Here is a 71,183-nt window from a genome sequence, read left to right on the forward strand (position 1 = left end):
CTATAGGTAGCACTACTGATGACATCACTGTGGCTATAGGTAGCACTACTGATGACATCACTGTGGCTATAGGTAGCATTACTGATGACATCACTGTGGCTATAGGTAGCATTACTGATGACATCACTGTGGCTATAGGTAGCATTACTGATGACATCACTGTGGCTATAGGTAGCATTACTGATGACATCACTGTGGCTATAGGTAGCATTACTGATGACATCACTGTGGCTATAGGTAGCATTACTGATGACATCACTGTGGCTATAGGTAGCATTACTGATGACATCACTGGCTGTGTACCACACTCTCTTGTTCTCCTTTTAGTCACTTTTCCTCTCCTCTTCCCTCATCACCAGTCACCAGACATCAGTGCCCGGAGCGCGATCTGCGGCTGCGCCGAGCGCTCCGCCCCAGTACAGGACTGACTCCGCCCTCAGAGCTACACTCGCTGCCGCTGACTGGACATGCGCGCCGGAAGCGGAAATACGTCACGGGACAAACCAGTATGGCCGCGCCGGCAGGTCTCTGTTACGCGGAGGAGAATTGACGTTACCGGGGACTGAGAACCAAAAGAGAAGACGGAACAGAAGAACACCCGGTAATAACCATTGTAGCGTAGTCCTGGTGCAGCCTGTGCGGTAACATGAGACCGAGAGATACCGGGGCACTGTATGGTGTTACATGGGACTGCAGCTGACATCTACATTATCTGTACTCATATCACTGTTATTTGTGGTGTTACATAGGACTGCAGGTGACATTACTACATTATCTGTACTCATATCACTGTGTTATCTGTGGTGTTACATAGGACTGCAGGTGACATCTACATTACCTGTACTCAGAGAAATCACTTATCTGTGATGTTACATGGGACTGCAGGTGACATCTACTACATTATCTGTACTCAGAGAGATATCACTGTTATCTGTGGTGTTACATAGGACTTACATTATCTGTACGCAGAGAGATATCCCTGTGTTATCTGTGGTGTTACATAGGACTGCAGGTGACATCTACATTACCTGTACTCAGAGAAATCACTTATCTGTGATGTTACATGGGACTGCAGGTAACATCTACTACATTATCTGTACTCAGAGATATCACTGTCTATCTGTGGTGTTACATGGGACTGCAGGTAACATCTACTACATTATCTGTACTCAGAGATATCACTGTCTATCTGTGGTGTTACATAGGACTGCAGGTGACATCTACTACATTATCTGTACTCCGAGATATCACTGTGTTATCTGTGATGTTACATAGGACTGCAGGTGACATCTACTACATTATCTGTACTCAGAGAGGTATCCCTGTGTTATCTGTGGTGTTACATAGGACTGCAGGTGACATATACTACATTATCTGCACTCAGATATATCACTGTGTTATCTGTGGTGTTACATAGGACTTCAGGTAACATCTACTACATTATCTGTACTCCGAGATATCACTGTTATCTGTGGTGTTACATAGGACTTACATTATCTGTACGCAGAGAGATATCACTGTGTTATCTGTGGTGTTACATGGGACTGCAGGTGACATCTACTACATTATCTGCACTCAGAGAGGTATCCCTGTGTTATCTGTGGTGTTACATAGGACTGCAGGTGACATCTGCTACATTATCTGTACTCAGAGAGATATCACTGTGTTATCTGTGATGTTACATAGGACTGCAGGTGACATCTACTACATTACCTGTACTCAGATATATCACTGTGTTATCTGTGATGTTACATAGGACTGCATGTGACATCTACTACATTATCTGTACTCCGAGATATCACTGTGTTATCTGTGATGTTACATAGGACTGCAGGTGACATCTACTACATTATCTGTACTCCGAGATATCACTGTGTTATCTGTGGTGTTACATAGGACTGCAGGTGACATCTATTACATTATCTGTACTCAGAGATATCACTGTGTTATCTGTGGTGTTACATAGGACTGCAGGTGACATCTACTACATTATCTGCACTCAGAGAGGTATCCCTGTGTTATCTGTGGTGTTACATAGGACTGCAGGTGACATCTACTGCATTACCTGTACTCAGATTTATCACTGTGTTATCTGTGGTGTTACATAGGACTGCAGGTGACATCTACTACATTATCTGTACTCAGAGAGATATCACTGTGTTATCTGTGGTGTTACATAGGACTTACATTATCTGTACGCAGAGAGATATCACTGTGTTATCTGTGGTGTTACATAGGACTGCAGGTGACACCTACATTATCTGTACTCATATCACTGTTATTTGTGGTGTTACATAGGACTGCAGGTGACATCTACATTACCTGTACTCAGAGAAATCACTTATCTGTGATGTTACATGGGACTGCAGGTGACATCTACTACATTATCTGTACTCAGAGATATCACTGTCTATCTGTGGTGTTACATAGGACTGCAGGTGACATCTACTACATTATCTGTACTCCGAGATATCACTGTGTTATCTGTGGTGTTACATAGGACTGCAGGTGACATCTACTACATTATCTGTACTCAGAGAGATATCACTGTTATCTGTGGTGTTACATAGGACTTACATTATCTGTACGCAGAGAGATATCACTGTGTTATCTGTGGTGTTACATGGGACTGCAGGTGACATCTACTACATTATCTGCACTCAGAGAGGTATCCCTGTGTTATCTGTGGTGTTACATAGGACTGCAGGTGACATCTACTGCATTACCTGTACTCAGATATATCACTGTTATCTGTGGTGTTACATAGGACTGCAGGTGACATCTACTACATTATCTGTACTCAGAGATATCACTGTGTTATCTGTGGTGTTACATAGGACTGCAGGTGACATCTACTACATTATCTGTACTCCGAGATATCACTGTGTTATCTGTGATGTTACATAGGACTGCAGGTGACATCTACTACATTACCTGTACTCAGATATATCACTGTGTTATCTGTGATGTTACATAGGACTGCATGTGACATCTACTACATTATCTGTACTCCGAGATATCACTGTGTTATCTGTGATGTTACATAGGACTGCAGGTGACATCTACTACATTATCTGTACTCAGAGATATCACTGTGTTATCTGTGGTGTTACATAGGACTGCAGGTGACATCTACTACATTATCTGCACTCAGAGAGGTATCCCTGTGTTATCTGTGGTGTTACATAGGACTGCAGGTGACATCTACTGCATTACCTGTACTCAGATATATCACTGTGTTATCTGTGGTGTTACATAGGACTGCAGGTGACATCTACTGCATTATCTGTACTCCGAGATATCACTGTGTTATGTGTGGTGTTACATAGGACTGCAGGTGACATCTATTACATTATCTGTACTCAGAGATATCACTGTGTTATCTGTGGTGTTACATAGGACTGCAGGTGACATCTACTACATTATCTGCACTCAGAGAGGTATCCCTGTGTTATCTGTGGTGTTACATAGGACTGCAGGTGACATCTACTGCATTACCTGTACTCAGATATATCACTGTGTTATCTGTGGTGTTACATAGGACTGCAGGTGACATCTACTACATTATCTGTACTCAGAGATATCACTGTTATCTGTGGTGTTACATAGGACTGCAGGTGACATCTACTACATTATCTGTACTCGGAGAGATATCACTGTGTTATCTGTGGTGTTACATAGGACTGCAGGTGACATCTACATTATCTGTACTCAGGGAGATATCACTGTGTTATCTGTGGTGTTACATAGGACTGCAGGTGACATCTACTGCATTATCTGTACTCAGAGAGATATCACTGTGTTATCTGTGGTGTTACATAGGACTGCAGGTGACATCTACTACATTATCTGTACTCAGAGAGATATCACTGTGTTATCTGTGGTGTTACATAGGACTGCAGGTGACATCTACTACATTATCTGTACTCAGAGAGATATCACTGTGTTATCTGTGGTGTTACATAGGACTGCAGGTGACATCTACTACATTATCTGTACTCAGGGAGATATCCCTGTGTTATCTGTGGTGTTACATAGGACTGCAGGTGACATCTACTACATTATCTGTACTCAGAGAGATATCACTGTGTTATCTGTGGTGTTACATAGGACTGCAGGTGACACCTACTACATTATCTGTACTCAGAGAGATCACTGTGTTATCTGTGGTGTTACATAGGACTGCAGGTGACATCTACTACATTATCTGCACTCAGAGAGGTATCCCTGTGTTATCTGTGGTGTTACATAGGACTGCAGGTGACATCTACTGCATTACCTGTACTCAGATATATCACTGTGTTATCTGTGGTGTTACATAGGACTGCAGGTGACATCTACTGCATTATCTGTACTCCGAGATATCACTGTGTTATGTGTGGTGTTACATAGGACTGCAGGTGACATCTATTACATTATCTGTACTCAGAGATATCACTGTGTTATCTGTGGTGTTACATAGGACTGCAGGTGACATCTACTACATTATCTGCACTCAGAGAGGTATCCCTGTGTTATCTGTGGTGTTACATAGGACTGCAGGTGACATCTACTGCATTACCTGTACTCAGATATATCACTGTGTTATCTGTGGTGTTACATAGGACTGCAGGTGACATCTACTACATTATCTGTACTCAGAGATATCACTGTTATCTGTGGTGTTACATAGGACTGCAGGTGACATCTACTACATTATCTGTACTCGGAGAGATATCACTGTGTTATCTGTGGTGTTACATAGGACTGCAGGTGACATCTACATTATCTGTACTCAGGGAGATATCACTGTGTTATCTGTGGTGTTACATAGGACTGCAGGTGACATCTACTGCATTATCTGTACTCAGAGAGATATCACTGTGTTATCTGTGGTGTTACATAGGACTGCAGGTGACATCTACTACATTATCTGTACTCAGAGAGATATCACTGTGTTATCTGTGGTGTTACATAGGACTGCAGGTGACATCTACTACATTATCTGTACTCAGAGAGATATCACTGTGTTATCTGTGGTGTTACATAGGACTGCAGGTGACATCTACTACATTATCTGTACTCAGGGAGATATCCCTGTGTTATCTGTGGTGTTACATAGGACTGCAGGTGACATCTACTACATTATCTGTACTCAGAGAGATATCACTGTGTTATCTGTGGTGTTACATAGGACTGCAGGTGACACCTACTACATTATCTGTACTCAGAGAGATATCACTGTGTTATCTGTTGTTACATGGGACTGCAGGTGACATTTGCATTATCTGCATTCTTCCAGATCTGCGTGGTCTCCTCTCCATCATGGCGGTCAGCATGGCCTCCCAGTTCTTCTCCCAGGAAGATGAGGCCTCGGACATCCTCTCCACCTCAGAGAAGGTAACTGTGTAGCATTATGGGGTCAGGTGGTTGGATTACCTGTGGAGCCGGGTGGTGTGGGAGGGGGCCGCCGGGGTGGTGTGGGAGGGGGCCGCCGGGGTGGTGTGGGAGGGGGCCGCCGGGGTGGTGTGGGAGGGGTACACTTTGTTGGTGCAGCGCAGACGGCTGTAGATTTGCGCACTTCTCGCCTCCTGTACTGGTGACTTGGAGCCGCAGCTTCTTCAGATTACACCTGTGCGGAGGAGCCCTTCCTGATGCTGCCAGCAGGGGGCGCAGTCCTGTCATTCACGTGGAGCGTGGATCTGTGGCTGATGCCTCGTTTTTCACCTTCTGTATTGGGCCTGAGCTGTGCTGTTTTCTGGAGGTGAGCGCCGTGTTCCTGCGCAGCTTCCGGGCTTGATGTGTCTTCTTATCTCAATTTCAGGTGGTGGAGCTGCTGAACACGGCCGCCCTGGCCACCAATGACTCCAAGATCACAAACCTGAAGCAGGTGGGTGCGTTCTCCCCTGGAGGCTGATGCCAGGATGCCGCTGCCGCTTATCTCCAGAGCTTATTTCTTCCATTTATTTCCAGGTTCAGGAGCTGATCATAAACAAGGACCCGACGCTGCTGGATAACTTCCTGGATGTAAGTGTTGAGCTGGGGCAGTGGGCCGGGGTGTGCGGCGGGGCCGGGGTGTGCGGCGGGGCAGGGCAGGTTCTGACCCGGCTTCTATCCATTCTGCAGGAGATCATCACTTTCCAGGCCGACAGATCTGTGGACGTTCGCAAGTTTGTGGTGAATTTCATAGAAGAAGCCTGGTGAGTCCGGCAGGAGCGGTGGGTGCCCAGCTCTGTGTGATGGTGGTGGGATTCCCAGCTCTGTGCGGTGGGGGTGGTGGTGGGGTTCCCAGCTCTGTGCGGTGGTGGTGGTGGTGGGGTTCCCAGCTCTGTGCGGTGGGGTTGGTGGTGAGGTTACCAGCTCTGTGCGGTGGGGTTGGTGGTGAGGTTACCAGCTCTGTGCGGTGGGGTTGGTGGTGAGGTTACCAGCTCTGTGCGGTGGTGGTGGGGTTACCAGCTCTGTGCGGTGGGGTTGGTGGTGGGGTTACCAGCTCTGTGCGGTGGGGTTGGTGGTGGGGTTACCAGCTCTGTGCGGTGGGGTTGGTGGTGGGGTTACCAGCTCTGTGCGGTGGTGGTGGGGTTCCCAGCTCTGTGCGGTGGTGGTGGGGTTCCCAGCTCTGTGCGGTGGTGGTGGGGTTCCCAGCTCTGTGCGGTGGTGGTGGGGTTCCCAGCTCTGTGCGGTGGTGGTGGGGTTCCCAGCTCTGTGCGGTGGTGGTGGGGTTCCCAGCTCTGTGCGGTGGTGGGGTTCCCAGCTCTGTGCGGTGGTGGGGTTCCCAGCTCTGTGCGGTGGTGGTGGGGTTCCCAGCTCTGTGCGGTGGTGGTGGGGTTCCCAGCTCTGTGCGGTGGTGGGGTTCCCAGCTCTGTGCGGTGGTGGTGGGGTTCCCAGCTCTGTGCGGTGGTGGTGGGGTTCCCAGCTCTGTGCGGTGGTGGTGCTGTTCCCAGCTCTGTGCGGTGGTGGGGTTCCCAGCTCTGTGCGGTGGTGGTGGGGTTCCCAGCTCTGTGCGGTGGTGGTGGGGTTCCCAGCTCTGTGCGGTGGTGGTGGGATTCCCAGCTCTGTGCGGTGGTGGTGGTGGTGGGGGGGGGTTCCAAGCTCTGTGCGGTGGTGGGGTTCCCAGCTCTGTGCGGTGGTGGTGGTGGGGTTACCAGCTCTGTGCGGTGGTGGTGGTGGTGGGGTTACCAGCTCTGTGCAGTGGTGGTGGTGGTGGTGGGGTTACCAGCTCTGTGCGGTGGTGGTGGGGTTACCAGCTCTGTGCGGTGGTGGTGGGGTTACCAGCTCTGTGCGGTGGTGGTGGGGTTCCCAGCTCTGTGCGGTGGTGGTGGGGTTCCCAGCTCTGTGCGGTGGTGGTGGGGTTCCCAGCTCTGTGCGGTGGTGGTGGGGTTCCCAGCTCTGTGCGGTGGTGGTGGGGTTCCCAGCTCTGTGCGGTGGTGGTGGGGTTCCCAGCTCTGTGCGGTGGTGGTGGGGTTCCCAGCTCTGTGCGGTGGTGGTGGTGGTGGTGGGGGGGTTCCCAGCTCTGTGCGGTGGTGGTGGTGGTGGGGTTACCAGCTCTGTGCGGTGGTGGTGGTGGTGGGGTTACCAGCTCTGTGCGGTGGTGGTGGTGGTGGGGTTACCAGCTCTGTGCGGTGGTGGTGGTGGTGGTGGGGTTACCAGCTCTGTGCGGTGGTGGTGGTGGTGGTGGGGTTACCAGCTCTGTGCGGTGGTGGTGGTGGTGGTGGGGTTACCAGCTCTGTGCGGTGGTGGTGGTGGTGGTGGGGTTACCAGCTCTGTGCGGTGGTGGTGGGGTTACCAGCTCTGTGCGGTGGTGGTGGGGTTACCAGCTCTGTGCGGTGGTGGTGGGGTTACCAGCTCTGTGCGGTGGTGGTGGGGTTACCAGCTCTGTGCGGTGGTGGTGGGGTTACCAGCTCTGTGCGGTGGTGGTGGGGTTACCAGCTCTGTGCGGTGGTGGTGGGGTTACCAGCTCTGTGCGGTGGTGGTGGGGTTCCCAGCTCTGTGCGGTGGTGGTGGGGTTCCCAGCTCTGTGCGGTGGTGGTGGGGTTACCAGCTCTGTGCGGTGGTGGTGGTGGTGGGGTTACCAGCTCTGTGCGGTGGTGGTGGGGTTACCAACTCTGTGTGGTGGTGGTGGTGGTGGGGTTACCAGCACTGTGCAGTGGTGGTGGGGTTACCAGCTCTGTGCGGTGGTGGTGGGGTTACCAGCTCTGTGCGGTTGTGGTGGTGGGGTTACCAGCTCTGTGCGGTTGTGGTGGTGGGGTTACCAGCTCTGTGCGGTTGTGGTGGTGGGCTTACCAGCTCTGTGCGGTGGTGGTTGGGTTACCAGCTCTGTGCGGTGGTGGTGGTGGTGGGGTTACCAGCTCTGTGCGGTGGTGGTGGTGGTGGTGGTGGTGGTGGTGGTGGGGTTACCAGCTCTGTGAGGTGGTGGTGGGGTTACCAGCTCTGTGTGGTGGTGGTGCGGTTACCAGCTCTGTGTGGTGGTGGTGGGATTCCCAGCTCTGTGCGGTGGTGGTGGTGGGGTTACCAGCTCTGTGCGGTGGTGGTGGTGGTGGTGGTGATGGGGTTACCAGCTCTGTGCGGTGGTGGTGGTGGTGGTGGGGTTACCAGCTCTGTGCGGTGGTGGTGGTGGTGGTGGGGTTACCAGCTCTGTGCGGTGGTGGTGGTGGTGGTGGGGTTACCAGCTCTGTGCGGTGGTGGTGGTGGGGTTACCAGCTCTGTGCGGTGGTGGTGGTGGGGTTACCAGCTCTGTGCGGTGGTGGTGGGGTTACCAGCTCTGTGCGGTGGTGGTGGGGTTACCAGCTCTGTGTGGTGGTGGTGGGGTTACCAGCTCTGTGCGGTGGTGGTGGGGTTCCCAGCTCTGTGCGGTGGTGGTGGGGTTCCCAGCTCTGTGCGGTGGTGGTGGGGTTACCAGCTCTGTGCGGTGGTGGTGGGGTTACCAGCTCTGTGCGGTGGTGGTGGGGTTACCAGCTCTGTGCGGTGGTGGTGGTGGTGGGGTTACCAGCTCTGTGCGGTGGTGGTGGGGTTACCAGCTCTGTGCGGTGGTGGTGGGGTTACCAGCTCTGTGCGGTTGTGGTGGTGGGGTTACCAGCTCTGTGCGGTGGTGGTGGTGGGGTTACCAGCTCTGTGCGGTGGTGGTGGTGGGGTTACCAGCTCTGTGCGGTGGTGGTTGGGTTACCAGCTCTGTGCGGTGGTGGTGGGGTTACCAGCTCTGTGCGGTGGTGGTGGGGTTACCAGCTCTGTGCGGTGGTGGTGGGGTTACCAGCTCTGTGTGGTGGTGGTGGGGTTCCCAGCTCTGTGCGGTTGTGGTGGGGTTACCAGCTCTGTGCGGTGGTGGTGGGATTCCCAGCTCTGTGCGGTGGTGGTGGGGTTACCAGCTCTGTGCGGTGGTGGTGGGGTTACCAGCTCTGTGCGGTGGTGGTGGGGTTACCAGCTCTGTGCGGTGGTGGTGGGGTTACCAGCTCTGTGCGGTGGTGGTGGGGTTACGAGCTCTGTGCGGTGGTGGTGGGGTTACGAGCTCTGTGCGGTGGTGGTGGGGTTCCCAGCTCTGTGCGGTTGTGGTGGGGTTACCAGCTCTGTGCGGTGGTGGTGGTGGTGGGGTTACCAGCTCTGTGTGGTGGTGGTGGTGGTGGTGGGATTCCCAGCTCTGTGCGGTGGGGGTGGTGGTGGGATTCCCAGCTCTGTGCGGTGGGGGTGGTGGTGGGATTCCCAGCTCTGTGCGGTGGTGGTGGGATTCCCAGCTCTGTGCGGTTGTGGTGGGGTTACCAGCTCTGTGCGGTAGGGTTGGTGGTAGGGTTCCCAGCTCTGTGCGGTGGTGGGGTTCCCAGCTCTGTGCGGTGGTGGTGGTGGTGGTGGTGGTGGTGGTGGTGGGGTTCCCAGCTCTGTGCGGTGGGGGTGGTGGTGGGGTTCCCAGCTCTGTGCGGTAGGGTTGGTGGTAGGGTTCCCAGCTCTGTGCGGTGGTGGGGGTGGTGGGGTTCCCAGCTCTGTGCGGTGGTGGTGGTGGTGGTGGTGGTGGTGGTGGTGGTGGTGGGGTTCCCAGCTCTGTGCGGTGGGGGTGGTGGTGGGGTTCCCAGCTCTGTGCGGTGGCGGAGGGGGGGGGGGGGGGCAGGTCAGGCTTGTGATGGGGGATCCCCGCAGGAATCGTCAGTTCGGGTTACGTATGTGTTTCGCCTCACAGTAAACTGGATAACGAGCTCCTGGTGAAGCTGATCGCTAATCTGCACATGTTACTGAAGGACGAGAATGTGAACGTGGTGAAGAAGTCCATCCTGACGATGACCCATCTCTACAAGGTGGCTCTGCAGGTCAGTGCTCGTCTGCAGGGGATGGGGCTCCAGTGAGCATATCCCGGCGCCGGCTTCATGGCAGGGTGGTGCAGAGGACCCCGGCGGGGAAGTCACTGCCTGGAGACCTGCACTTCTCCATCTCTGCGACGTCTGTCCTCTGTTCAGTGCAGTCATTACCATCCCCTGAAACCAGTCCCATAACATCACATAATGAGGGGCGTCCATCTATGTCCAGGGCTGCGTTGTTAATTTGGTCCATGGCATCTTCTCCATTCTTTTTTGGGCTTAATTTGAGTTTTGGGGTGACACTCCCTTTAATGCAGAGCTGGTGCCGGTCCCTCATGTTTGTGGCTGAGCCGAGTCCCCGTCTGTGGTGGTTTTCCTCGTGTGTCTGACATGATGCCTCCATTCGTGACCTCAGAGCTGGAAGCGTTTCTGCTTCATGCTGTGGTTTTACATGGGACTGCGGCCAGCACGGCTTCTCTCTTCCAGCTGATCAGTGTCTGTGTCTGCTCTCGCTTTATACATCTTGTCTTCTTCCACACAGTGGGTCGCCCGTTCTCGCCCTACATCCGATCGCCAGGAGTCCTGCTGGGATCTGGTCACTGAAATGGCCCTCGACATCCTGCAACTCCTGGAGTCTGACAACGATGGGATTCGCACACACGCAGTGAAGTTTGTGGAGAGTTTGATTGTGACTTTGTCGCCTCGTACTCAGGATAGTGAAATCCCCAAGAGACAGGAGGGCGACATCAGCCTGGAGCAGATCCCTACCGATCACCCCTACCTGAAGTACAGTAAGTACTGATACTATCACAAGCATCGATCATTCAGGGGTCAGTCACCTGCTCCCGGCGGGATCTAAGAAGGTGACGTCTCTTCCGGCTGTTCTGGATGATATAGAGACCGTTGGTTCCTTGTGAACTGCTAATTCTTTGTTCTCTGTAGATATGTTACGAGATTTCGGGAAACAAGCCCTGAAAGAGCTCCTGAAATTCATGGCTCACCCTGCAATCTCCAGCATCAACCTCACCGCGGCTCTCGGGTCATTGGCTTCAATTGCTCGGCAGAGACCCATGTTCATGGCAGAAGTCATTCAAGCCTACGAGACCCTACATGGTGAGAGATTAAATTTACCTTGTACCCATAATACACAGGCGGAGGGCGGGCCCGGCGCAGGCAGATGAGGGGGGTGGGGTGCCCGGCGCAGGCAGATGAGGGGGGTGGGGTCCCCGGCGCAGGCAGAGGGCGGTACATGACAAGCAGGTGGAGGTGGCTCACCCTGCAGTTTGCCTTGTCTCAGCACAGTAAATGTGAAACCTTCTTGCCTTTTTTGTTATTTCTTTTAGTTCTGACTTTTTTTTCCCCGTGCAGCAAACTTACCTCCTACTCTCGCCAAATCTCAAGTGAGCAGCGTTAGGAAAAATCTGAAATTACAGTTGCTCAGCGTTCTGCGGCACCCGTCATCTTGTGAATACCAGGGATCGATCAGCACCCTTCTAATGGACCTGGGGACTGCTCAGGCAGAGATCACTCGCCACCTTCCTCCTCCTCGGGACCTTGGCCGGAAGAGGACCAGAGAGGGAGGAGAAGGAGGCCTGAAGAAGAGCCGAACTGGTAAGATGATAGGAGGTAATGGGGTGTGAGCTCAGTAACGGTACATTTATAATGGTGGAAACAGCTGGTGCCAGTATAAAGCTTAGAGCGTTTCTTTATTTCTAGAGGAACATAAAGAGCTGGGGATTGTGATTATCAGAGAGATGGGTAGCAGCATTGAATGATGGGCAGCAGCTGAGAAGGCAAATATGGGGAGCGGCAATCATCTGGGTCAGATATATTATTACTCCACTTTGAAAGGGACGAGAAGGACAACAGAATTTAACTACTATAATACTGCCCCCTATATACAAGAATATAACTACTATAATACTGCTCCTATGTACAAGAATATAACTACTATAATACTGCCCTTATGTACAAGAATATAACTACTATAATACTGCTCCCTATATACAAGAATATAACTACTATAATACTGCCCCTATGTACAAGAATATAACTACTATAATACTGCCCCTATGTACAAGAATATAACTACTATAATACTGCTCCCTATATACAAGAATATAACTACTATAATACTGCTCCTATGTACAAGAATATTACTACTATAATACTGCCCTCTATGTACAAGAATATAACTACTATAATACTGCTCCCTATATACAAGAATATAACTACTATAATACTGCCCTCTATGTACAAGAATATAACTACTATAATACTGCTCCCTATATACAAGAATATAACTACTATAATACTGCCCCTATGTACAAGAATATAATTACTATAATACTGCCCCTATGTACAAGAATATAATTACTATAATACTGCCTCCTATGTACAAGAATATAACTACTATAATACTGCTCCTATGTACAAGAATATAACTACTATAATACTGCCCCTATGTACAAGAATATAACTACTATAATACTGCCCCTATGTACAAGAATATAACTACTATAATACTGCCCCTATGTACAAGAATATAACTACTATAATACTGCTCCCTATATACAAGAATATAACTACTATAATACTGCTCCTATGTACAAGAATATTACTACTATAATACTGCCCTCTATGTACAAGAATATAACTACTATAATACTGCTCCCTATATACAAGAATATAACTACTATAATACTGCCCTCTATGTACAAGAATATAACTACTATAATACTGCTCCCTATATACAAGAATATAACTACTATAATACTGCCCCTATGTACAAGAATATAACTACTATAATACTGCTCCTATGTACAAGAATATAACTACTATAATACTGCCCCCTATGTACAAGAATATTACTACTATAATACTGCCCTCTATGTACAAGAATATAACTACTATAATACTGCCCCCTATGTACATAGTTGTTTTTTTCGCACTGGTATGTAATGAGTGAGATCATGTCCCCGCTCTCTTGCAGACACCCCTTTGGCTGATGATGATGATGAAAAGGACACCCTCCCGCACCCCGTGTTACCCCCGCCTGCCCCCAGCACAATGTCTGCCACTGACATCACGGCTGAGTTTCTGCGTCCGTTGCTCACTACTGAAAGTGTGGCCAATCTGGTAAGTGAGCCCTTCATTTTGTTGTTTTTTTAATATCCTCGCTGATGTTTTCTAGATCCCGGCCTCTCCGTAATCCCGGCCTCTCCGTAATCCCGGCCTCTCCGTTATCCCGGCCTCTCCGTTATCCCGGCCTCTCCGTAATCCCTGCTGCTCCTCGGTGTCTGTCCTGAGTTATGTCCGTCTTGTCTTCAGGTCCTCATCAGTATGGTGTACCTGCCAGACACGATGCCCGCCTCCTTCCAGTCCACCTACACGCCGGTGGAGTCTGCCGGAACGGACGCTCAGATACGGCACCTCGCTCGTCTCATGGCTACACAGATGACCGCGGCTGGAATTGGACCTGGTAAACAGATGGGAACCAAGGGGGGGGGGGGGATGGCTGATGTCGTGGAAAGTTCACAATGAGGTCACTGCGAGAGCGAAAGCTTCGTGCAAATGATATTATGCCGATGTGTAATAATGGCTGCAGAGTAAGAAGCTTCATACATAGAAGTGATGAGTATTCAGTGACCGCCCGTCTCCTCTGTGCTCAGTATTCAGTGACCGCCCTTCTCCTCCGTGCTCAGTATTCAGTGACCGCCCGTCTCCTCCGTGCTCAGTATTCAGTGACCGCCCGTCTCCTCCGTGCTCAGTATTCAGTGACCGCCCGTCTCCTCCGTCCTCAGTATTCGGTGACCGCTCGTCTCCTCCGTCCTCAGTATTCGGTGACCGCCCGTCTCCTCCGTCCTCAGTATTCGGTGACCGCCCGTCTCCTCCGTCCTCAGTATTCGGTGACCGCCCGTCTCCTCCGTCCTCAGTATTCGGTGACCGCCCGTCTCCTCCGTCCTCAGTATTCGGTGACCGCCCGTCTCCTCCGTCCTCAGTATTCGGTGACCGCCCGTCTCCTCCGTCCTCAGTATTCGGTGACCGCCCGTCTCCTCCGTCCTCAGTATTCGGTGACCGCCCGTCTCCTCCGTCGTCAGTATTCTTGATCGCCCGTCTCCTCCGTCCTCAGTATTTGGTGACCGCCCGTCACCTCCGTCCTCAGTACTCGGTGACCACCCGTCTTCTTCGTCCTCAGTACTCGGTGACCACCCGTCTTCTTCATCCTCAGTATTTGTTGACCCAGGTTATGCAGGATCTCGGCAAGAGGTTTTTCCAAACATCTTGGAGACCTGACCCCAGATCTTCTGTGTTCCGGGTCTTGTGCGGGTCCTTCCGTCTCTTGATCTCAGATGGGATGAGGTGAGATCGGGGCTTTCTGGGGTCATCACCTCCAGGACTCGTGGTTCTGGTTATGGGGCGTCTTACTCTGCGGCGTCTGCACACCGGCCTGAATGTTTCCTGAGTGCTGTATTTGGAGCCATTTCATTTTTTGGGACTTTTCTCAGCTGTTGGTGAACTTCCCGTCAGGGGATGTCTCCTTTGTGACATTGTCCGGCGGCGCTAACTTCGGCATCCAGAGGTGATTGAAGTGACGTCTGTAAACACCGGTCGGGACGTGGGTGCCATCAGCAGATTTTCTCCACCGGTCTTTACGGGTTGACACGTCCCGGCAGATGGGACGTCACCGTCTTCTCTTACCTCTTTGTGGGAAGTGAGCGCCGCTGGACGATTCATTACATGACCCGATCACTGGGCTCAGAGTCCCAAAACCCGCCACATGGGACACACAAAGGGCTGATGATCTGTGGGGGGTGAAAACGTTCTACCTCCCGGTCTCTCCTGCCAGTAACACACTAGAGCCCCTCCATCTGCAGACGCTCATACATAATATGTCCTTCTGTAGGTGTGGAAAAGCTAAAGGAAGCTCCAGTGGAAGTGGTGGAGGAGGAAAGTATGAAGCCTGAAGGGTTAATTATCAAAAGAAGGCTCTCCTCCCTGTTCACCAAGGGCCAGGCCATCTCCGTGGTGGGCTACCAGGCAAAGGATGAATACATCGGAGCCCCCCTTGCCAAAAAGAGACCTGAGCCCATCCTGCCGGGGGCGCAGCTCAGGTCAGACCACAGTTTGGAGTTTGTGCCCCCCTCCTCGGGTTGTCTTTCATATTAACAGCTTATTTCCTTGCAGGGCGGCCGGAGCTGGAGGCCGTAAGAAGATCTTCAAGCTTAAAGAAGTCTCGGAGCCATTGACGGAGATTCAGATGAAAAACCTGAAGCTTTGTGCTGTGCAGAGGATCTTGCAGGCGGAGCGCAGCGTGGGGGGCAGCGGGGCGGCACAGGTACACAACTTTACTTATTCTTCAGATTCCACTGTTCTTTTGTTTTTTGTTTTTTTTGCTAAATCTGATTATGGACGCGTTCACACTGACGCTGTTTTATTGTGTTTGCCTTGTGAATGCAAAACCAAGCAACTTCCATAATTTTGGTGCTGTAGAGTTGGTACAGTAGCTGCTGCTTCTAAAACTGATTTTGCATCACACTGTCCAGGCGATAACATCCAGCATGTATTACTGGGAGGGAAAGATCAATAGAAGATAGGATCCAGCATGTATTACTGGTAGGGACAGAACAATGAGTGATCGCGTCCAGCATGTATCACTGAGAGGGAAAGATAAATAGGAGATCACATCCAGCATGTATTACTGAGAGGGAAAGGCCCAAAGGAGATAGCTAGCATGTATTACTGGGAGGGACAGATGAATGGGAGATCGTATCCAGCATGTATTACTGGGAGGGTCAGATCAATGGGAGATCGTATCCAGCATTTATTACTGGAAGGAACACGTACACAAGAGATGACATCCAGCATGTATTACTGGGAGGGATAGATCAATAGGAGATCACATCCATCATGTATAACTGGGAGGGACAGAACAATGAGTGATCGCGTCCAACATGTATTACTGGGAGGGAAAGATCAATAGATCACATCAGCATGTATTACTGAAAGGTAAAGGCCCAAAGGAGATAGCTAGCATGTATTACTGAGAGGGACAGATCAATGTGAGAGCATATCCAGCATGTATTACTGGGAGGAACACGTACACAGGCGATAACATCCAGCATGTATTACTGGGAGGGATAGATCAATAGATCACATCCAGCATGTATTACTGGGAGGGAAAGATCAATAGGAGATCACATCCAGCATGTATTACTGGGAGGGATAGATCAATAGATCACATCCAGCATGTATTACTGGGAGGGAAAGATCAATAGGAGATCACATCCAGCATGTATTACTGAGAGGGAAAGATCAATAGGAGATCACATCCAGCATGTATTACTGAGAGGGAAAGATCAATAGGAGCTCACATCCAGCATGTATTACTGAGAGGGAAAGATCAATAGATCACATCCAGCATGTATTACTGGGAGGGAAAGATCAATAGGAGATCACATCCAGCATGTATTACTGGGAGGGATAGATCAATAGATCACATCCAGCATGTATTACTGGGAGGGAAAGATTAATAGGAGATCACATCCAGCATGTATTACTGGGAGGGATAGATCAATAGATCACATCCAGCATGTATTACTGGGAGGGAAAGATCAATAGGAGATCACATCCAGCATGTATTACTGAGAGGGAAAGATCAATAGGAGATCACATCCAGCATGTATTACTGAGAGGGAAAGATCAATAGGAGCTCACATCCAGCATGTATTACTGAGAGGGAAAGATCAATAGATCACATCCAGCATGTATTACTGGGAGGGAAAGATCAATAGGAGATCACATCCAGCATGTATTACTGGGATGGATGGGTTCTCTACAGATTATATGGAGGGGTTCACAGTAGAGAAATGTGACAGTAAAGCTGGATGCTGCATATCAGGTCTGTGGTCGATTGATGGAATGAAGCTGGAACCTTCGATAACCTCCACCACTATCAGCCATTGTTTCCATGTCGGAGGTGTCCATGGCCTTTGATCTTCTCTACAGATGCGGGTGAAGGTTCTGGCGCGATTGGTGACCCAGTTCGACACTTCACTGAAGGCCGAGGTCTTGAGCCACTTTCTCTTTGACCCTCGTGGACGTCTGGACCTGGCTCTGGCCTGGCTGTTCCAGGAGTATTGTGAATATCAGTCCGGGGCGGGAGAAGATGGGTATCAGGAGTGTCTGATCGGGATTCTGACAGGACTGCAGGAGCGTCCGGACCAGAGGGACGGGTCAGTGCCAGGCGGTGCCGGCTCCAGGACACAGTGTCCTCGTGATATCATTCTGACGTTGTGGTGTTTCCTCATCATTATAGGGTCTTCACAAAGGTTGTCCTGGAGGCTCCGCTGCTCACAGACTCTGCGCTGGACGTCATCCGCAAATACTGCGAGGACGAGGTACTGTGCAGCCGCCGGGCCACGTGTAGCCCTGCTCATCTTATCTATAGAGGGAACCTTATTAATGAGGTCAGGTGAAGTGTGAAACACGACATAGCCTCATCAATATAATCCTTAGTATACAGTATACACATGATAGGGTCATATGGGGGTTATATGTATCGGGATGTATATAAAAATGCAATCAGGGCTATTTCTTTGTCGCTCCATTGGGAGACCCAGACAATTGGGTCTTCTGCCTCCGGAGGCCACACAAAGTATTACACTTTAAAAACTGTAACCCCTCCCCTCTGCCTATACACCCTCCCGTGCATCACGGGCTCCTCAGTTTTTATGCTTTGTGTTGAAGGAGGCACACATTCACTCGAGCTCCCATTTTAGTCAGCAGCAGCTGCTGATTGTATCGGATGGAAGAAAAGAGGGCCCCTAACAGGGTCCCCGGCATGCTCCCTTCTCACCCCACTGAGTCGGCGGTGCTGTTAAGGTTGAGGTACCCATTGCGGGTACAGAGGCTGGAGCCACATGCCGTTTTCTTTCCCCATCCCTTAGAGGCTCTGGGAGAAGTGGGATCCTAACCGGTCATCCATGCACTGGGACCGTGCTCCCTCCGCAGCCCCTGTGGGATTCTGACGGACAGGAGACTTGGTATCATCAGGGACAGGCCCTGCTACTGTGAGGTACTCTGTGTCCCCTTGGGGACGGTGCATGGAGCAACTCGCAGTCGTCAAGCCTTCCAAGAAGTTCGGCGGATTCTGCTGTGGGCGGAGGCCACGGCCTCCACCATCTCCGCAGTTCACATCCCGGGCGTAGAAAACTGGGAAGCAGACTTTCTCAGTAGCCAGGGCATGGACGCAGGGGAATGGTCCCTTCACCCGGACGTGTTTCAAGAGATCTGTTGCCGCTGGGGAACGCCGGACGTCGATCTCATGGCGTCTCGGCACAACAACAAAGTCCCGGCATTCATGGCACGGTCTCAGGATCACAGAGCTCTGGCGGCGGACGCATTAGTTCAGGATTGGTCGCAGTTTTGACTGCCTTATGTATTTTCTCCTCTTGCGATGCTGCCCAGAGTGTTACGCAAGATCAGGTCCGACTGCCGCCGCGCCATCCTCGTCGCTCCAGACTGGCCGAGGAGGTCGTGGTACCCGGATCTGTGGCATCTCACGGTGGGCCAACCGTGGGCACTCCCAGACCGACCAGACTTGCTGTCTCAAGGGCCATTTTTCCATCTGAATTCTGCGGCCCTCAACCTGACTGTGTGGCCATTGAGTCCTGGCTCCTAGCGTCTTCAGGGTTATCTCAGGATGTCATTGCCACTATGAGACAGGCCAGGAAACCAACGTCCGCCAAGATCTATCACAGGGCTTGGAGGATCTTCTTATCCTGGTGCTCTGATCAGGGTTTTACCCCCTGGCCGTTTGCCTTACCCACTTTTCTTTCCTTCCTTCAATCCGGAAGGACAAGGGTTTGTCTCTCGGCTCTCTCAAGGGACAAGTATCGGCGCTTTCCGTGTTTTTTCAAAAGCGTCTAGCCAGACTTCCACAGGTACGCACGTTCCTGCAGGGGGTTTGTCACATAGTCCCTCCTTACAAGCGGCCGCTGGAACCCTGGGATCTTAACAGGGTTCTAAGGGCTCTTCAGAAACCACCTTTCGAGCCGCTGCGGGAGGTTTCTTTATCACGTCTTTCGCAGAAGGTGGCATTTCTAGTGGCAGTGACATCACTTCGGAGAGTGTCGGAGCTTGCAGCGCTGTCATGCAAAGCCCCCTTCCTGGTTTTTCACCAGGATAAGGTGGTTCTGCGTCCGGTCCCGGAATTTCTCCCTAAGGTGGTATCCCCTTTTCATCTCAATCAGGATATCTCCTTACCATCATTGTGCCCTCATCCAGTTCACCAATGTGAAAAGGATTTGCACTTGTTAGATCTAGTGAGAGCACTCCGGCTCTACGTGTCTCGCACGGCGCCACTGCGCCGTTCTGATGCGCTCTTTGTCCTTGTCGCTGGCCAGCGTAAGGGGTCGCAGGCTTCCAAGTCTACCTTGGCTCGGTGGATCAAGGAACCGATTTTTGAAGCCTACCGTTCTTCTGGGCTTCCGATTCCTTCAGGGCTGAAAGCCCATTCTACCAGAGCCGTAGGGGCGTCCTGGGCATTGCGGCACCGGGCTACGGCTCAGCAGGTGTGTCAGGCGGCTACCTGGTCGAGCCTGCACACTTTCACGAAACACTATCAGGTGCATACCTATGCTTCGGCAGATGCCAGCCTAGGTAGGCGAGTCCTTCAGGCGGCGGTTGCCCACCTGTAAGAGGGGGCCGTTGTCGGCTCTTTTTATCGGGGTATTCTTTTACCCACCCAGGGACTGCTTTTGGACGTCCCAATTGTCTGGGTCTCCCAATGGAGCGACAAAGAAGAAGGGAATTTTGTTTACTTACCGTAAATTCCTTTTCTTCTAGCTCCTATTGGGAGACCCAGCACCCGCCCCTGTTCCCTTCGGGCTGTTTGTTCTTTTGTGTACACATGTTGTTCATGTTGAATTGTTCTTTTGGTTCATGGTTTCAGTTCTCCGAACATCCTTCGGATTGAATTTACCTTAGACCAATTTATAAGTTTCCTCCTTCCTGCTTTTGCACCAAAACTGAGGAGCCCGTGATGCACGGGAGGGTGTATAGGCAGAGGGGAGGGGTTACACTTTTTAAAGTGTAATACTTTGTGTGGCCTCCGGAGGCAGAAGCTATACACCCAATTGTCTGGGTCTCCCAATAGGAGCTAGAAGAAAAGGAATTTACGGTAAGTAAACAAAATTCCCTTCTTTGTGGAGTTACAAGTATGAGGATGTATATACTGGGTTATCTCTTGTATATACTGCCTCCGACTGTGCGTCCAGTATCTGCTTTGGTGGTGTCCTGTAGCAGGGTTTCCTCGGCCGGTCTTGATCCTCTTTGCTTCCTTCCCAGGGTCGCAGTTACCTGGGGATGTCCACGCTCCGAGATCTCATCCTCACTCGTCCGGCTCGACAGTTCCAGTATCTACATTTACTTCTAGACCTGAGCTCTAATGAGAAGGACAAGGTACAGATTCCAACATTGCTGTTGTGCACCCCTCTGTTGTTGTTGCTGCCGCCACGCACCCCTCTGTTGTTGTTGCTGCCGCCACGCACCCCTCTGTTGTTGTTGCTGCCGCCACGCACCCCTCTGTTGTTGTTGCTGCCGCCACGCACCCCTCTGTTGTTGTTGCTGCCGCCACGCACACCTCTGTGGTTGTTGCTGCCGCCACGCAACCCTCTGTTGTTGTTGCTGCTGCCACGCACCCCTCTGTTGTTGTTGTTGTTGCTGCCGCCACGCACCCCTCTGTTGCTGCTGCTGCTGTTGGGCCCCTCTGTTGCTGCTGCTGCTGCTGTTGGGCCCCTCTGTTGCTGCTGCTGCTGTTGGGCCCCTCTTTTGCTGCTGCTGTTGGACCCCTCTTTTGCTGCTGCTGCTGCTGTTGGGCCCCTCTGTTGCTGCTGCTGCTGTTGGGCCCCTCTGTTGCTGCTGCTGCTGTTGGGCCCCTCTGTTGCTGCTGCTGCTGTTGGGCCCCTCTGTTGCTGCTGCTGCTGTTGGGCCCCTCTGTTGCTGCTGCTGCTGTTGGGCCCCTCTGTTGCTGCTGCTGCTGTTGGGCCCCTCTGTTGCTGCTGCTGCTGTTGGGCCCCTCTGTTGCTGCTGCTGCTGTTGGGCCCCTCTGTTGCTGCTGCTGCTGTTGGGCCCCTCTGTTGCTGCTGCTGCTGCTGTTGGGCCCCTCTGTTGCTGCTGCTGCTGTTGGGCCCCTCTGTTGCTGCTGCTGCTGTTGGGCCCCTCTGTTGCTGCTGCTGCTGTTGGGCCCCTCTGTTGCTGCTGCTGCTGTTGGGACCCTCTGTTGCTGCTGCTGCTGTTGGGACCCTCTGTTGCTGCTGCTGCTGTTGGGACCCTCTGTTGCTGCTGCTGCTGTTGGGACCCACTGTTGCTGCTGTTGGGACCCTCTGTTGCTGCTGTTGGGACCCTCTGTTGCTGCTGTTGGGACCCTCTGTTGCTGCTGTTGGGACCCTCTGTTGCTGCTGTTGGGACCCTCTGTTGCTGCTGTTGGGACCCTCTGTTGCTGCTGTTGGGACCCTCTGTTGCTGCTGTTGGGACCCTCTGTTGCTGCTGTTGGGACCCTCTGTTGCTGCTGCTGGGACCCTCTGTTGCTGCTGCTGGGACCCTCTGTTGCTGCTGCTGGGACCCTCTGTTGCTGCTGCTGGGACCCTCTGTTGCTGCTGCTGGGACCCTCTGTTGCTGCTGCTGGGACCCTCTGTTGCTGCTGCTGGGACCCTCTGTTGCTGCTGCTGGGACCCTCTGTTGCTGCCGCTGTTGCGCGCGCCCCTCTGTTGCTGCCGCTGTTGCGCGCGCCCCTCTGTTGCTGCCGCTGTTGCGCGCGCCCCTCTGTTGCTGTCGCGCTTGCTGCCGCTGTCGCGCGCGCCCCCCTCGCCCCTCTGTTGCTGCCGCGCCCTCCTCGTCCCTCTGTTGCTGCACTGAGCTGACAGCTCCTCGTCTGCTGTGCGTTTTAGGTCCGGCAGCAGGCGTTGCTCCTCATCAAGCGCATGTACGAGAAGGAGAGTCTCCGCCAATACATAGAAAAGTTTGCGCTGAATTACCTGCAGCTGCTCGTTCACCCGAACCCTCCGTCCGTGCTCTTCGGAGCAGATAAGGACACAGGTATGGAAGGGTTAATGTGGCAGTCACATGCTGACTTGGGTGGGTTGGGGGGATTTGCAGATTCTCCTGGCCACGACAATTAGACCTGACACTTGAGTTTGTTCTTGCTGTGTTTAGAGGTGGCTGCGCCCTGGACGGAGGACACGGTGAAGCACTGTCTGTACCTGTACCTGGCCTTACTACCGCAGAACCACAAGCTGATCCACGAGCTGGCATCCGTCTACACCGAGGCCACCGCGGACATAAAGCGGACCGTGCTGCGCGTCATCGAGACCCCGGTGAGACATCACAAAACATAAGGGCGTAAACCTGAGATCGTCAGAGGGCACAGACATTACTGACGACTGGTGCTTTCCGGCAGATCCGGGGCATGGGCATGAACTCCCCCGAACTACTGCTGCTGGTTGAGAATTGCCCCAAGGGGGCAGAAACCCTGGTGACTCGCTGCCTGCACATCCTGACTGATAAAGGTATGTCCCAAACGTCCCGCGAGAGGGTGGATTCTGGAGGGGACACGGCGTAAAATTAGAGGAAATGCATCATCCAAAACCATCCAGGGACACATCGCCCCTTATGCTACAATATTCAGGCCGGTTCACCTCTAGTCCTGACTTCATAGTGATATTTCCAATAATCGCTTCCATCCTCCTTTTAGTTTCTCCCTCCCCCGAGCTTGTGAAACGTGTCCGGGATCTGTATCAGAAGCGTCTCCCCGACGTGCGGTTCCTGATCCCGGTGCTGAACGGCCTGGACAAGGTAAGATGGCGTCTGGCTCCTCTGCGGACCATTGCTGGAGTGTATGGTCTGTATCTGGGAGGACGGAGGCCTCTGTACTGTGCACGTTCTGTCTTCCAGAAAGAGGTGATTCAGGCTTTACCCAAACTCATCAAGCTCAACCCAATTGTCGTGAAAGAAGTGTTCAATCGACTGCTGGGAACGCCACACGGTGAGTGGGAGAATGGGGTCCAAAGGGTTAATGTACGGTGCAGTGGAGGACAGGGATGGAGAGGTTAGACGTCCTATGAGGGGGTAGGGAGGGAGCCTGAGAGGATAGACATCATGTGAGGGAGTAGGGAAGGGAGCCTGAGAGGTTAGGGAGGGTGCCTGAGAGGTTAGGGAGGGTGCCTGAGAGGTTAGACGTCCTATGAGGGGGTAGGGAGGGAGCCTGAGAGGATAGACATCATGTGAGGGGGTAGGGAGGGTGCCTGAGAGGTTAGGGAGGGTGCCTGAGAGGTGAGACATCATGTGACGGGGTAGGGAGGGAGTCGGAGAGGTTAGACGTCCTGTGGTGAGGTAGGGATGAGGTCAGAGGTTAGATGTTGTGTGCGGGGGCAGGGATGGGGTCAGAGGTTAGCTGTCCTGTGGAGGTAGGGATGAGGTCAGAGGTTAGATGTTGTGTGCGGGGGCAGGGATGGGGTCAGAGGTTAGATGTTGTGCTCGGGGGCAGGGATGGGGTCAGAGGTTAGATGTGTGCGGGGGCAGGGATAGAGTCCATTTCTTATTTTTCTATATTTAGCTACATTCTCGTGTATATGGGAATGTGAGATGCTGGTCTCGTGTGTGAGCAGATGGTGCATATTGTGAGATATGACTGTTCCCTTCCTAGGCGATGGGAGTAGCTCCATTTCTCCTCTGACTCCGGGAGATCTTTTGGTCGCGCTTCATAACATCGATTCCAGTAAATGTGACATGAAATCCGTGATTAAAGGTAATTCTTGATTCCCCTGAATTTGGCGGGTTATTTCTTTGTATAAGGCTATGTGCCCATGGGACAATGTACCCGTGGATTCTGCCGCAGAAAACCTGCGGATTTATCTGGATTTTCTAGATAAATCCGCAGGTTTAAGCAAGTACAGACACTCCCCATGTTATCGTATGGGACATAGGGAGTGCTGTGTCTATGCTGTGGAAAGTGCGGCTGCGGAATATGCTGCGGATGTTCCTCCTCTCCACTATGGAGATAGAGGCCGGGGCTTCCGCAGGTAAGTCACATGAATGTCCGCAGGTTTACCGCAGCTATATCGCTGGAATCCCGCAGCAATGGATAGCTACGGATTCCGGGGATCAGCTGCGGGAAACCTGCGGCCATATCCACAGGTACATTGCCCCCTGGGCACATGGCCTAAGTCTCCTTCTTGTTCCTCGGCAGCCATTAACCTGTGTTTCTCGGCTCGCGCTGTGTACACGTCTGAGGTGCTGGCCGTGGTGCTGCAGCAGCTGATGGACAACACGCCGCTCCCTATGCTCCTCATGAGGACGGTGATCCAGGCCCTCGGCATGTACCCCAGACTAGGGGGCTTCATCATGAACATCCTCACCCGTCTCATCTACAAGCAGGTAAGTGCTGCCGGGCGATTGGTTGGATTGGACATTTAGATGAGATGATAATCGGAAATAAGCATCAAGCCGATAATCGACAAACAACGGAAACCCTCGTTCTGTGGCTGATTGGATCAGCGCATTGTCTTGTGTCTGCTGATGACTATTGAGGTTAAATAGGAGAATGATGAGGAAGATGCTCAGGTCAGACGCAATCCACAAGCCACGGTTGTGTCCAAAGGTATAAAGGTGGTGTCACACACAGCGACAGTGACGTCGCTGCTAAGTCACCATTTTCTGTGACGTAGCAGCGACGTCCCGTCGCCGTCTGTGACATCCAGCAACGAGCTGGCCCCTGCTGTGAGGTCGCCGGTCGTTGCTGAATGTCCTGCTTCATTTTTTGGACGTTGCTCTCCCGCTGTGACGCACACATTGTTGTGTGTGACAGCGAGAGAGTGACGAACTGAAGCAAGCAGGGAGCCGGCTTCTGGCAGCCTGCGGTAAGCTGTAACCAAGGTAAATATCGGGTAACCAAGCGAAGTGCTACGCTGGTTACCCGATATTTACCTTAGTTACTAGCGTCCGCCGCTCTCAGGCTGCCAGTGCCAGCTCCCTGATCCCTGCACGTGTAGCCAGAGTACACATCGGGTAAATAAGCAAAGGTTTGCTTTTTAACCCGATGTGTACTCTGGCTAGGAGTGCAGGGAGCCAGCGCTAAGCGGTGTGCGCTGGTAACCAAGGTAAATATCGGGTGACCAGTGAAGCATTTCGCTTGGTTACCCGATATTTACCTTAGTTACCAAGCGCAGCATCGCTTCCAAACGTCGCTGGGGGCTGGTCACTGGTCGCTGGTGAGATCTGCCTGTTTGACAGCTCACCAGCAACCATGTAACGACGCAGCAGCGATCCTGATAAGGTCAGGTCATCAGTCGTGATCGCTGCTGCGTCGCTGTGTGTGACCCTAGCTTTAGTAGCTGGCACTGCATAAAAGACCAGGAGCATCTATTTGTCGCTGGTCCCGGTAAGGACCAGGAGGTAGATTGCTGTAATCCCGGCTGGGTGGTACCGCCGGCGTTTCTTAGTTCGAGGACGCAGCGTCTGACATATACCCGATCCTATCCTGTACCAGCACCAATTGTGAATCCATTATTACAACGGCACCTCCCAGCTCTTGATTTTTCCAGCACCCATGACGGGATCACGAGAGAGGGGATCCACCCTCCTGGTGCCGTCATGGGTTCAGAAAAAAACACATTGCCGGTAACTAATTGCGTATTGTTTTCACACTCCAGTATCCTCATGGTCACAGACTCCCGCTCATTCAGCGCCTGACCTTAATACTCCATTTTCTTGGTTCCAGGTCTGGAAGTATCCGAAGGTTTGGGAGGGTTTCATAAAATGCTGTCAAAGAACCAAACCACAGTCATTCAGTGTCCTCCTCCAGCTTCCCCCTGCACAGCTTCAGTCCGTCCTCCAGACGTCCCCCGACCTCCGCGACCCTCTGCTGGCCCATGTCCGGACTTTTACACCAAACCAGGTGAGTGATGAGAAACCCATCAGCGAGCGCACGGCCCGATGCCGCCCCGTGCACACCGATCTGGTTACTGATTTCCCTTCCTTTTAGCTCGCCCACGTCCCTCACGCCATCATAGCAATTCTAGAGGCCGGATCCAGAAAGGACACTGAAGCAGACCAAGTGGAAGAGGTCAGTAGGCGGAGGCTCTCTGTTGGTGATGCAGACTCAGTGGAGAACCGGACTCAGCTTCTTGTTTTTTTGTATTAAGGCGACAGAGGTCCCACCCCACTATCTCATGGCCCATCATTTAGCCCAAGAAAAATCCCTGAAGCGGCACATTCAAGAGGCGCAGAAAGCAATAAGTGTCCAAGTGCACGAGGAAGAAGCCGAGATGGACTTCCCCATCCTTCTGCTCGACGACGACGAGGAGGAGATGGTCACGGTTTGTGTTGGGTTTTATCGTCATCAGTTCATTTAGTCACAGACTGGACTAATATTCAATTAATCCGGTTTTGTTTTTGTCCTCAGAAAAATCAAGGGCAAGAGTCTCCTCAACAAGAAGAAACTGAAGACGTCCCGGCCTCCACCGTGCACTCTCCACCACACGAGGAGCCGATGGAGGAAGGACTGGATCAAAGAGAAGATTAGATCCTTCCCTGTTATCGTCATCATCATCATCATCATCATCATCATCATGTAGTCACTGACTAATAAAATGTGTGTTTTGTTCTGTTAAGGCGATGAGTGTGATGAATACCGCGATCATAATGTCCGCAGCTATAAAATGTCCACCAGACCCTAGTACTAGAGGGGACAAAAACACTGGATCTCCCGAATGATCTGTTATCGCCCTTTGTTAGAGTGAAATACCCCTTTAAAGGCTCCCGGTCTTACGAGTGCACACAGATGATTGAGTTGTATGTTCCTGTTGGGTAAATGTCTGGTCATCGGGCGAAGTTCATTAACTATAAACAGTGTGTCCACCCATCTCCTGTATACACCGCACCTATATACAGTGTGTCCACCCATCTGTATACACCGCCCCTATATACAGTGTGTCCACCCATCTCCTGTATACACCGCACCTATATACAGTGTGTCCACCCATCTCCTGTATACACCGCACCTATATACAGTATGTCCACCCATCTCCTGTATACACCGCACCTATATACAGTGTGTCCACCCATCTCCTGTATACACCGCACCTATATACAGTGTGTCCACCCATATCCTGTATACACCGCCCCTATATACAGTGTGTCCACCCATCTCCTGTATACACCGCCCCTATATACAGTGTGTCCACCCATCTCCTGTATACACCGCACCTATATACAGTGTGTCCACCCATCTCCTGTATACACCGCACCTATATACAGTGTGTCCACCCATCTCCTGTATACACCGCACCTATATACAGTGTGTCCACCCATCTCCTGTATACACCGCACCTATATACAGTGTGTCCACCCATCTCCTGTATACACCGCACCTATATACAGTGTGTCCACCCATCTCCTGTATACACCGCACCTATATACAGTGTGTCCACCCATCTCCTGTATACACCGCACCTATATACAGTGTGTCCACCCATCTCCTGTATACACCGCACCTATATACAGTGTGTCCACCCATATCCTGTATACACCGCACCTATATACAGTGTGTCCACCCATATCCTGTCCACCGCCATTAACTTGAGAACGGCGGCAGCTATAGGCATAGAAGTGGTGTCTAGATATACTAAAGTAGCCATGCCCTATGCAATGAAACCACCTATAGCGCCACCTGGTGGAAAACAACGGAGTTAGCATTTTTATCTCGAAAATTGAACGAGGTAGAGAAAAAAGTGAATTATAAAGTTGTAGGGCATCATCAATTCAATACGAATCCACGCCTTGCATACAGAAATGCTATGATCAGAACATGTAAAACTCACAAGGCTGCGGACGTGAAGCGACACCTCATGGAGACCTTCCTACAAGGCATTGGGTATGGTGGCTGTGTGGAGTGGCCTCCGCTCACCTGACCTGACCCCATTGGACTTCTTTCTGTGAGGTCTCATCAAACAGCAGGTGCATGCGACCCCTCCACCAACATTGCAGGACCTACGACCACGTATCACAGATGCTTGTGCAAACGTGTTACCTGCCATATTGCACAATGTGCAGCAAGATACAGTATGCTGTCCAGATGTGCATTGCAGCTGACGGGGGCCACTTTGAGCATCAAACTTAAATGAGCGCCATATGTGTGACCAGCATTCGTTTTGGGGGGGATCATGGGTTTTATATCATAGCATTTCTGTATGCAAGGTGTCGATTCGTATTGAATTGATGATGCTCAAAAACTTTGTAATTCACTTTTTTTCCTCTATCTTGTTCTGTTTTCAAGATAAAAATGCTAACTCCGTTCTTTTCCACCAGGTGGTGCTATAGGTGGTTTCATTGCGTAACGCATGGCTACTTTACTATACCTAGACACCACTTCTATGCCTATAGCTGCCGCCGTTCTCAAGTTAATGGCGGTGGACAGGATAAAACCCTATATGGAGTTCATTGTATTGTTGCTAGCTGGGGCCTAAATGCTGAGGTCCGGGAGTCACAGTTCCCCGGTGAGGCTCATATATAATCGCTTTTTCTGGACCCATCTTCAGAGGAATTGTCCCGATGTAATAAATGGCCTGTAGGGCAAGTCATCAATATCTGAAATTCTCGCTAATGACCAGTTACGAGTTCTGAGGGCGGCCAGATGTAAACACACGGAAAGTCTGTGCGATGTGCGGATGTATACGCCGTGCAGAATACAAGCCGCAGGACTCGGCAGCCGCAGCTTGTACTAGCAGAGCGGTGTCGGACCCCTCCGCTCTGATATTGATGGTCTGTGGTTGTAAATATATCCCGATTGGACAATCCTTTTAGGCTCCGGCGACACAACCCCGGAACAAAAACAGTTTCTGCACCTTTAGTGTAGCTCGACGCTTTTAGAGCTGTAATATAAAAAAAAAGGGGGAAATTGCAGAGGAGTCAGATGATGCTTGTGCGACTTGTGACCATTGACAGAAAAAGTCAACACATTTGACAATGCAATCTCAGAAACAACAGACATGGGGGAGGCGGCGCGGGGAACGGACAAGATGGCTGTATATTCTCATTGTACCTGGAGCCTCGGCACATTATATTACACAACTCTGATATTATATCCTGGATCCACCCCCAGATCAGCTCCTATGGGGAGGGAGAGGTCTTTACACACGGTCAAAAATGATAACTTTCTAGTGGAACCTGCTTTTGGAAACGCTCCTTCTTTCTTTCCTTCCCCTTTTTTTTTTTTTTTTTTGCAGTATTTTGACTGGAGGGTTGGGTTGTTTTTCCAGAAGAGGCAGCTTCATAGAAAGGACTTGCAGTTTTTTGGGTTTTTTTCGCGGCCGGGCATTCTTCAAAACTTGAAGACATTTTTGTTTTCAAAAATTAGAAGCTTTGGATAGCAAAGTGGCTTTATAATAGAAATAAATAGGCGTTGTATGGGGCAGACCTGATCCAATAGACTCAAAAAGGAAAACCTCACTATGCACAGACCCCTAGAGAAAGCCGCAGTATAGTGATACGCTGGATCCAGAATATCTGCTGGATGGAGCTGAACATTGTTCTATTCATCTTCCCCTGCAGGATCAGCAAACTTCACAACTGCCATTCTGTGCGACAGACAACCATAGAGCGCCGATTCCAGACTATTAGCCGTCTATAAACGGGCCGGCGATCACCCCACATTAATGAGCAAAACGTTTATTTGTAGGGTGCAATTACTTTTAAGCATCATTCTCCTCCTGTGTACACATGAGCTGCGTTGCCGAGAACATGGCGCGCTCTGTGCACACACGTGCTGGGCGACGGCTGAGTTGGTTCGTATCCAGAAAAGAAACTTATTAAATATATATATATATATATACACACAGCTGCAGATACTTTACCCAACAAACAAGACACTGATTCTTATCACTGCAGCCCATCCTCCTGTAGTTGGTACTCCCAGCACATTGGATACCAGCGCTGCATCCACTGCTCTGGGCTCAATAACAATACTCCCACTACTAAATAGCCTGCGTTTTTTTGATGATCCTCTTTACATCATACAGGGGGATTTCTAGCAAAATCCTTCATCATCTTGTACATGACTGAGCCATGGTCAGCGAGGATCTCCAGGAGATCAGACCCGGACTGAAGATTCTGTACTACAAGGTGGTTATTTGTGCATAAATACCAAAACCACGACTAGTGAGGATCGAGCACTACCATGTTCAGGGACTTTGTACTCCTAACCAACAGTTGAGTCACACCCAGCGCAGCACCCAAGCACAATGGAAGTCAATGGGGAATTCGAGCATTTTCTGGAAGACTTCCTGTAAAAATACTCAAGTCCCCCCGGACTTCTATTATACTCATACACGAGTCGCATCCATCCAAGCGTTTAACTGCTCGTCAAGAGTACCGAGCATGGTAGTGCCCACTCATCACTAGTTACTAGGGATGGGCAGACTTGCAGATAACTGGGACCAGCAGGTCTAACTGGGTTTAAAAAAAAGAAAAAAAAAAAACACAACCCGGTTCCGGCCCAGGATTGATCCTGATTATCTGTCCAGACTCCAGTCCCCATATAAGTCTATGGGGACCAGAATCCAGCAATTAAAAATGGTGGTAGAAGGCATAGCAGCAAGTGGAGTATACTCAGAGGCTCCGGAGCAGCGCTCTTTCATCCTCATTGCATATGCACTGCTTTCCCCACCCACCGGTGTCTGTGATTGTCACTTAGCATGGGGGTGCGCCTGACTGCAACCAATCACAGACCCTGTCTGAAGGTCACTATCATACAGTAAAAACGTTGGGTTCCCCCCTATGATCGCCAGTAAAGGTAAAGCATACAGCTACAGGTTGCAGCCCCCAGCTGTGCACTTAGCTGTGTATCAAAATAATAAAAGAAACCACATGCAGCTTTTTTTTTTTTTTTTTTTTTTTTTTTTAAAAACAAAAAAAATTAAAAAAAATACAAAACTGTGCAATACCTTCTAATTTTCATACCCAGCCATGATAAAGCATAACAGCTGAGGTCTGGTAATCTCAGGCTGGGGAGACCCATTTAAAAAAAAAAAAAAAAAAAAAAAAAAGGCGCATTCTTTTTCACCACTGTATTAACCCCCAAAAACACCCCTGCAGGTACGACCTAATCCACATGAGGTCCCACGATGATTCCAGCTCTGCTCTGCTACATTACCGATGGAATAAAATGACCGCATGGAATAAAAATACGTTTATAACATCAACATGCTACATCTTCATTTTGGCTGATGCGCGGCATTAACCCCCTCTTCACTCTGATTTGTATGCACATCCACGTGGGGCTGCAGCAGACGCCATCATCCTATGCTCTATCAGTGGTTGTGACTATCACAACCTTTTCAGGTGAGTGTATTTTTCCTGATCTACCTCACTGATCTGTTGGTATTACACTATCAGCGCTCCTTATTTCTTTATCGTTCCTATGGGAGACCCAGACAACGGGTGTTTAGCTTCTGCCTCCGGAGGACACACAAAGTACTACACTTAAAAGTGTAGCTCCTCCCTCTGAGCTTATACACCCCCTGGAGAACCAGATCTAGCCAGTTTATCGCTTTGTGTTCAGGAGGCATACATCCACACATGCATTCTCATCTGTTTTTTTATTTTTGGAAAGAGTTTGAAGAAAAGCGGGTCCAAGTCTGGACCCCCGGCATGTCCCTTCTCACCCCACTGTGTCGGCGGTGCTGTTAAGGTTGATTCCAAGGCTGGAGCCTTACATGCCGTGCTCCTTCACCATCCCTCCTGGGCTCTGGCTTGAAGTGGGAGCCAGCACGGTCTCCATGCTTGGCAGGAGACCGGTCTCCATCCGCAGCCCTTCAGGATCCTGCTGGACCGGAGCACTCATCCCCAGGGACTTGGAACCCTGCGTCTCAGCAAGCTAAGTACCTGAGGCGTTTATATATTGGGGGTCCCTGTACTTTATTGTTGTGGGAGAGTGTGCTGATTGTGTTTTATGACATTTCCGGCGGGTTCTCTGGCTGTCGCCTGAGAACCGCGCCGATGGTGCCTGCGCGCCGGCCGCACCGCTCAAATTTAGGCCCCGGCTTCGCCGGAGGCCTAGTTTCGGTTTCCCTGCCCTCGCATGTCACTCATGCAGAGTTACAGGCTTGGCTCCGCCCGGCGGCCGTTCTGCACAGGGGAGGGTCACTCCTCACTGCAGTGTATGTTCCCTCCCCTGTAGGTCTCTATGGCCCTCCAGATCCCGCTCTCAAGCAAGTCCCGCCCCCCTCTCTTCGCTCCGGCGGCCATTTTCTCAGCGTTCCCCCTGCGATCAGTCATTGCAGCGCTCGTCTGCAGCATCCCTGCTGAGGTGCTGTGCTTTGGGGTCTGGGCTTCGGGATCTGGAGGGCACACAGCACCGCTCCAGCGGTCTGGTAAGCCACAACCTCTGGTTGTGAACCTCTGTATATGCTCTCTGGGGGTCATTCTCTGGCAGAGCCCCCACTCCAGCAGCATGTCTCACACGAGGAGCAAGGCTCCAAAGCTTTACTCTGTATGCGCTGCATGTAAGCTCCTACTCCCTTAACCGAGCACATATCCACATTGTGATGCCTGCTCTAACCTGACAGTGCCTCAGCCTGGAATCTCACCCCCAGTGGTCTCTCAGGCTGCTCCTGCTCCTGGGGCTGAACCCCCGGCTTGGGTAGAATCCTTTTCTAGGTCTATCTCCCAGTCTTTTGCCGACTCCATGGGACTTCTGTCCAGGACTTTGCTGAACATGCATCAGCCCCCTTCACAGGGTGCCTCTGCTGCTAGAGGTCTCTCAGGACCGGAGCTCACAGAGGATTCATCATCTGGTCCCAGACCCCGTCCTAAGAAGAGACACAGGGTTCCCTCTCCTTCCTCGTCCCGCGGCTCTGATTCAGGAGCTGACTCGCAGGACGAGGAGGATTCCTTTACGGAGGGCTCGGAGGTTAACTCCATGTACTCCATTGATCTGTCCGAAAGTGACTCAGATGTTAGTGATTTGATTTCGTCCATTAATTCTGTATTGGATCTCAATCCGTCAGTATCAGAGGAACAACCCTCTCTGGCAGAAAAGCACCAGTTTACCTCGCCTAAAAGGGCAAAGAGTGTGTTCTTTAACCACTCCAGCTTTCAGGCCGCTGTGACCAAGCCCAGGGCCTGTCCTGACAAACACTTCCCAAAGAGTGGTTCTGATGACCGTTTTCCCTTCCCACCTGAGGTGGTCAAGGAGTGGGCTCATTCCCCAAAGGTAGACCCCCCAGTGTCTAGACTCTCAGCCCGGACCGTTGTATCGGTGGCTGATGGCACCTCTCTTAAGGATTCCACTGACCGCCAGATTGACCTTCTGGCCAAATCTGTATATGAGGCGGCTGGGGCCTCGTTCTCCCCATCTTTTGCAGCAGTGTGGGCTCTCAGAGCCATCTTTGCTTCTCTAGAGGAGATGCATTCCCTCACCAGGGAATCTATGCCCGAAATGGTTACCTTAACTTCCCAAGCTTCAGCTTTTTCATCCTATGCCATGTCTGCCATGCTGGAGGCTTCTCACCGCACTGCGGTAGCTTCGGCTAATTCCCTCGCTATCCGCAGGATCTTGTGGCTTCGAGAGTGGAAGGCAGATGCCTCTTCAAAGAAGTACCTTGCTGGACTCCCTTTTGCTGGGTCCCGGCTGTTCGGAGAACAGCTGGATGAAATTATTAAAGAAGCTACTGGCGGGAAGAGTACTTCCATGCCACAAACTAAAACCAGGAAACCTGTCCAGGGCAGGAATCAGTTGAGGTTTCGTTCCTTTCGTTCCTCCAACTGGTCGTCCTCTAAGCCCTCGGCCTCGTCCACTAACTCAGCCAAGGACCAGAAATCCAACTGGCGCCCAAAAGCGCATCCACAAAAGATCGCAGGAGGTGCTGCCGCCAAGGCAGCGTCCTCGTGACTATCTGCCCGCTCCAGCAACATCCTTAGTTGGTGGCAGGCTCTCCCACTTTGGCGACGCGTGGTTTCAACACGTCTCCGATCAGTGGGTGCGGGATATCATCTCCCACGGCTACAGGATAGAATTCTCTTCCAGCCCGCCAAACAGATTTTTTCTGTCAACTCCCCCCTACTCAAAGGCCGCCGCCTTCTCTCAGGCCGTGGCATCCTTGCAGGCCAACGGAGTAATTGTACCGGTTCCCGCCCGGGAACGGTTCAGAGGTTTCTACTCAAATCTCTTCCTAGTCCCCAAAAAGGACGGTTCCTTCCGGCCCATCCTGGATCTCAAGCTTCTCAACAAGCATGTTCAAGTGCGGCATTTTCGCATGGAGTCTCTGCGATCAGTCATTGCCTCAATGACCCAAGGGGATTTCCTGGCATCCATCGACATCAGAGATGCCTATCTGCATGTGCCAATTGCAGTTTCACACCAGCGTTGGCTACGTTTTGCAATCGGAGAGGAACATTTCCAATTCGTGGCTCTCCCCTTCGGGTTAGCCACGGCCCCTCGGGTATTCACCAAGGTCATGGCAGCAGTGATTGCGGTTCTGCACCTCCAGGGGTTGGCAGTGATTCCTTACCTGGACAACCTTCTAGTCAAGGCTTCATCCAGCACGGACTGTCAGCGGAGTGTCTCGCTCACTCTCGCCACTCTAGCCCAATTCGGGTGGCTTGTCAATCTTCCCAAATCCACTCTGACTCCGACCCAGTCTCTCGTACCTAGGGATGCAGTTCGAGACTTTGCCGGCACTTGTGAAGTTGCCCTTAGTCAAACAGCAGTCCCTCCAACTGGCGGTGCGCTCTCTGCTGAGGCCCCGCCGTTATTCCCTCAGGCGCCTGATGCAGGTGCTGGGTCAGATGGTGGCGTCAATGGAGGCTGTTCCCTTTGCCCAGTTCCATCTGCGTCCCCTGCAGCTGGACATTCTCCGCTGTTGGGACAAGCGGCCTTCCTCCTTGCACAGGTTAGTGGCTCTGTCGACACAGACCAGGAGCTCTCTTCAGTGGTGGCTTCGGCCCCTCTCTCTGTCTCAGGGGCGCTCCTTTCTGGCCCCGTCCTGGGTGATCCTCACCACGGATGCCAGTCTATCCGGCTGGGGAGCGGTATGTCTCCATCACCGAGCGCAGGGCACTTGGACTCCATCCGAGTCAGCCCTTTCAATCAATGTGCTGGAAACCAGAGCCATGCTTCTGGCTCTCTTAGCATTTCACCATCTGCTGGCGGGCAGGCACATTCGAGTCCAGTCAGACAACGTGACAGCGGTTGCCTACATCAATCACCAAGGCGGGACACGCAGCCGCCTGGCAATGTTGGAGGTACAACGCATCCTTCATTGGGCGGAGGACTCCAAGTCCACCATATCCGCAGTCCACATCCCAGGCGTGGAAAACTGGGAGGAAGATTATCTCAGCCGTCAAACCGTGGACAGTGGCCAGTGGTCCCTGCACCCGGCAGTGTTTCAGTCAATCTGCTGCAAATGGGGCACTCCGGACGTGGACCTAATGGCATCCCGTCACAACAACAAAGTTCCCGTTTACGTGGCTCGCTCCCACGATCCTCAGGCATTCGCCGCGGACACGCTGGTTCAAGACTGGTCCCAGTTTCGTCTGTCCTACGTGTTTCCCCCTCGAGCTCTCTTGCCCAGAGTCCTGCGCAAGATCAGAATGGAGGGCCGTCGAGTCATCCTCATTGCTCCGGACTGGCCCAGGTGAGCTTGGTACCCAGACCTGCTCCATCTGTCCGTAGAGGTGCCGTGGCATCTTCCGGACCTTCCAGACCTTCTCTCACAAGGTCCGTTTTTCCGCCAGAATTCTGCGGCTCTCAGATTGACAGCGTGGCTCTTGAGTCCTGGATCTTGACGGCTTCTGGTATTCCTCCTGAAGTCATCTCCACTATGACTCGGGCCCGTAAGTCTTCCTCCGCCAAGATCTATCACAGGACTTGGAAAATTTTCCTGTCCTGGTGTCGCTCTTCCAGCCATCCTCCTTGGCCTTTTTCCTTGCCGACCCTTCTGTCCTTTCTACAGTCCGGTCTGCAGCTGGGACTGTCCCTCAACTCTCTCAAGGGACAAGTCTCGGCTCTGTCAGTGCTGTTCCAGCGGCGAATCGCCCGGCTGGCTCAGGTCCGCACCTTCATGCAGGGCGCGTCTCACATCATTCCACCTTACCGGCGGCCCTTGGACCCCTGGGACCTCAATTTGGTTCTCACGGTTTTGCAGAAACCCCCCTTTGAGCCTCTTAGGGAGGTTTCTTTGTTTCGTCTTTCACAGAAAGTGGTCTTTCTAGTGGCCATAACTTCCCTCAGGAGAGTCTCCGATTTGGCTGCGCTCTCTTTGGAGTCACCTTTTTTGGTTTTTCATCAAGATAAGGTGGTTCTCCGTCCGACTCCGGACTTTCTTCCTAAGGTGGTCTCTCCTTTCCACCTTAACCAGGACATTACCCTACCTTCCTTTTGTCCGGCTCCTGTTCATCGCTTTGAAAAAGCGTTGCATACTCTGGATCTGGTGCGGGCGCTCCAGATCTATGTGTCTCGCACCGCTGCCCTTAGGAGGTGCACCTCTCTTTTTGTGCTAACCACAGGTCGGCGCAAGGGCCTCTCTGCTTCTAAGCCGACCTTAGCCCGTTGGATTAGGTCGACCATTTCGGATGCCTACCAGTGTTCTCAGGTGCCTCCCCCGCCGGGGATCAAGGCACACTCGACCAGAGCTGTCGGTGCCTCTTGGGCTTTCAGGCACCAGGCTACGGCTCAACAAGTCTGTCAGGCTGCCACTTGGACTAGCCTGCATACCTTTTCAAAGCACTACCAAGTGCATGCTCATGCTTCGGCAGATGCGAGCTTGGGCAGACGCATCCTTCAGGCGGCTGTCGCCCATTTGTGAAGTTAGGCTCCGCCTACTTCTTAGTTTTTCTGTTTATTCCCACCCATGGACTGCTTTGAGACGTCTCATTGTCTGGGTCTCCCATAGGAACGATAAAGAAAAAGAGAATTTTGTTTACTTACCGTAAATTCTTTTTCTTATAGTTCCGTATTGGGAGACCCAGCTCCCTCCCTGTTGCCTGTTGGCAATTTCTTGTTCTGCGTGTTATCACCGGCTGTTGTCGTGGACAGAGTCTCCGGTTGTTCCGGTTCTTGCTCTGTTTTACTTGTGGGTGGCTATTCTCCTTCAGCTTTTGCACTAAACTGGCTAGATCTGGTTCTCCAGGGGGTGTATAAGCTCAGAGGGAGGAGCTACACTTTTAAGTGTAGTACTTTGTGTGTCCTCCGGAGGCAGAAGCTATACACCCAATGTCTGGGTCTCCCAATACGGAACTATAAGAAAAAGAATTTACGGTAAGTAAACAAAATTCTCTTTTTTTCAGTCTGCTACATTACTGAAAGCACAGAGCGCAATCATGGTACATTACCACCCGCTGTGGACTTCAGGCAGAGACTGAGCAGCGATCAGTGGTGACGTCACTCAGGTAAGTTATGGTCACAGCTAGAGGTTCCCAAGGCGCTCCACCTGTGACCGCAGGTAATCTGAACTCAGTAACCCCATGTCAGGTGAAGTCACTGAGTTTAATGAAGTGCCCTGAGGTCAGCTTACCTGTAGTCACAGGTGGAGGACCGTGGGAACCTCCAGTTGTGACCACAACTTACCTGAGTGACATCACCACTGATTGCTACTCAGTCTCTGCCTGAAGTCTGCAGCTGGTGGTCATGTACCATGATCGCACTCTGTGCCTTCAGTAATGTAGCAGAGCTGGAATTGTTGTGGGACCTCGTGTAGATTACGTCAGACTTGCAAAAGTGTTTTGGGGGTTAATGAAGTGGTGCAAGAGGATGCGTGTCTTTTATTTCAATAAAAGGATTTTTTCGCCATTTGTGTTCATTTACTTTCACTTACAGATTAGTAATGGGTGAAAGGGTCTCAGACGCCTCCCATTGCTAATCTGGGCCTTAGTGGCTGCTGTGAGCTGCGATTTGCCATTTATTACCCCAATTGCCACCACACCAGGGAAATCGGAAAGAGGTGGCTAAAGTGCCGGCATTGTCGCATCTAATGAATGCTACAATTTTAGGCAGCTTTAGCCTGCAATTTTTTAGGCTGGGGGGGCTCCCCAATAACCATGGGTCTCCCCAGCCTCAGAATACCAGCCGCAGCTGTGAAGCTTTATTATGGCTGGGTATTAAAATGGAGGGGGACCGCACGCTATTTTTTATAACAATTATTTAAATAAATTAAAAAAAAGCTGCATGTGGTTCCTCTTATTGTGATACACAGCCAAGATAAGCGCATGGCTGGGGGCTGCAGTCTGTAGCTGGCTGGTTATCATATGGGGAACCCTACAAGATTTTTATTTTTTAATTTTTACTTTAGGATGTGACTCGCAGACACTGTGATTGGAAGCGTCGAACACGCTGTCACTCAGGCTGGGGGCATGTCTGACTGCAACCAATCACAGACGCCAGTGGACGGGGACAACAGTGCATATATGCAATGAAGGTAATGAACGGCCGTGGAAGCAGTTAAAGCTACGTCGGAGACTGTCTTACCACGTCAAAATGACAGGGCGGATACGCCCTTACTTACATAGCACTCACTATATACAAATTAGGCACACTGAATGCAGTTTTATGGTAAAACTATAATGTAACAATTTATTGAGATTACATCAGGATAATGTTTGATCATGGAATGGCAGAAGCAATATTACCCTGTTCTATTGATTCAAATGAATGTAAATCATAGTATATAGAGAAATGAAGGGAATTTTGTTTACTTACCGTAAATTCCTTTTCTTCTAGCTCCAATTGGGAGACCCAGACAATTGGGTGTATAGCTTCTGCCTCCGGAGGCCACACAAAGTATTACACTTAAAAGTGTAAAGCCCCTCCCCTTCTGCCTATACACCCCCCGTGCATCACGGGTTCCTCAGTTTTAGTGCAAAAGCAAGAAGGAGGAAAGCAAATAAATTGGTTTAAAGTAACTTCAATCCGAAGAAATTTCGGAGAACTGAAACCATTCAACATGAACAACATGTGTACACGAAAAAACAACAGCCCGAAGGGAACAGGGCGGGTGCTGGGTCTCCCAATTGGAGCTAGAAGAAAAGGAATTTACGGTAAGTAAACAAAATTCCCTTCTTCTTTGTCGCTCCATTGGGAGACCCAGACAATTGGGACGTCCAAAAGCTGTCCCTGGGTGGGTAAAATAATACCTCATAATAGAGCCGTAAAACGGCCCGTTCCTACAGGTGGGCAACCGCCGCCTGAAGGACTCGTCTACCTAGGCTGGCATCCGCCGAAGCATAGGTATGCACCTGATAGTGTTTGGTGAAAGTGTGCAGGCTCGACCAGGTAGCCGCCTGGCACACCTGCTGAGCCGTAGCCTGGTGCCGTAAAGCCCAGGACGCACCCACGGCTCTGGTAGAATGGGCCTTTAGCCCTGAGGGAACCGGAAGTCCAGAAGAACGGTAGGCTTCGAGAATTGGTTCCTTGATCCACCGAGCCAGGGTGGATTTGGAAGCCTGTGACCCCTTACGCTGACCAGCGACAAGGACAAAGAGTGCCTCCGAGCGGCGCAGGGGCGCCGTACGGGAAATGTAGATTCTGAGCGCTCTCACCAGATCTAACAAATGCAAATCCCTTTCACATTGATGAACTGGATGAGGACAAAAAGAAGGTAAGGAGATATCCTGATTGAGATGAAAGGTGGATACCACCTTAGGAAGGAATTCCGGAACCGGGTGCAGCACCACCTTGTCCTGGTGAAACACCAGGAAAGGAGCCTTGCATGACAACGCTGCTAGCTCAGACACTCTCCGAAGTGATGTGACTGCTACTAGGAAGACCACCTTCTGCGAAAGGCGAGAAAGAGAAATATCCTTCAAAGGCTCAAAAGGTGCCTTCTGAAGGACCATCAGAACCCTGTTCAGATCCCAGGGTTCTAACGGCCGCCTGTAAGGAGGGACAATGTGACAAACCCCCTGCAGGAACATGCGTACCTGAGAAAGCCTGGCAAGACGCTTCTGAAAGAACACAGAGAGCGCTGAGACTTGTCCCTTAAGGGAGCCGAGCGACAAACCTTTTTCCAATCCTGATTGAAGAAAGGAAAGAAAAGTGGGCAATGCAAATGGCCAGGGAGAAAATCCCTGATCAGAGCACCAAGATAGGAATATCTTCCACGTCCTGTGGTAGATCTTGGCAGACGTTGGTTTCCTGGCCTGTCTCATAGTGGCAATGACCTCTTGAGATAACCCTGAAGACGCTAGGATCCAGGACTCAATGGCCACACAGTCAGGTTGAGGGCCGCAGAATTCAGATGGAAAATAAGAATTATTCTTACCGATAATTCGCTTTCTAGGACCTTCCACGACAGCATAGGAGGTTGTCTCTCCACGCCCTAATTGGGACAGGAAGTTCAAGAGGTTTAAAAGGACCCTCCCACCTCCCATAGCCAGTGTCTTACAAAGAATCCATAGCATATGAGAAGTACTACACATTCAGGAATACATGAATACATAGGGGAGGGAATTACCTGCTGTCGTGGAAGGTCCTAGAAAGCGAATTATCGGTAAGAATAATTCTTATTTCTCTAGTCCCTTCCACGACAGCATAGGAGGAATACCAAAGAATTGATACCTAGGGGGGGACCACAGCCTGCAGGACTTTCCTGCCAAAGGCCAAATCCCTGTTGGAATCCAGATCCAGACGATAATGCTTCGTGAAGGTATGGAGCGAAGACCACGTAGCCGCCTTGCAGATCTGCTCAGGGGAGGCCCCTGCCCGTTCGGCCCAGGAGGCAGAGGTAGCCCTGGTGGAGTGCGCCGTGAATCCAGTAGGCGGAGAGAGATGCTGAGCGAGGTATGCATCTCTAATTGCTCGCACAATCCAGTTGGCGACTGTACTCTTAGCCACCTTCTTGCCCTTATTGCGGCCAAAGGGCTGGATGAACAGGTTAGAATCAAGGCGCCAAGAAGCAGTAACCTCTAGGTAGTGCAACACTATCCGACGGACATCCAAAGAATGAAACACTTCCTCACCCGGAGTCCGAGGATTCTGACAGAATGAAGGCAGGACGATGGACTGCGAACGGTGAAAATCCGAAACCACCTTGGGAAGGAAGGAAGGGTCCAGCAGAAAAACAATGCTGTCATCTCTGATGGTCAGATAAGGTTCCCTAACAGACAAAGCCTGAAGTTCGCCGACTCTGCGAGCAGATGTAATAGCCACAAGAAAAGCAGTCTTGTGAGAAAGGGAATGAATGTTACAAGAGCACAGAGGTTCAAACGGAGATTGAGATAGTCCTGTAAGGACCACATTGAGATCCCAGCGAGGCGTCAGGACCCTCCGACGTGGACAGAGTCTACCAGCGGACACAAAGAACCGACGGATCCAACGATGATCTGCCAGAGCCGTGTCAAAGACTGCACTGAGTGCTGACACCTGAACTTTCAGGGAGCTGGGCCTAAGACCTAAGTCCAAACCACTTTGGAGAAAGTCCAGAATCTGCGCAATATGAGGCCGAAAAGGGTCAGGAGGCCGAGAACCACACCAGGAGGAAAATCTCTTCCAGATTTTGTTGTATATACTATTAGTCACAGGTTTACGGTTCTTCTGCAGCGTAGCCACAACTTTGTCAGAAAGCCCTTGAGCCTTCAGTGCCCGGGCCTCAGAAGCCAGGCAGCCAAGTTGAGTTTCTGAGGAGCCGGATGGAAAATCGGACCCTGTGACAGTAAGCTGGGGTCCGAACCTAAGAGGACTGGGCCGTCGATTCCTAGCGTCATGACCAAGCTGTACCAACTCCTCCGGGGCCATAGAGGGGCTACCAGTATAGTTGGGACCCCCTCGTCTCTGATCTTCCTCAGGGCCCGTGCGAGAAGAGGAAGAGGGGGGAACGCGTAAGCGAGGCGAAAGGACCAACTGTGGCAGAAAGCGTCTACCCCTAAAGCCTCGTCCCTTGGGTTCAGGGAGAAATATGTTGCGACCTTGCGATTCTCTGCTGAGGCAAAGAGGTCCACCTCTGGTGCACCCCACCTTGCCACTAGAGAGCAGAACACTGCCTGATCCAGGCTCCATTCCCCTGGATGAACATCCCGACGACTCAGGAAATCCGCCTGAAGATTGAGGGAGCCCTTCAGATGGACCGCAGAAAGGGAGAGCAGAGATTGTTCTGCCCATTGAAAGATTCGGGAGGATACCGACTTCAGGGCGCCTGAGCGTGTACTGCCCTGATGGCGGAGATGTGCCACTGTTGTGACATTGTCTGAATATACCAGGACGTGAGAGTCCCGGACGAGGTCCTGAGCCGCAAGGAGGGCTTCCCTGACTGCCCTGAGCTCCCGGTAGTTGGAGGATTGGGAGCTGACGTAAGGACTCCAGACCCCTTGAAATGGGGAATTTGCCACCATTGCCCCCCATCCACGTAGGCTGGCATCTGTGGTCAGTGTAACCAGGGGTTTCTGAGTCCAGGCAACCCCCACCTGCAGGTTGGCGGGACTCAGCCACCAGAGAAGGGATGAGGAGACGGATTCCGAGAGGCGAAACCTTCTGTTTAGGGATGACGGGAGTCTGTCCCAGTGTGTCAGGATATGATCCTGGAGACACCGAGAATGGGCCTGAGCCCACCTGACCGAGGGGATGCAGGATGTCATGGAACCCAGGGCCGACATAGCCGCTCGAAGCGTTGGGCGAGCCTGCCTGCGGAGCTTCGAGATTTTGGATAACAGAGCTATCCTGTGGCCCTCTGGGAGAAAAGATGCCTGTCTGTCGGAGTCCAGCAGCACTCCGAGAAACTGCCGAGTGGAGGAGGGGGTTAACTGTGATTTTTTGAGATTGGGAATCCATCCCAGAGACCGAAGGATTCCCAAAGACCTCTCCACATGGCTCCGGAGGGTTGGAGCAGACGGAGCCATGAGAAGAAAGTCGTCCAGATACGGAACTAGACAGATACCCTGCAATCTTATGAAGGCGACCACCTCTGCCATGATCTTGGAAAAGATCCTTGGAGCTGAGGAGATCCCGAAGGGAAGTACATTGAATTGGAAATGAAGTACTTCTTCCCCGTGAAGCACCGCAAACCTGAGGTATTGTCTGTGTCCCGGATGGACGGGTACATGGAAGTAGGCATCTTTCAGATCGATAGAGGCCATCTTGTGGTGTAGACCTATCAGGGGAATAGCTGATCTCACCGACTCCATCTTGAACCGCCGGTACCTGACCTGACGGTTTAGACTTTTTAAATTGATAATTATACGGACGTCGCCGGATGGCTTCTTGACCAGGAAGAGACGGGAGTAGTGTCCTACCCCTTCTTCCCGACTCGGGACTGGGGAAACGACCCCCGAGTGCACTAACTCTAAAATCTTTGTGTACAACAGAGTCTGTGAACCCGGCGATGCCAGCGCAGTGACTCGGAGACCCGGAAGAGGGGGGGAAAGGAATTCTATGAGAAGACCGTCCGAGATGATCTTCAGAACCCATTGGCAAGAGGTTATGGACTGCCACTGGGTAAGAAACGCTGAGAGTCTTCCCCCCACCCGGGCCGAGTCACTGCTTGTCCTGCTGAGGACGTTGCTGATGTGGAGGGATGAGGATGTTTCTCCCTCTACCTTTGGGATAGCTCCACCTGCCTGCCTTCCCTTTCCCTCTGGGCTGGGAGGCCTGAGGCATCGAGGGACGAAAGGACCGCTTCCTGGTAGGTCTAGGATCGGGCAAGGCCTTACGATCAGTCGCCTTGTCCAGGATATCATCCAGGGCAGGTCCAAACACCAAATCCCCTTTAAAAGGAAGGGAACAAAGCCTCATTTTAGAGGTGGAGTCTCCACTCCAGGCCTTAAGCCAGAGGGCACGTCGGGCAGAGTTAGAAAGCACCGAGGTCCTGGCTGCCAGGCGGACAGATTCCACCGAGGTATCTGCCAGAAAACAGGTAGCCTTCCTAAGCAAGGGAAGGGATTCCAGTAATTCCTCCCTAGGGGTCCCTTGGGAAATATGAGCCTCCAACTGGTCCAACCACCTAATTAGGGACCTGGATACGCAGGTGGAGGCAATGTTGGCTTGAATAGAGGAAGACGATGCCTCCCAGGACCGCTTCATCAGGCCCTCTACCTTCCTATCCATTTGATCCTTCAGCTGGGAAGTATCCTCAAAGGGAAGAGCCGTTTGCTTAGCTACCCTAGCCACCTGAACGTCTACTCTTGGGATCTCCCAATGTAGTCCCGAAGGTTCCAGAGGAAACCGGCGTCTAAGGTCACTCCGTACCCGCCTCTCAGGACATTCCCATTCCTGAGAAACAATATCCAATATATTGGCATGAACTGGGAATCCCAACTGTTTGACTGACTTCAGGCCAGCAAACATTTCGTCCTGGATTGAAGGAAGAGACTGCACTTCCTCTAAACCCATAGTGCTCCGAACTGCCTCAATAAGATCCCCCAACTCTTCTGAGTGAAAAAGAAAGGACTGGTCAGACCCCCCAGATGGAAATCCTTCATCAGGACCCTCAGAGGTGGAATCAGCGTCCTCCTGATCAGAAGGGGTCGACTGGAGTCTCCTCTTTTTTGGAGGAGAGGGTCCAGTAGCAGGGCCAGGAGCAGGGCCAGGAGCAGGGCCAGGAACAGGGCCAGGAACAGGGCCAGGAACAGGGCCAGGCACAGGGCCAGGCACAGGGCCAGGAACAGGGCCAGGCACAGGGAGAGAAGCCAGTGAGGCCCTAATCTCCTGTTTCATCATGGACCGCAACTCATCTATCAGAGATGGTTGTTCGGCCCTAATAACCTGGTCCGTACATTGCTGGCAAAGCTTTTTATCCCATACTGCAGGGAGCTTCTTTATACAGATGGGACATTTTTTAATTTTGTCCACTCTGTCAGGTCTATCAGGCTTATCGGACTTGTCAGTTTTTTCTGACTTCTCAGGCTTCTCTGATTTCTCATTTCTGTCAGTTTTCTTGGTGGCCTTGTCCTCCTAGAAAACACAGAGCAGAGAGCCATAATCACTGATGAGACCTATGTCCGAGGGACCAGTCCCCTCCATACTCACAGTAGCAGGGGGCACACTGGGTTCTGCAGAGGCAGCTGCAGCGGAAGACATGACAGGGAGCACGGTCTTACCATGATCTGATGTCTTCGTGGCAGCCCTTATGGACAAGGGCCTGCCTCCCCAGTGACGGTGCACGTTTCCCCGCCTCCCGCATCCGGTCCTGGGCAGGTCGAGTCGCAGTCGGCGTGCCTCCACGCTGCCTCCGCAAACCGGAAGCGCTCGACCGGAAGTCCGCAAGACCAGAAGTCCCGCCTCCGGGAGCACTTCCGGATCGCTCCGGCAGCGTGCATGCGGGAGGCGGCCGGCGGCTCAGGGAGGACGCCGGCCGGGGAGCTCAACAGCCTGCATCACCCCTCAGGAGGATCCGGAAGGCTGGAGCAGCGGTCCCCCACAGCGTGAGGGAACAGCAAGGGAGGAGCGGTGAAGGCCCGACCGATGCCGTCCGGCTGAAGGTAATAGGGGGGAAAAAAAAAAAAATATACTGCAGTTCGCCGGCCACCACAGCATAGGAGAAAAAACAAACCTCTCCATGCCCCATGGGGACAGGAAAGACACTGGCTATGGGAGGTGGGAGGGTCCTTTTAAACCTCTTGAACTTCCTGTCCCAATTAGGGCGTGGAGAGACAACCTCCTATGCTGTCGTGGAAGGGACTAGAGAAAACGGCCCTTGAGACAGCAAGTCTGGACGGTCTGGTAGTGCCCACGGTTGGCCCACCGTGAGATGCCACAGATCCGGGTACCACGACCTCCTCGGCCAGTCTGGAGCGACGAGGATGGCGCGGCGGCAGTCGGCCCTGATCTTGCGTAACACTCTGGGCAACAGTGCCAGAGGTGGAAACACATAAGGTAGTTGAAACTGCGACCAATCCTGAACTAAGGCGTCTGCCGCCAGAGCTCTGTGATCGTGAGATCGTGCCATGAATGCCGTGACCTTGTTGTTGTGCCGGGACGCCATTAGGTCGACGTCCGGCATCCCCCAGCGGCAACAGATCTCCTGAAACACGTCCGGGTGAAGGGACCATTCCCCTGCGTCCATGCCCTGGCGACTGAGAAAGTCTGCTTCCCAGTTTTCTACGCCCGGGATGTGAACTGCGGATATGGTGGAGGCCGTGGCTTCCACCCACATCAAAATCCGCCGGACTTCCTGGAAGGCTTGCCGACTGCGTGTTCCGCCTTGGTGGTTGATGTAAGCCACCGCTGTGGAGTTGTCCGACTGAATTCGGATCTGCTTGCCTTCCAGCCACTGCTGGAACGCTTTTAGGGCAAGATACACTGCCCTGATCTCCAGAACATTGATCTGAAGGGAGGACTCTTGCTGAGTCCACGTACCCTGAGCCCTGTGGTGGAGAAAGACTGCTCCCCACCCTGACAGACTCGCGTCCGTCGTGACCACCGCCCAGGATGGGGGTAGGAAAGATTTCCCCTTCGACAATGAAGTGGGAAGAAGCCACCACCGAAGGGAAGCTTTGGCTGCCTGAGAGAGGGAGACGTTCCTGTCGAGGGACGTCGACTTCCTGTCCCATTTGCGTAGGATGTCCCATTGAAGAGGACGCAGGTGAAACTGCGCGAACGGGACTGCCTCCATTGCTGCCACCATCTTCCCTAGGAAGTGCATGAGGCGCCTCAAGGGGTGTGACTGACCTTGAAGGAGAGATTGCAACCCTGTCTGCAGTGACCGCTGTTTGTTCAGCGGGGGCATCACCATTGCTGAGATGGTATGAAACTCCATGCCAAGATATGTCAGCGATTGGGCCGGTGTCAGATTTGACTTTGGAAAATTGATGATCCACCCGAAACTCTGGAGAGTCTCCAGAGTAGCGTTGAGGCTGTGTTGGCATGCCTCTTGAGAGGGTGCCTTGACCAGCAGATCGTCTAAGTAAGGGATCACCGAGTGACCCTGAGAGTGGAGGACCGCAACTACTGTAGCCATGACCTTGGTGAAAACCCGTGGGGCTGTCGCCAGGCCGAACGGCAGTGCCGCGAACTGGAGGTGTTCGTCTCCTATGGCGAAGCGCAGGAAGCGCTGATGCTCTGGAGCAATCGGTACGTGGAGATAAGCATCTTTGATATCGATAGATGCAAGGAAATCTCCTTGGGACATTGAGGCGATGACGGAGCGGAGGGATTCCATCTGGAACCGCCTGGTCTTTACGGGTTTGTTGAGCAGTTTTAGGTCCAGGACAGGACGGAAAGACCCGTCCTTCTTTGGAACCACAAACAGGTTGGAGTAAAAACCGTGACCCTGTTGCTGAAGAGGAACCGGGACCACCACTCCTTCTGCCTTCAGAGTGCCCACCGCCTGCAGAAGAGCATCGGCTCGCTCGGGAGGCGGAGATGTTCTGAAGAATCGAGTCGGAGGACGAGAGCTGAACTCTATCCTGTAACCGTGAGACAGAATGTCTCTCACCCAACGGTCTTTTACCTGTGGCAGCCAGGTGTCGCAAAAGCGGGAGAGCCTGCCACCGACCGAGGATGCGGTGTGAGGAGGCCGTAAGTCATGAGGAAGCCGCCTTGGTAGCGGCACCTCCGGCGGTCTTTTTAGGACGTGACTTAGACCGCCATGAATCGGAGTTCCTCTGATCCTTCTGAGGCCTTTTGGACGAGGAGAATTGGGACCTGCCCGCGCCCCGAAAGGACCGAAACCTCGACTGTCCCCTCCTCTGTTGGGGTATGTTTGGTTTGGCCTGGGGTAAGGATGTATCCTTTCCCTTGGATTGTTTGATGATTTCATCCAATCGCTCACCAAACAAACGGTCGCCAGAAAATGGCAAACTGGTTAAGCACTTTTTGGAAGCCGAATCTGCCTTCCATTCCCGTAGCCACAAGGCCCTGCGTATTGCCACCGAATTGTCGGCTGCAACCGTCGTACGGCTCGCAGAGTCCAGGACAGCATTAATAGCGTAGGACGCAAATGCCGACGTTTGAGAGGTTATGGACGCCACTTGCGGCGCAGACGTACGTGTGACTGCGTCAATTTGCGCTTGACCCGCTGAGATAGCTTGGAGTGCCCATACGGCTGCGAATGCTGGAGCAAAAGACGCGCCGATAGCTTCATAGATGGATTTCAACCAGAGCTCCATCTGTCTGTCAGTGGCATCTTTGAGTGAAGCCCCATCTTCAACTGCAACTATGGATCTAGCCGCCAGTCTGGAGATTGGAGGATCCACCTTGGGACACTGAGTCCAGCCCTTGACCACGTCAGGGGGGAAGGGATAACGTGTATCCTTAAGGCGCTTGGAAAAACGCTTATCTGGACAAGCTCGGTGTTTCTGGACTGCCTCTCTGAAGTCAGAGTGGTCCAGAAACATACTCGTTGTACGCTTGGGAAACCTGAAACGGAATTTCTCCTGCTGAGAGGCTGACTCCTCCACTGGAGGAGCTGAGGGAGAAATATCCAACATTTGATTGATGGACGCGATAAGATCATTCACTATGGCGTCCCCATCAGGAGTATCAAGGTTGAGAGCGGCCTCAGGATCAGAATCCTGATCAGCTACCTCCGCTTCATCATACAGAGAGTCCTCCCGCTGAGACCCTGAACAATGTGATGATGTCGAGGGAATTTCCCAGCAAGCTCGCTTAGGCGGTCTGGGGCTGCGGTCCGTGTCAGAGACCTCACCCTGGGATCTATGAGACACCCCGGGAGGACATTGTTGTTCCAACTGAGGGGGACCAGGGTGCAATGATTCCACAGTGCCCATGGTCTGAGATACCGGTCTGGACTGCAAGGCTTCTAGTATCTTAGCCATAGTCTCAGAAAGTCTATCAGTAAAAACTGCAAACTCCGTCCCCGTCACCTGGACAGTGTTAGCAGGTGGTTCCCCCTGGGCCACCCTTAGCAGAGGCTCCGGCTGAGTAAGTGCCACAGGGGCCGAGCATTGCACACAATGAGGGTCAGTGGAACCTGCCGGTAGTATAGCCGTACATGCGGCGCAGGCAGCATAGTAAGCCTGTGCTTTGGCACCCTTGCTTTTTGCGGACGACATGCTGTTGTCTCCTCTGAGCAATCCAGGAGGGTAAATAGCCAAAAATCAACCGTGCACCATACAGTGTAAAGTATAGCCTATAATCATATAATCTATATGTACACTTCTGCACTAGTGGGGCCAGCACCTCAGGTGCTGCTTACCGCCCGCTCAAAGCGGTTGTGTGGTCACCAGAATCCCTGCCTGGGTCTCCCAGAGCTTGTCTCCCCTCTCCAGCGTCAGAAGAGCTGACAGGAATGGCTGCCGGCGTCCTGAGGAGAGGAGGGGGCCGTGGGCGTGCCCTAAAAAGTGCGGGAATCTGGTGCCCCACTGTGCACAGTGAGGGGGGTGGAGTATGCAAAGCATGTTCCAGCCCTCAGTGCTGACGTCCGTACAGCGTCCCGCCCTTCCCCTGACTGGCAGGCCTGGGGGCGGGAAAAGTGTGAGACTAGGCCGCAAAAGCCGGGGACTAAAGTTATAAGCGCGGCCGGCGTATAAGCGCGGTCGGCGCGGTAGTCCCCGGCGTACTAACACTCCCAGCCGCGCTGCAGTGTGAAATGGCAGCGCGCGGTCAGCGCGGTAGTCCCCAGTAAACTAACACACCCAGCCACGCTGCAGTGTGTGATGGCACAAGCGCGGTCAGCGCTGCGGTCCCCGGCGCACTAACACACCCAGCAATGCTGGAGTGTTTCTGTGCGCGGTCCCCACGGGGACACAGAGTACCTCAAAGTAGCAGGGCCTTGTCCCTGACGATACTTGGCTCCTTGTCCAGCAGAGTCCCCAGGGGCTGTGGATGGAGCACGGTCTCAGTGCCTGGAGACCGATTAGGATCCCACTTCACCCAGAGCCCTAAAGGGATGGGGAAGGAAAACAGCATGTGGGCTCCAGCCTCCGTACCCGCAATGGATACCTCAACCTTAACAACACCGCCGACAAGAGTGGGGTGAGAAGGAAGCATGCTGGGGGCCCTGTTATGGGCCCTCTTTTCTTCCATCCGACATAGTCAGCAGCTGCTGCTGACTAAGCTGTGGAGCTATGCGTGGATGTCTGCCTCCTTCGCACAAAGCATGAAAACTAAAACTGAGGAACCCGTGATGCACGGGGGGTGTATAGGCAGAAGGGGAGGGGCTTTACACTTTTAAGTGTAATACTTTGTGTGGCCTCCGGAGGCAGAAGCTATACACCCAATTGTCTGGGTCTCCCAATGGAGCGACAAAGAAAAGCATCAATACATCACCAAGTATTGTAGCATCACTTCCCAACCGGAGGGGATTTGGTCAGTGAGAAGGAAAATACTTTGGTATCTGCATCACAGAAGGAGTGTGTCCACTAGTGCCTCCTGGAAAGATTCCCCTTATCTCTCCTACCACCATTGTTAATAGGCGGATTCTGGTCCCTAAAGACATATGGGGACCGGCATCTGGGCAGATATCCAGGACCAATCGCGGTTTTGTTTTTTTTTTGTTTTTTTTTAATAAAAACCCTGCTAGACCCGCCGGTCCCAGTTATCTGCGAGTCCGCTCTGCACTAGTTATGGGCTCTTTCAGACGTCAATGCAATAAAGAATATTTGGAAACAAAAAGTAACTTTATAGAGTCTGGAGAAAGCCTGTAAATGAGAGAAGAGTCACCGGATCTTAGTAAAAAGTAATTTATTTTCTGCGCGGTTTCTACAAAAGCCGTTCTACAATCCACAAATCTGTACAATTCATAAAACTATTACTATTAACAGCACACGATGAACAACAATGTAAAACCCCCGATGTACTGTGGAGACATTTTTGATTTTTTTTTATCTTATGTTGGGAAGGACACATTGAAGCCAAAAATTTACCAGTGCAGATAAGAAGCTGCGGACGCGATGGTTGCCCCTCACACGGCCGCATCTGACGATAATGTGGCTGCTGACAATGGATGTAACCTCGCTTTGGAGTGGAAACTCCTCTGGATGGTCCTGATGAAGGAGTGCCCACTCCGAAACGCGTTGAATAAAAATCCCTTTCTAGGATACGTTTTCATTTCTTGTCCATGGCAGATTTTTAACCCTTTACCTCCATTGCCAGCCATTCGGTTTCTCCGAGTCTGCAGCAGCAGTGTTCACGCTCTTCACCTGAGGGTGGGTGTAAGGCATTGCCACTTGAAGAGCAATTCCATTTTCGTTGTTCCCCTTCCACCATACAGCTAAGGCCCTATTGTCTCTCCTGTATTCATAATGGGGCTGTGACTGTACTAACAGGGACGCTGCGAGACAAACGCTTCATACTTTGGTTCCAAGTGGGCATATCCAGCCTTAACGGGGCCTTCTAAGCTTCAATCACACACACCAGTAAAGCTCTCCTGATGACTGACAGACCAGCACTATATCTGCGCTGCTGACCAAACCTGCACGCTGTACGATGCAGAGGGGCCCTGAGGATGCGCAGACCCTCCCAGCTTCAAAGCAGCACTTCTAGGTTTTATAAAGCTTGTAAGCGCTGCACCTCTTACCTAGTAACTATGTTTCCGCTAGCAGCTCCATCTTATCTTGTGGTGGTTAAGTGACTGTAAACCTAAAAGACAGTTTCCCTTTATATCTAAGCATAAAGGGGTTTTGCAGGATGGTCATATTGATGATCTACATTTAGGATGGGTCATCCGTATGTGATTGGGGGTGGTCTGACGCTTTGCACCCCCACATATCAGCTCTATTGGTGGCCAGACGTGTGTAGCGTATAGAGCCAAACATCACAGCTCCCCCCACGGTTTTGTGGCCGCTGCTGGAACCGCAGTCAAACAAACAAATGAGCTGCAGTAACCTAGAAGGGCCACGACACATGTGGCGCTGTGGAGCTCGACTCTGTACATTGTGCACATTTGGTCACCGCTGGAGATGATAACAGCTAATGTGAGGAGGTGCCGAGTGTCCGACCACCACCAACCGAATACTAATGCCCTATCCTAAGGATGGATCATAGATATCAAAGTACTGGGACAACCCCTTTAAGATATTAACTCATCATTTTGCACTGAAAATGACGGTGAGGAAAGTTGGAGATTTATTTTAATGCGATAAGCAATGACTAGGATCCTCCTTAGCAGTCGCCTGGAGGGAGAACACCGGGGATTGGAAGCTATAACACTGGGCCCGCAAAATAAACATGCACCTACAGGACATGTAAAGTGACGACCGCACTGACAGTAGTCTTTTGTAACTGTGTAATGTGACCCCCGGGGGGCGCCGCGTTATCACTGCTCCAGGACGTGGTCCGGGACATTTTTCTTGCGGTACTTTCGCATTGAGGCTGTGTCGAGACAAGAAGCAGATCGGAGCAGGATACCAAACAAGCGGGTCATACGGTGAGCCACCCAGCGGGTCATACAGAGGACCGGTGACGTCTTCACCTCCTGCAAACAAGACAAAATAAAAAGCTGCAGAACAGAATGCCGGTGGCGGCGGAGGAGCCGAGATTACACGTTGTGCCATCTTACTTCTGAAAGCTGAAGTTCCTCCATAGGTCGTTGATGGTGGTCTGCAGTCCGGGCCGGTTCTCGTTGTTTTGGGAAGGTCTCGCTCTGCTGCTCAGACCACTCGCTCTTGCAGGGGCCATTGGTTTCACTTTGGAACCAGAACGTGAATCCAAACCCCTGGGTTTTAGCAATCCGGACACCTGGAATGGATGTAACAAACCGGCTTTACTGAGGAGAGGATTACCGCACAACTGAAACAGTCCCTCGACTGTTGAGGATTTCTGAGTCTTATTTAGCTGGGTTCACACGGTCCTATTCTGATGTGAGTGCATCGGATGCTCTATGTTAGTGGCCCTCGGCTCCGCTCTGCTGCCAGCGTGAGCCGAGTATCATGCGACTGTGACCTGATCCTGCAGCTGCGGAGGAGAGCGCAGGATTAATCTCTCCATCTCCTCCATTATCAGCTGATGCCATTATCACACTGCACTGATATCATCCGAGTGCAATCCGATGCTTCACTCGCACTCAGATTTGTATGGGTGCAGGTGACAGCTCTCGCCGACAATCGCAGCATGCGGAGACTTTTTTCTCATCCAGAATCTGCGCTCCCTCACTAAATAACATTGGTCTGAGTGCAATGTGCGGTTTTCTCGCATTGCACTCGTCTGATTCATACGCTCGTGTCAGTGCACCCTTAAGAGGGGGATTGGGATCAGGTCACACTTTTTTAAGCAGCTGTAAAAGCCGCTCTGCCCCTGCGCACAGACACTGCAGCCGCTCGGTACTGAGCTGCAGACAGGAGCGAGTGATGAGCGGCAACAAGGACTATGTGAGCGCGGCTGCAGTGTCTGTGCGCAGGGACACAGCCGCTGATTGATTCTTCCAATCAAGATATGACCGTATTTCGTGTCCACATTGAGGTGGTGTAATAAAGCCCCCTCATCTGTGTACAAAACACTTTTTCGACTGCTAAACCACCGAAATTTTTACTACAGGTAAGATTATTATACGGGCGAATTCCCCCCACACTTCTGTGGATGTAAATAAACCCGTACACAGCTGCGATAATACAAAATTAAAAAAGCCTAATCTCTGAAGGGTTAAGAGGGAATCAGTCCTCTCTTTTCCTGCAGCGTCCCAGTCCCTTGTGAAGATTCGGTGCGGCGTTACCTTAATCTTGGTGATCGTCTTCGCCCCAGGAAAACCCGTCCGATGCTCCGGAGACAGCTGTAGACTATATTCACAGGGAGATTCCTCCATCTTGTCGAGGTCCTGGGGATTTATCACACGCGGTCAGTGCCGGTGACACAATGATACTGCACACATCACTATTTGGTACAATCTGGAGTTTTCCTCTATCCCATTATTAGAGGAGCGCCGCCCCGGCCCGTGGGTTTCGTCTTACCTCCGAGCCAGAGTCCTCAATGTCGATGGTGGCAGCTTTACTTTTATTTTCGGAGGAGGTTAGGACGGGGCTGGTCCGGTCTCCGCTGCTCCCGCACTTGTCATTTTCCACCCCCGAGTGAGGTTTAGTCCTCTGGAAGCGAGCGAGGGACCGCACGGACGGGGAGAGCAGCTGCGGTTTGGTCAGGCTTCCCGACCAGATAAAACAGTTCCTTGTGTTGTGGAGCGGAGACTTCACGTCACGGGTTTTTGTCTCAGGAGATGGAGTCTGTTTATTGTCGTCTCCTGACGTATCCGTGTTCGGGGATCCTTCACCAGACGCCCCACAATCATCGGGGACTCTCCTCCCAGCTTCTTTGATGCCGTCCACAGAGTCAGACTCTAGGTCAGAAGGTGAGCAGAAAAACCTAAGCGGAAAATAGAAATAATTACATAGACAAACTGTGAGCATTTAATGGAGCCATCGCCCTGAACACGGCGTCTGCAGGGTATCGAGCAGAAGAGCAGACTGATGGATCGCTTGTGGGAGAAGATTCAGCACACGGACAACGTCACACACCTGTGCTTCAGTCTGGACCGCAAACCGGGTCAGGAGAACAGCGGCCGAACACAACAGCCCCATACACACCGGGCGGTCATCACAATCAGGTGAATCATACTCAGACCGTGGAACTGGTATTTAATTAAAGTAATCCCTGTTCATTTTATATGTAGGAGTCCACTGGGCGGAGCCAATCCTTCCATATATACAAGTACAGTGGAACCTTGGATTAAGAGTAACTGGGATTGAGAGCGTTTTGCAAAACAAGCAAAGCTTTTTACAAATGTGTAACTTGGTTTAAGAGCAATGATTTCAAATAAGAGCAAATCCTCACCGTGCACACGTCCGGATCTGTCCTTTCACCGCGCTCTGACCCGCTCTGGAGGTACCTTTGTGTACATATGTACAGTATACCATTGTACAGTACAGTATATACTATATAGCATGTCTATTAATGTGCATTTGTGGATACAGTATTGTACTTTCTTTCTGCAGTGCAGCACATCGCTTGTGCTGTAATCTGCCTGCGCGTTGCTACCCCACATTTGGCTTAGTTCTGCCCGTTATTTTGGGGAGAATATATTTGGGGGGTGTTTTTTGTGTATTGTACAAGCATAAAGGTTGTCCTATTTATGCATCATTTTTTCTCTATAGCACCTCCCGCACACCGACAATTCTATTGGAAGCGGATGTGCAGCGTAATTTGCATTATACGTTTTTTTACTGTACAGTATTTTGTATTAGTGACTGTAATCATTTTATATGAATACAGCACATTGTGTATTACTGTAGTAAGTTTGTATAAATACAGTAAATATTTATCGGTTGTAGAACGAATTGTCTGCGTTTAAATTATTTCTTATGGGAAAATTTGCTTTGATATAAGAGTAATTTGGTTTAAGAGCACAGTCCCGGAACCAATTATGCTGGTAATCCAAGGTTCCACTGTATACATTGACTAGGACCGCCCACTGGACTCCTACATACAACATGAGCAGGGATTACAAAATACAAGTTATGGGGAAATTTTCTCCCACAAATCTATATATACGTTGTCAGCTCCTGCTGTTCTAACACTTCCCGTAAATCAGAATGTATTTTACTGCGGCAGATCCTCTGCCTCTCGGCCTTACATACGTCTCGTTTAATAAATACTTTCCCAAGCTTCTTGTCTTCATGCTTTACCTTCAGAAAATTTGACAAAACAGGTCAGAATACTTAAGGGGGCTTTACACGCTACGATATCGTTAATAATTTATCGTCGGGGGTCACGTTGTTAGTGACGCACATCCGGCGCCATTAACGGTATCGCAGCGTGTGACACTTACCAGTGACCTTCAACGTCCTCCAAAGTGGTGAAAATCGTTCACCATGGAGAGGTCGTCCTGAAATCAAAAATTGTTAATGGTTGTTTATAGATGTTGTTCCTCGTCTCTGCGGCAATGCACATCGCTGTGTGTGACACCGCAGGAGCGAGAAACCTCACCTTACCTGCGTCCCGCCAGCAATGAGGAAGGAAGGAGGTGGGCGGGATGTTATGTCCCGCTCATCTCCGCCCCTCCGCTTTGATTGGCCGGCCGCTTAGTGACATCGCGGTGACGCCGAACGCACCTCCCCCTTGAGGGAGGGATTGTTCGGCAGTCACAGAAACGTCGCCAACCAGGTAAGTGCGTGTGACGCTGACGTAGCGATAGTGTTCGCTGCGGCAGCGATCACACGATATCGCATGCACGACAGGGGCGGGTGCTTTTGCATACGCTATCGCTAGAAATTGCTAGCGATATCGTAGCGTGTAAAGCCCGCTTTACTCTGTGGGGTCTGGGTGTGAAAATCCTGACCGATAAAGCAAAGTGGCAGAAAAGACCAGCAGAGTGCGGCGCTCCTCCGAGACTGGCTCAATAGAAGGAACATGGCATCTGTCTTTGGTCTTGGAGGAGCGCTGCACTGGACTGACCATTTCTACCGCTTCGCTTTAGCGATCAGCACCCCAAAACCACACAGATCAAAAATCCTTCCACATCTCTATTACACATCACGCGCTGTTCTGGGGCCTCAGTCACACACCAAGCTTTAGATCTGTATGATATAAAGGATGTCAAAATAATAAAACATCAGACATCTGGAGCCGCTCATATTACAGCCCGTGTACCTGGAAGACGCGATAGGCACCGTCATGGCAGGTGTGCGGGATGTAACACAAGTCACTTCTGATGTGGAGGCCGCGGCTGTCCCCTTATTACTCCATTTATATTTCCTGACATTAGATATCACATTCCCGACAAGTCTCCACCACATTTCCATTGTAGGGAATAATCCCGATATTGCCGTATAACGCACGCACCGGCTTCTGGTGCCAGGAACAGAGATCGATCCGGACGCTTCGTTCTTCCTTTGGGAAAACACAGCAAATTTATTCCTGGCTTTGGGCTGAGATTCTGCGTCACCTGCGGCATCACCTGAGGGTCGTGCGGCGCTCACGCTCTGGGTCCTCAGCCGCGGTACATTATCTGCACTTTCTGATTTCGTTTTTTTATTCTGAGAAAATGAATACTGACTGAGGAGATCGGACTCGGACGTGCCACCTACAAGACAGACGGGTCCAGAGTTACCATCACGGCTGCGGCAAATAAACCTGCAAAACGTGCAATGCATTGAAGTTTCCTTTAAAGGGAATCTGTTTCCAGCGATGTGTCACTTACAGAGCTGTTTACTATCATTTTGATAAAATCAATGTTTTCTCTGCTGCAGATCTAGAAGTTATACAGACCTCATGAATATGCTGGACTACCTGCAGCACGCCAAGTAGTCCTGTAATGATAATCTCCTACTGATTATACAGTGATTTTATCAAAACTACACTATGCAGCCCAGTAAGTGACATTGCAGGAATCAGGATCTGTCTCTACATTATGCAGCTCTCAGGTTAGGTGGCAAAAACCTGGTCACAGATTCCCATCTATATATATAATTGCCTTAATCTGTCTGTCTTGCTCCAAAATTGTGTCCTTACGGTGACACAAAGCGGATTGGCCGCTGGCCTCGCCATGGCTCCGCCCCCCGCATGGATTGGTCGCTCGCCCTGGCTCCCCCCCACACGGATTGGCCGGCCGCTCGCACAGGCTCCGCCCCCCACACGGATTGGCCTCTCGCCCCTGCACGTATTGGCAACTCGGCCATGCCCCGCCCTCACGCAATGCACGCTTGCTCTGGCCCCGCCCCCCGCACGCATCCCCCGAACTGACACGGAGACACGACTCCCAGGGGAGTACTGTACCCCCGGGAGCCCACACCAGCATACGCCGCCAACCCAGCCGACACAAACCCTCGCATTGCTGTGGTTTGCCGCCGTATGCTGGTGTGGGCTCCCGTGCGAGTGGGGGATGGGATGCGCTGGTAACCATGGTAGCATAGTTACCAGCGCATCAAGGTCCTGCAGCGGCGGAACATCCACACGCACACACATCAGATCACACTTGCTCTCACACACACATCAGATCACACTCGCTCACACACACACACACACACACTCTCACATCACATCGCATCCACACACTCACAGCATCCGGAGATATCGCTTGCTTCTCGGCCAAGATACTGTGCTGCAGTGAGCTTCCAGGACCTGCCGGAGGATCACATGGCCAGAAGCATGTGGTATCTCCGGATGTTGTGAGTGAGCGCATATGTGCAATATCGTCAAAGTGTGTGTGTGTGAGTGTATGCGATCGGGTGGGTGTGAGTGTATGCGATCGGGTGTGTGTGTGTGTGTGTGTGTGTGTATGCGATCGGATCTGTGAGTGTCGGCAGAGGAGCACGGCGTGCTGGAGGAGGCTGGGAGGAGAGAGGCTGATCCTGGGGAAGGCTGGGAGGGGGAGGCTGATGCTGGGGGAGGCTGGGAGGAGAGAGGCTGATCCTGGGGAAGGCTGGGAGGGGGAGGCTGATGTTGGGGGAGGCTGGGAGGGTGTAGGCTGATGCTGGGGGAGGCTGGGAGGAGAGAGGCTGATGCTGGGGGAGGCTGGGAGGAGAGAGGCTGATGCTGGGGGAGGCTGGGAGGAGAGAGGCTGATGCTGGGGGAGGCTGGGAGGAGAGTGGCTGATGCTGGGGGAGGCTGGGAGGAGAGTGGCTGATGCTGGGGGAGGCTGGGAGGAGAGTGGCTGATGCTGGGGGAGGCTGGGAGGAGAGTGGCTGATGCTGGGGGAGGCTGGGAGGAGAGTGGCTGATGCTAGGGGAGGCTGGGAGGAGAGAGGCTGATGCTGGGGGAGGCTGGGAGGAGAGAGGCTGATGCTGGGGGAGGCTGGGAGGAGAGAGGCAGATGCTGGGGGAGGCTGGGAGGAGAGAGGCTGATGCTGGGGGAGGCTGGGAGGAGAGAGGCTGATGCTGGGGGAGGCTGGGAGGAGAGAGGCTGATGCTGGGAGGCGGAGGCTGATGCTGGGGGCAGAGAGGCTGATGCTGGGGGCAGAGAGGCTGATGCTGGGGGCAGAGAGGCTGATGCTGGGGGCAGAGAGGCTGATGCTGGGGGCAGAGAGGCTGATGCTGGGGGCAGAGAGGCTGATGCTGGGGGCAGAGAGGCTGATGCTGGGGGCAGAGAGGCTGATGCTGGGGGCAGAGAGGCTGATGCTGGGGGCAGAGAGGCTGATGCTGGGGGCAGAGAGGCTGATGCTGGTGCAGCATGGGGGATGGAGCACGATGGGGAGTGCGCAGCATGGCGGATGGAGCACGATGGGGGGTGCGCAGCATGGGGGATGGAGCACGATGGGAGGTGCACACCTCCCCCCAACACACACACACACACACACACACACACACACAGCGCAACACACATACAACACCGCTCTCACCCCCCGCCACACCCAGAACATGTACAGCGCCCTACACAAACACTTGGTAACTACACACATTATATATATATATATATATATATATATATATATATATATATATATATATATATATATATATATATATATATATATATATATATATATATATATATATATATATATATATATATATATATATATAACAAAAATCATACATGAACTACACAATACATAAATTCTAGAATACCCGATGCGTAGAATCGGGCCACCTTCTAGTATAATATATACATATGTATTTATTATACACACATATATGTGTGGATAGATATATTTATTATATATACACACATATATATATATGTATATATATATATATATATATATATATATATATATATATATATATATATATATATATATATATTTTTTTTTTCTTCCAACTGTGAAAAGACAGGAACGCTGTGCGCCGCCTCCATCCTGCCAAACTTCGCAGCCCCTGCTCTTATCTTCGGCGCGGTGTGATATCATGTGTGAATCACGCTATAGCAATGAAGTCGTGCTGGGACTACAATAGAGAAGAGGCACGGGGAATTCCGGTAGGCCCGGTGACCTGGTCTGCAGATATGGCCGCTGGACCAGGGTCCTGCGAATGTATCTCTCATCTCTACTCATCTCTGGCCGCACTTTACCTTCATGAGGTCGCTTCACTTGGTTTTTGTTACTGGGCATTATTAACCCCCTGGACTTGGATTTTTCCTCTACTTTTGGTTTCTCCCCACTCGTGGTACTGTGGGTGTAATTCCTCTGCCAGATGCTGCCGGGGTGCATGGTGTTCTGGCTGTTCCAGCTGTGACTGCTCCGCTTAGACAACTAAGAAATATAAAGATAAAAGCAGAAATTCCAAGATAACAGAAAAGCACAAGAATCGATACACCTCAATGTGAAGAAATCATCAGACAGGAGTCACAGGGGGGCCCCAGCGGCCTCAGAGAGGAGTCACGGGGGGGCCCCGGCGGCCTCAGAGAGGAGTCACGGGGGGGCCCCGGCGGCCTCAGAGAGGAGTCACGGGGGGCCCCGGCGGCCTCAGAGAGGAGTCACGGGGGGCCCCGGCGGCCTCAGAGAGGAGTCACGGGGGGGCCCCAGCGGCCTCACAGGGGGGCCCCAGCGGCCTCACAGAGGAGTCACGGGGGGGCCCCAGCGGCCTCAGAGAGGAGTCACGGGGGGGCCCCAGCGGCCTCAGAGAGGAGAGAGGAGTCACAAGGGCTCCAGCGGCCTCAGAGAGGAGTCACAGGGGGGCCCCAGCGGCCTCACAGGGGGGCCCCAGCGGCCTCACAGGGGGGCCCCAGCGGCCTCACAGGGGGGCCCCAGCGGCCTCACAGAGGAGTCACGGGGGGCCAAAGCGGCCTCACAGAGGAGTCACGGGGGGCCAAAGCGGCCTCACAGAGGAGAGAGGAGTCACGGGGGCTCCAGCGGCCTCAGAGAGGAGTCACGGGGGGCCCCAGTGGCCTCAGAGAGGAGACCTGTACTATGGATATGCCATGAATTTTTGTGATGGAAATCACTTTTTATAGGGGAGAGATGACTATAAATGACACGTCTTGGAAGATCACACCTGATCACTGATTTTCATGGTTTCCAAAATTGAAGGTTCCGTTTTCTAGTGATGTAGATATCTGAGCAGCACAGAAAAGTCTTCCCAGTTTAGACATTAGTGAAGTCCCAAACTGAAGAACTCCCCCCGGGCATCATATTGCAATATTACAGTGGCGGCTGCGAGGAGGTGCAATATGTATGAGGAATAATTGGGAGAAAACCATCCAAAGCGTCCTGAATATTACCCATCCCCATAGCGCACGGCCCGGCCTCCACTCCTCTCACCTGTGGGGCGTCGGGGTCGTAGTCGTCCGTTTGTTGCAGTGAGTTGACGTCCACGTTTCCCAGAGCGATCTGATAAGCCACCGAATCCCCCATGTTACTAATGTACGTTAAAGAAATAAGAAAGGAAGACGAGACAATGCACAAAATACAAAGAGTTATCACACGAGACCTGAACCAAGAAAACGCGGTCCCTGCACCAATGTCCTCGTCATACCGGAACCAAGAAGAAACGGGGATTTCTTACCAGTGCATCATGTGCGCGAGACCCCGGCGGGGGCGGGAGGAGCAAGCGCTGAGCTCGATAATGGCGCAACGTGACGGCCTTCATAGTCACAAGCCACAGATTTCTAGCAGAAATATCTACAATTGTCCCATTCACATAAATGGGGTTTGCATAAATCCAGGCACCTGCTACAGAGACTCCATTAACATGTCCAGAGCGGCACAAACTTCTGCAACAAATCTGCTGCCTGTAGAAAGCATTCACAAGAGGCTGCAAAGACGCCCGACCTCCAGGAACCATGTCATCTGCGTCTGGACGGTTAACCCATGCATGACCGGATGATTTTTAACTAGTTTTTCCCATCCCCTTCTTTCAATAACTATTGGGTTTTTTTATTTTTCACATTGACAATGGTTGACATTGCTGCATAATCGTGTTTTTTTCTTGTGAGACAAGTTGTAGCTTTGTAATAATAAGGATACGGGCCAGCGTAGGTTAATTCTTTTGGGTTGATTCCATTCTCATAAGGATTTAGCGGGACCAGTTTTCTTTTTACAGGATCAAAGACCAGCTGATATAGAAACGTGTTGTCAGCGCGAACGAAGCCCTCGATGTAGCCGTCGGGCACGGTGATGCTCGTCTTCAGGTACTGTCCGATCTTCTTAATAACCTAAAAATAATGAAAGTATAAAAATAAAAAAAAAAAAACAAAAAAACCACAAAACATTCAGGACAAGCAAATATCAGCTCTAACAGAAGACCCGGGGCAGACGGCCGAGCGCATACCTGAGTGATGTCCGGATTATTGGCGATTTTCAGCAGTTTACTCGCTTTGGCTAAACCAATGCCATGGATGGACGGCAGGTAGTCGCAGCCAGACAGGATGCACATGTAACGAAACTTCTCCTGTGTGAACACGTCTCCCAGCTGCTTACACATCCCAAATCTGTCCTGATCGATTTCCAGACCATTTCCAAACTTGTCCATTTTCAGGATCACCTGGAGAAGAGAAGTGTTACTGGTATTCCAGACATTAATGATTATCAGGAGTCCACGTGGCAATAACGTGTTGGTTGCTAGCTAAATCTATGACAGTGTAATTATTTATGCGCCCATTGGAGCGCCTGTGAAAGGATCGCGGAGTGCTGATGAGCTGCCAAAACAGCAGAGTCTGCTGATGACCTCCGAGCCGGTCATCACATTTTAGCCATTGTTCAAAAGGAGATTGTGATTTTCGCTATACACAGCAGGGCTGATGCACCGCTATGTATAAGTGATCAGACAATCACAGCTTCAAACCAATGAGGAGAACACTGAGTATATGTGCAAAACATTGAAAAATTTGTTAGGAAAAAAACACAACAAAGGACAGTATTAAAAACAGATTAAAACATCACCATAGAAAAATATCATGGGAAATTCTCAAATCCAATCATTAGGGCAGAGTCGGGTGTTACAGGGCAGATTATAAAGGTTGTATTGAAATACTTAAGATACAAAAAGTGATCAAATACTATATAGTAATAGAATCAGGGTATCAAACAAGGAAAATATAAGAACACTCTGAATATGTCGGCCTAAAGGGAGTCCCAGGGGAGGGATTTTTGACAAAACCTGCACACACCAATTCCCATATATAATAAGGGAAGGTCTTAGTAAGGTGCGGGAAATTAAGGGAATTTTGTTACTTACCGTAAATTCCTTTTCTTCTAGCTCCTATTGGGAGACCCAGACGATTGGGTGTATAGCACTGCCTCCGGAGGCCACACAAAGCATTACACTAAAAAGTGTAAGGCCCCTCCCCTTCTGGCTATACACCCCCAGTGGGATCACTGGCTCACCAGTTTTAGTGCAAAAGCAAGAAGGAGGAAAGCCAAGAACTGGTTTAAACAAATTCACTCCGAAGTAACGTCGGAGAACTGAAAACCGTTCAACATGAACAACATGTGTACCCGAAAAACAACCAAAAATCCCGAAGGACAACAGGGCGGGTGCTGGGTCTCCCAATAGGAGCTAGAAGAAAAGGAATTTACGGTAAGTAACAAAATTCCCTTCTTCTTCGGCGCTCCATTGGGAGACCCAGACGATTGGGACGTCCAAAAGCTGTCCCTGGGTGGGTAAAGAATACCTCATGTTAGAGCTGCGAAGACAGCCCTCCCCTACGGGGAGGCAACTGCCGCCTGCAGGACTCTTCTACCTAGGCTGGCGTCCGCCGAAGCATAGATATGCACCTGATAATGTTTGGTGAAAGTGTGCAGACTCGACCAGGTAGCTGCCTGGCACACCTGTTGAGCCGTAGCCTGGTGACGCAATGCCCAGGACGCACCCACGGCTCTGGTAGAATGGGCCTTCAGCCCTGATGGAACCGGAAGCCCAGCAGAACGGTAGGCCTCAAGAATTGGTTCCTTGATCCATCGAGCCAGGGTGGCCTTAGAAGCCTGCGACCCCTTGCGCTTACCAGCGACAAGGACAAAGAGTGCATCCGAACGGCGCAGGGGCGCCGTGCGGGAAATGTAGATTCTGAGTGCTCGCACCAGATCTAACAAATGTAAATCCTTCTCATACCGATGAACTGCATGAGGACAAAAAGAAGGCAAAGAGATATCCTGATTAAGATGAAAAGAGGATACCACCTTCGGGAGAAACTCCTGAATGGGGCGCAGTACTACCTTGTCCTGGTGGAAGACCAGGAAGGGAGCCTTGGATGACAGCGCTGCTAGCTCAGACACTCTCCGAAGAGATGTGATCGCTACCAGAAAAGACACTTTCTGTGACAGTCTAGAAAGTGAAACCTCCCTCAGAGGCTCGAAGGGCGGTTTCTGGAGGGCAACTAGCACCCTGTTCAGATCCCATGGATCTAACGGTCGCTTGTACGGGGGTACGATATGACAAACCCCCTGCAGGAACGTGCGCACCTTAGAGAGTCGTGCTAGACGCTTCTGAAAAAAGACGGATAGCGCCGAGACTTGCCCTTTAAGGGAGCCGAGCGACAAACCTTTTTCTAACCCAGATTGCAGGAAAGAAAGAAAGGTAGGCAAGGCAAATGGCCAGGGAGACACTCCCTGAGCAGAGCACCAGGATAAGAATATCCTCCACGTTCTGTGGTAGATCTTAGCGGACGTGGGCTTCCTAGCCTGTCTCATGGTGGCAACGACCCCTTGGGATAATCCTGAAGACGCTAGGATCCAGGACTCAATGGCCATGGCCACACAGTCAGGTTCAGGGCCGCGGAATTCCGATGGAAAAACGGCCCTTGGGACAGTAAGTCTGGTCGGTCTGGTAGTGCCCACGGTTGGCCGACCGTGAGATGCCACAGATCCGGATACCACGCCCTCCTTGGCCAGTCTGGGGCGACGAGTATGACGCGGCTGCAGTCGGATCTGATCTTGCGTAGCACTCTGGGCAAGAGTGCCAGAGGTGGAAACACATAAGGGAGCCGGAACTGCGACCAATCTTGCACTAAGGCGTCTGCCGCCAGAGCTCTGTGATCGCGAGACCGTGCCATGAAGGTTGGGACCTTGTTGTTGTGCCGGGACGCCATTAGGTCGACGTCCGGCCTTCCCCAACGGCGACAGATTTCCTGAAACACGTCCGGGTGAAGGGACCATTCCCCTGCGTCCATGCCCTGGCGACTGAGGAAGTCTGCTTCCCAGTTTTCTACGCTGGGGATGTGAACTGCGGATATGGTGGAGGCCGTGGCTTCCACCCACATCAGAATCCGCCGGACTTCCTGGAAGGCTTGCCGACTGCGTGTCCCCCCTTGGTGGTTGATGTATGCCACCGCTGTGGAGTTGTCCGACTGAATTCGGATCTGCTTTCCTTCCAGCCACTGCTGGAAGGCTAGTAGGGCAAGATACACTGCTCTGATCTCCAGAACATTGATTTGAAGGGTGGACTCCTGCTGAGTCCACGTACCCTGAGCCCTGTGGTGGAGAAAAACTGCTCCCCACCCTGACAGACTCGCGTCTGTCGTGGCCACCGCCCAGGACGGTGGTAGGAAGGATCTTCCCTGTGATAATGAGGTGGGAAGAAGCCACCACTGCAGAGAGTCTTTGGCCGTCTGGGAAAGGGAGACTTTCCTGTCCAGGGATGTTGACTTCCCGTCCCATTGGCGGAGAATGTCCCATTGAAGTGGGCGCAGATGAAACTGCGCAAACGGAACCGCCTCCATTGCCGCCACCATCTTCCCGAGGAAGTGCATGAGGCGTCTTAAGGAGTGCGACTGACTTTGAAGGAGAGCCTGCACCCCAGTCTGTAGTGACCTCTGCTTGTCCAGCGGAAGCTTCACTATCGCTGAGAGAGTATGAAACTCCATGCCAAGATACGTTAGTGATTGGGTCGGTGACAGATTTGACTTTGAGAAGTTGATGATCCACCCGAACGTCTGGAGAGTCTCCAGTGCAACATTCAGGCTGAGTTGGCATGCCTCCTGAGAGGGTGCCTTGACAAGTAGATCGTCCAAGTAAGGGATCACAGAGTGTCCCTGAGAGTGCAAGACTGCTACCACTGCCGCCATGACCTTGGTGAACACCCGTGGGGCTGTCGCCAGACCAAATGGCAGAGCTACGAACTGAAGATGGTCGTCTCCTATCACGAAGCGTAGAAAGCGTTGGTGCTCTGTAGCAATCGGCACGTGGAGATAAGCATCTTTGATGTCTATTGATGCTAGGAAATCTCCTTGAGACATTGAGGCAATGACTGAGCGGAGGGATTCCATCCGGAACCGCCTGGCGTTCACATGCTTGTTGAGCAGTTTTAGGTCCAGAACAGGACGGAATGAGCCGTCCTTTTTTGGCACCACAAAGAGATTGGAGTAAAAACCTTGTCCTTGTTCCCGAAGAGGAACAGGGACCACCACTCCTTCTGCTCTTAGAGAATTCACCGCCTGCAGAAGGGCATCTGCTCGGTCGGGATGTGGGGAGGTTCTGAAGAACCGAGGCGGAGGACGAGAACTGAACTCTATCCTGTACCCGTGAGACAAAATGTCTGTTACCCACCGGTCTTTGACCTGTGGCAGCCAAATGTCGCAAAAGCGGGAGAGCCTGCCACCGACCGAGGATGCGGAGGGAGGCGGCCGAAAGTCATGAGGCAGCCGCCTTGGAAGCGGTACCTCCGGTTGCTTTCTTGGGGCGTGAGTGAGCCCGCCAGGAATCAGAGCTCCTTTGCTCTTTCTGAGTCCCTTTGGACGAGGAGAATTGGGGCTTGCCCGAGCCTCGAAAGGACCGAAACTTTGACTGCCACTTCCTCTGTTGAGGTTTGCTTGATCTGGGCTGGGGTAAGGAAGAGTCCTTACCTTTGGACTGTTTAATGATTTCCGCCAATTGCTCACCAAACAGTCTGTCTCCAGATAATGGCAAGCTGGTTAAACATTTTTTAGAAGCAGAATCTGCTTTCCATTCTTTTAACCACAAGGCTCTGCGCAAAACTACAGAGTTGGCGGATGCCATTGCGGTACGGCTCGTAGAGTCCAGTACCGCATTAATAGCGTAGGTCGCAAACGCAGTCATTTGCGTAGTTAAGGACGCCACTTGCGGCACTGCTGGACGTATGAAAGAGTCCACCTGTGCCAAACCAGCTGAAATAGCTTGGAGCGCCCACACGGCCGCGAATGCTGGAGCAAACGACGCGCCAATAGCTTCATAGACAGATTTCAACCAAAGGTCCATCTGTCTGTCATTGGCATCTTTAAGTGAAGCCCCATCCTCCACTGCAACTATGGATCTAGCTGCAAGCCTGGATATTGGAGGGTCCACTTTTGGACACTGGGTCCAGCGTTTGACCACGTCAGGGGGAAAGGGATAACGTGTATCCTTAAGACGTTTGGAAAAACGCTTGTCCGGATAAGCATGGTGTTTCTGGATGGATTCTCTGAAGTCAGAGTGGTCCAGAAAAGTACTCAATTTACGCTTGGGATACAGGAAATGGAATTTCTCCTGCTGGGCAGCTGCCTCCTCTGCTGAAGGGGCTGGGGGAGAAATATCCAACAGCCTATTGATGGCCGCTATAAGGTCATTTACCATGGCGTCACCATCTGGCGTATCCAAATTGAGTGCGGTGTCAGGACTAGACTCCTGATCACCCACCTCTGTCTCATCATATAGAGACCCTTCTTGCTGAGACCCTGACCCGCGTGATGACGTGGAGGGTCTCTCCCAGCGAGCTCGCTTAGGCGGCCTGGGACTGTCATCGGAGTCAGAGCCCTCAGCCTGTGATGCCTGGGACCCCCTTGAAGTACGGATTAGTTCCAACTGAGGGGGACCGGGGAACATAGGCACAGCAGTGTCCATGGTCTGAGCAACTGGCCTGGACTGCAAGGTCTCCAGGATTTTTGTCATAGTCACAGACATTTTATCAGCAAAGACTGCAAATTCTGTCCCCGTCACCGGGGCAGGGTTCACAAGCGTCTCTGCCTGGGCTACCACCACCATAGGCTCTGGCTGACGAAGTGCCACTGGGACTGAACATTGCACACAATGAGAGTCGTTGGAGCCTGCTGGTAGATTAGCCCCACATGCTGTACAAGCAGTGTATACAGCCCGTGCCTTGGCACCCTTGCGTTTTGTGGATGACATGTTGTTGTCTTCCCAGAGCAATATAGGGTATACAGCCAAGAAGCGACCGTACAGTGCAGTATATATATATATATATATCTGGTACAGGAAAAAGTACACCAATACACACTGTGGCACTAGTGGGGCCAGCACTAATGTGCTGCTTACCGCCCGCTAAACGCGGGTGTGTGGTCGCCAGAAATCCCTAGTCTGGGTCTCCCAGAGCCTGTGTCCGTCCTCCAGCCAGACTGCATGCAGGAATGGCTGCCGGCGTCCTGTGGAGGGGGGGGCGGGCCCTGGGCGTGCTCAGACCAAAAGCGGGAAACCTGCGTCCCACTGTGCCTAGTGAGAGGGCTGGAGCATGTAAATAAGGCTCCAGCCCTCGGCGCTGAGTAATCGTACAGCGTCTCTCCCCTTCCCTGATTGACAGGGAGGGGGCGGGAACGAAGCGGAGCTAGGCCGCAAAAGCCGGGGACTAAATTTATAAGCGCCGCCGCCGTAAAAGCGCGGTCGGCGCTAAGTCCCCGGCGCACTACAAGTCCCAGCCGCGCCGCCGCTCCGAGAGTGGCCGGCGCGGTAGTTCCCAGCACATGAAGTCACACAGCTAAGCTGCTGTGACTCAAACCCCAGCGTACAGCGCAACTGTCCCCGGCGCACTAACACACCCAGCAAGTCTGGTGTGTGCGTGCCCGCCTGTACGGGGACACAGAGTACCTGAAAGTTGCAGGGCCTTGTCCCTGAACGGTACACCGCTCCGTATCCATCAGGTTCACTGGGTCTGTGGATGGAGCCCGGCCTCAGGGCTTGGGGGCCGGTAAGATCCCACTTCCACAGAGCCCCTCAGGGGGATGGGGAAGGAAAGCAGCATGTGGGCTCCAGCCTCCGTACCCGCAATGGGTACCTCAACCTTACAAACCACAAGTGGGGTAAGAAGGGAGCATGCTGGGGGCCCTATATGGGCCCTCTTTTCTTCCATCCGACATAGTCAGCAGCTACTGCTGACTAAACAGTGGAGCTATGCGTGGATGTCTGACCTCCTTCGCACAAAGCAGAAAACTGGTGAGCCAGTGATCCCACTGGGGGTGTATAGCCAGAAGGGGAGGGGCCTTACACTTTTTAGTGTAATGCTTTGTGTGGCCTCCGGAGGCAGTGCTATACACCCAATCGTCTGGGTCTCCCAATGGAGCGCCGAAGAAAAACCTAACTTAACACATATACCGCAATCACATGAGTGTCACAGATGTGTAGTAGGCAGGAGGGTATACCGAGGCTATAAACATAAATATACCTCAAGTAAAAAAGTGCAGAGACCGTAGAAGGTCAGCTCCCTCACACCTGGAACTCCCCAGACAAGAACCTGGTCTTCATCGACGCGCGTTTCGCACGGTATGGCTGCTTTTTCAAGATGGGGAGGCACAAGGCCAGTGTGTAATAGCCGGGATTATAGATACCTCCCTTTAGTGTAAAATAACGTTCAGCTATGGCAGCGTTTATAGCCTCGGTATAACCTCATGCCTACTACACATCTGTGACACTCATGTGATTGCGGTATATTATTTAAGTTAGGTTTATTTCCAGCACCTTACTAAGACCTTCCCTTATGATAATATATGGGAATTGGTGTAAGCAGGTCTTGTCAATAATCCCTTCCCCTGGGACTCACACTTTAGGCAGACATATTCAGTGTTCTTATATTTTTCTTGTTTGATACCCTGATTCTATTACTATATAGTATTTGATCACTTTTTGTATCTTAAGTATTTCAATACAACTTTTATAATCTACCTTGTAACACCTGACTCTGCCCTAATGATTGGATTTGTGAATTCCATAGTATAGCAGTAGCAAGAGCAGATACCCAAAGGGTTAGAGTGTGAAATAGCAGGGTAAAATATTTTACCCTGCTATTTCACACTCTAACCCTTTGGGTATCTGCTCTTGCTAATATTTTACCCTGCTATTTCACACTCTAACCCTTTGGGTATCTGCTCTTGCTAATATTTTACCCTGCTATTTCACTCTCACGATTTGTGAATTCCCCATGATATTTTTCTATGGTGATGTTTTAATCTGTTTTTAATACTGTCCTTTATTGTGGTTTTTCCTAATGAATCTTTCAATGTTTTGCACATATACTCAGTGTTCTCCTCATTGGTTTAATGTTGTCTGTGAGTATTGCTGCCGGAGATTTTGGCTCATCGAGGCCACTCTCAGTCTAACCTTTAATGGTTCATATGTTGAGATTTTTGTTAGTCACAGCTTCAAGTTGGATGATCGGACGTGTACAGACATTAAGCACTCTCACCGTTTTGCAACCAAAAGCGAGAAGGTCGGAGTCCTCGGTAATGATCGCCTGAGCAAAGCCGTTTTTATTCAGATAGGCCAACTGGGAATCTGCCTCATAGGGAGCGACGATACAGTCAATGCCTTCAGAGCGCGCCGCCTACCACAGCGAGAGAACCAGAAATCAGAACCAACGGGTCACGTACAGCGCAGGAAGATACCACAAAATTTGATTTTCTTTTTTATGTTGGTGTGGGTGGAGGAAAAACTACACAGAACGCCCTCCTCCCTCCCCGATCCAAATGGTGCAGCGCTTGCTCGGCTGTACTTGGCGCATGCGTGGTCACTTCTTCTGCGAATGCAGCCGCTGCACCAGTTGGATTCGGAAAATTGGCAAACCCCTGATGTGAAGATGGTTGTAGATCTGGAAGGTGGGGGCCACATCTACTAAACAGGGGGGGGCTTATTCTGCTGTCCTGGGACGACCTCCACACCTTTCCCTGCAATGTAAAGCATGAAGACCAACGATCCCACACCGCGGCGCTCGGCTCCAGCACTCACTTGGATGACGGCGTGAGCCATCGCTGATGTGATATTGACGGCTCGTGAAAAGCAGTCTCTGGCCTCGGACAGCTTGCCTTCTCGCAGGAGCTGCTTCCCCTTTTGCAGGTTCAGCTGCCGCTTTCTGTAAGGAGGATATTATTAGGTTTCCTGTAAAAGCAGCAAAATAATAAAAACACAGGCAAAATATCTCTGCAAGAGCAGTCACGATATTTATAAGGTCCAATAAGAACATAATACAGAGTGGATCTGCAGG

General features: G+C 51.6%; 2 protein-coding genes across 2 annotated transcripts in view; one reads left to right on the forward strand and one right to left on the reverse strand.

The window, feature by feature from the left end:
- Positions 1–471: 471 nt before the first annotated feature.
- Positions 472–26,923, forward strand: SYMPK (symplekin scaffold protein). The gene is made up of 27 exons (XM_075323122.1): positions 472–601; positions 5,282–5,379; positions 5,804–5,869; positions 5,953–6,006; positions 6,106–6,179; positions 10,139–10,265; positions 10,795–11,044; positions 11,196–11,366; positions 11,622–11,864; positions 13,246–13,391; positions 13,584–13,734; positions 15,160–15,367; positions 15,441–15,591; positions 17,262–17,488; positions 17,572–17,653; positions 20,604–20,717; positions 22,205–22,352; positions 22,470–22,630; positions 22,714–22,822; positions 23,008–23,108; positions 23,208–23,298; positions 23,959–24,060; positions 24,502–24,689; positions 26,032–26,208; positions 26,296–26,376; positions 26,456–26,629; positions 26,716–26,923. Exons 2-27 carry the CDS (start codon positions 5,305–5,307, stop codon positions 26,833–26,835), a joined length of 3,591 nt encoding a protein of 1,196 aa, XP_075179237.1. The 5' UTR covers positions 472–601; positions 5,282–5,304; the 3' UTR covers positions 26,836–26,923.
- Positions 26,924–50,883: 23,960 nt separating this feature from the next.
- Positions 50,884–71,183, reverse strand: part of EXO1 (exonuclease 1) — a 24,887-nt gene continuing 4,587 nt past the window's right edge. The window contains exons 4-14 of the mRNA XM_075322416.1: positions 70,928–71,051; positions 70,389–70,526; positions 62,319–62,531; positions 62,015–62,202; positions 61,310–61,406; positions 60,121–60,301; positions 56,956–57,196; positions 54,075–54,480; positions 53,840–53,941; positions 52,691–52,869; positions 50,884–52,606 (exon numbers count right to left, since the gene is read on the reverse strand). Of these exons, the coding sequence (XP_075178531.1) occupies positions 52,600–52,606; positions 52,691–52,869; positions 53,840–53,941; positions 54,075–54,480; positions 56,956–57,196; positions 60,121–60,301; positions 61,310–61,406; positions 62,015–62,202; positions 62,319–62,531; positions 70,389–70,526; positions 70,928–71,051 (1,876 nt within the window). The 3' untranslated portion in view covers positions 50,884–52,599. The remainder of the gene's footprint in view (positions 52,607–52,690; positions 52,870–53,839; positions 53,942–54,074; positions 54,481–56,955; positions 57,197–60,120; positions 60,302–61,309; positions 61,407–62,014; positions 62,203–62,318; positions 62,532–70,388; positions 70,527–70,927; positions 71,052–71,183) is intronic.

The sequence above is a fragment of the Anomaloglossus baeobatrachus genome, chromosome 9, assembly GCF_048569485.1.
Source record: "Anomaloglossus baeobatrachus isolate aAnoBae1 chromosome 9, aAnoBae1.hap1, whole genome shotgun sequence".
Classification (NCBI taxonomy): domain Eukaryota; kingdom Metazoa; phylum Chordata; class Amphibia; order Anura; family Aromobatidae; genus Anomaloglossus; species Anomaloglossus baeobatrachus.

Coding starts and splice junctions, on each gene's coding strand:
- SYMPK (XM_075323122.1), top strand. CDS start 5,305: ATGGCGGTCAGCATGGCCTCCCAGTTCTTCTCCCAGGAAGATGAGGCC. Junction 10,266..10,794: donor TCTACAAGGTGGCTCTGCAG/GTCAGTGCTCGT, acceptor TCTTCCACACAG/TGGGTCGCCCGTTCTCGCCC. Junction 26,377..26,455: donor AAGCAGACCAAGTGGAAGAG/GTCAGTAGGCGG, acceptor TTTTGTATTAAG/GCGACAGAGGTCCCACCCCA.